At 43.2% G+C, this 72089-nt stretch overlaps 1 protein-coding gene, 1 long non-coding RNA gene and 5 other non-coding genes across 7 annotated transcripts; 6 read left to right on the forward strand and 1 right to left on the reverse strand.

Moving 5' to 3' along the window:
* The first annotated feature begins 8328 nt into the window (after positions 1-8328).
* Positions 8329-16676, forward strand: LOC121975227. Its single transcript, XR_006110290.1, has 4 exons — positions 8329-8650; positions 11702-11837; positions 12035-16315; positions 16424-16676. It is a non-coding gene; the product is annotated as an uncharacterized LOC121975227 (long non-coding RNA).
* A 650-nt stretch (positions 16677-17326) lies between these two features.
* On the forward strand, positions 17327-17429 carry LOC121979032. The gene has a single exon (XR_006111313.1). It is a non-coding gene; the product is annotated as a U6 spliceosomal RNA (small nuclear RNA).
* Positions 17430-19288: 1859 nt separating this feature from the next.
* On the forward strand, positions 19289-19359 carry TRNAG-GCC. Its single transcript has one exon. It is a non-coding gene; the product is annotated as a tRNA-Gly (tRNA).
* A 102-nt stretch (positions 19360-19461) lies between these two features.
* Positions 19462-19532, forward strand: TRNAG-GCC. The gene has a single exon. It is a non-coding gene; the product is annotated as a tRNA-Gly (tRNA).
* Positions 19533-19630: 98 nt separating this feature from the next.
* Positions 19631-19701, forward strand: TRNAG-GCC. Its single transcript has one exon. It is a non-coding gene; the product is annotated as a tRNA-Gly (tRNA).
* Positions 19702-55035: 35334 nt separating this feature from the next.
* Positions 55036-57731, forward strand: LOC121975228 (probable L-type lectin-domain containing receptor kinase S.5). The gene is made up of 2 exons (XM_042526751.1): positions 55036-56394; positions 56845-57731. The coding sequence occupies exons 1-2, from the start codon at positions 55095-55097 to the stop codon at positions 57711-57713; spliced, it is 2169 nt and encodes a 722-aa protein (XP_042382685.1). The 5' UTR covers positions 55036-55094; the 3' UTR covers positions 57714-57731.
* A 5164-nt stretch (positions 57732-62895) lies between these two features.
* LOC121978884 lies at positions 62896-63002 on the reverse strand. Its single transcript, XR_006111216.1, has one exon. It is a non-coding gene; the product is annotated as a small nucleolar RNA R71 (small nucleolar RNA).
* Positions 63003-72089: the final 9087 nt, after the last annotated feature.

Consider the following 72089-nt stretch of genomic DNA (forward strand, 5'->3'; position numbering starts at 1 on the left):
TCCCAATTTGGTATTTCTTAACACTTGATTTCTTGTGCCATTTAAAGTCATCTCAAATTTCTTCCTTTATAGCACATTTTACTCTTTCCAAGAGTAACTAATAAATCCATTTCATTTTCAAAGGTTAACAAAAACCTTGAAAATGCTCCTTGAGTGTCAATTTCCTCAAAGTTGGGTTAACTACCCTTCTAATCGGAGTTGACACTCTCTAACCCATCTATGGGATAGAGAAAATGCTCCTAGGAACCCAAAACCTATTGGTGCTCCTTGGATGCTCTAGGTATTCACTAGGGATAACTTCCCTAGATACCTTCCTAGTGACCTTGTTGGGCTTCTTAGAAGCCTTGGCCACATTTTCTAGGTCAACTCTAGGGATAGCCTCCCTTGTGACCTTGTTAGTGACTTTCTTAGACTTCTTAGAAGTCTTAGTCACATTTATCGCAAAAATACTCTTAGGGATGACTTCCCTAGTATTCTTGGCTTGACCACTGGACCTAGGGTTTGTTCCATAACTATATGGAACCCTATGGTAAGAGGGCACATCCTTCTTAGCCTTTGGTTTGTATCCCAACCCTCTATGGCCATTTGATGGCTTTGATTTTCCTAGCCCTAGGTATTGCTCATTTTGCCCTTGTAGGATATTTTCCATCCTTTTTAGGGTCTTTTCCATTTTATCAAGTCTTGACCTCAAGACTTGATTTTCTATCATTAAATCCTTAGGTTTTAGTCCATGAGCATTTTTGTTCTTGGGCATATATCTATTATCCTTAGTGTTCCCACCCAAGTGTCTATCTACCTTCCTAACCTTAGGTTGGGTAGTTTTGGCATGTAGGGCCACATGCTTTTCCTTAAAGTCCTCATGCTTTCTATTCTTATGGTAAATTGCATTAAAATGATAAAAATTAGAACTATCATGCTTTTTACCATAATGTAAAGGGGTAGGCTCAATAAAGTTACCTTCTTTTTACCTTAGAGGCTCCCCCTTGACTTAATTCCTCCTTGAGCCTTGACCATCTTCTTCCCCTTAGGGCATTGACTCCGGTAATGCCCCTTTTGATTGCAAGAGAAACACACAATGTGCTCCTTGCTCTTCTTTGTTCCGGGGATGGTCTCCTTTGGCTTCTCCTTGCCCTTTGGTGCCACTTGACCCTTCTTCTTGGCCAATTTAGGGCACTTGCTTTTGTAGTGCCCATGTTCCCTACATTCAAAGCATATAATATGATTTTTATTATTAATTGAAATATTTATACCTTTGCTTGTAGGGGTGACATCTTTTCCTCTGGATCCGGAGGTAGAAGCTTCCTCTTGATCCAAATTTGATACTCCTCCATTTGATTTTGCTTGACTTGTGGAGGTGGACGCTTCTTCATCCTCTTCTTCTCTTGACCTGGATGTGGAGGATTCTCCTTCTTCTTGATCCGGTGTCAATGAAGATTGCTCCCCCTCAATCCTAGAGGTGGAGGCTTCTCCTTCTTCTTCATCCTCTTGTACATGAAACAAGGAATATACTACTTCCTTGCTCTTTTTATTGCACTCCTTTGAGGATGAAGCTTCCTCTTGGAATTCTTCTTCGGAAGTTGAGCATCTCTCAACTTCGGAGTCCTCCTCTTGATCTTGATCCATTGAGTCGCCCTCTTTGGATTCCTCTTAATTCGGTACAGTGGAGGGGATCTCATGGATTAATGCCAACTTGCTCCAAAGCTCCTTGGCATCCTTGAATTCTCCAACTTGAGCCAAAATATTGCTTGGCAATAAGTTGACCAAAAGCTTGGTCACTTTATCGTTTGCCTTGCTCCTTTGAACTTGCTCTTGACTCCATTTGCTTTTCTTGAGAGGCTTGCCCTTGAAGTTTGTTGGAGCTTCAAAACCTTCCATGAGAGCAAACCATTGCTCTATCTCCATCATCAAAAAAATTTCGATCCTTGATCTCCAAGAATCGAAGCTTGTGGATGTGTATGGTGGAGCCACCCTTGTGTCAAATCCAAGTCCATCTTGGAATTGCATCTTGAAGTTGAGCCTTTTGATTTCTTTGACTTTGATGAATTTGCTCCAACTTCTTCGCCCTCTAGCTTTTCTTGTTATGCTTGACCCTTCCGGCGATGATTCCGGTGAAGAGCGGCCTCGCTCTGATACCACTTGTTAGGACCAAAAGTAGCTAGAGGGGGGGGGGTGAATATCTCGTCGCGTGCCCGTTGTTCGGCGTTGCTTGTTTCTTCGAAGATGTGCAGCGGAAAATACAGAAACAAATCACACAACGCTAACACGGTTGGTTTACTTGGTATCCACCTCACAAGAGGTGATTAGTCCAAGGATCCACACCAACACACACACCCTCCACTAAATAAAACTCTCCTTTATGGTAACTACCAAGGGCGGAGAAGCCCTACAAGACTCAATACAAGAAGAAGAAAGGGTAGTAAAGAAATACAAGCTTACAAGCTTACAATGAGTGCACAAACCCTAACCCTAGTTTCTTCTTCTTGCTTTGATCCGCCTCTTGACTTGGAAGAGCCTCCAAGAACCTTCAAGAACTGGCGATCTCGAGCTTGAGAAGAGCTGTGGAGGAGCTGGTGAAGATCTGAGATGAATCGGTGAAGAAGTGTCGAAGACAACGCTCGCCTGCGGCTCAAATACGACTCAACGGTCGGATCCCGATCGATTCGATTATTCCCAATCGATCGGGGAGGCTTTGGATCGATCCACGGATCGATCCAGAGCGCCTCTGTGCTCTGGAGAAACGCCTGGATCGATCCACGGATCGATCCAACGCTTATCGCGCGAAACAGCAGCGTCCCAATCGATCCACTGATCGATTGGGACCTCTGGATCGATTCACTGATCGATCCAGAGGCTTTCTATTCGCTGGGAAAGGTCTGGATCGATCCACTGATCGATCTAGAGCCTGGATCGATCCACGGATCGATCCAGCACTTGGTTTTTGCCCAAAGCCAAGTCCCAAACCTCCCAAACCAACATATGGTCAACCTTAACCTGTTGGTTCGTCATGCCTAGCATCTAGTCACTTTCTTGACCTGCTAGGACCCCCTCACCAAGTGTCCGGTCAATCCCTTTGACCCACTTGGACTTTTCTTTCATGCCAAGTATCCGGTCACTCTCTTGACCTACTTGGACTTTTCTTTCATGCCAAGTATCCGGTCACTCTCTTGACCTACTTGGACTTTCACCTAGCTTCACTCACTAGGGTTTTCAATATGCCTAGCTTCACTCACTAGGACTTTCACCTGGCTTCACTCACCAGGATTTTCCTTCCGCCTGGCTTCACTCACCAGGACTTCCATACTGCCTAGCTTCACTCACTAGGACTTTCACCTGGCTTCACTCACCAGGATTTCCATCTGCCTAGCTTCACTCACTAGGACTTTCACCTGGCTTCACTCACCAGGGTTTCCTTCCAGTCAGGTATACCTACTTGACTCTTCTTCATTCACACTGATCAGTCCCTGATCAGAATCTCCCCATATGAACAACTGCACCTGCATTGTCCATGTGTCTACATGTATTGTCAAACATCGAAACTATGACCAAGACTCAAGCTTGGTCAAACCAGTCAACCTTGACCTAAGGGATATTGCACCAACAGCTCGGTAGTCCAGCCGGACGGACAGGTGCATCCGCTCTTCTTGAGGGGAAAGTAACAAGATATCAATTTCTCTTCCGAGCCGAGTGGACGATCCATCCACAAATACTTTCCACATAGCTTTGGGCTCAGGATTCTGCACCTCGGTCACAAAATCTGCCAAGGACTGCGCCTTAATCGCCGAGCGAGGTTGATACTGAATGTCGAATTCACTCAGCTCTGTTATCCACTTGACGAGCCGCCCGGACGCTTCTGGATTCAGGAGCACCCTTCCCAGCGGGCTATTCGTCATCACGATGTTTGTATGCGCCAAAAAATAAGGGCGCAATCTCCGCGCGATGAGGATCAAGACAAAAGCCAGTTTCTCGAGACCAGTGTAGCAAGATTCAGCATCCTTTAGAATGTGGCTTAAGAAGTACACGGGCTGCTCTTCGCTGTTCGGCCGCACTAATGGCGAGCCCACAGCGTGCTCGTCGAAGACAAGTAAATACGGAGCGGCTCTCCTACAACCGGTTTGGCCAGCACGGGCAAAGAATTGAGATAAGTCTTCAGCTCCTCGAACGCCCGATCGCATTCCTCGTCCCATTAAAACTTGGTAGTTTTGCGTAGAATCTTGAAAAAAGGGAGGCTTCAGTCAGCCGTTCGGGAGATGAATCGTGATAGCGCCGTTATTCGACCGGTGAGGCGCTGTACTTCTTGAAGATTTCTAGGAGGAGGCATATCTTGCAATGCTTTCACCTTGCTGGGGTTCGCCTCTATGCCTCGCTCGGTCACAATGTAGCCCAAGAAACGCCCGCCTTTTGCTCCGAACAAGCACTTCTGGGGGTTCAGCTTGACCCCATATCTCCTCAGTGTCTGGAAAGTTTCTTCCAAATCCGCATAAAGGTCTGTCGCTCGGAAAGATTTGATAAGTATATCATCTACGTATACTTCCAAGTTGCGCCCGATCTGCTCCCAGAATACTTTGTTCATCAGTCGTTGGTAGGTAGCCCCAGCGTTTTTGAGTCCGAACGACATTACGTTGTAACAGTAAGTGCCGTCTGCGGTGATGAAACTGACCTTCTCTTGGTTTCCTCGGGCGAGTGACACTTGATGGTAGCCCTGATAAGCATCCAACATGCATATTAGCTCGCACTCGGCTGTGGAGTCTAATAGTTGATCGATCCGGGGCAAAGGGTAGAAATCTTTCGGGCAGGCCTTATTCAGATCCCGGAAGTCGATGCATACTCTCCATTTGTTTTCTGGTTTGGAGAATAGCACCACGTTTGCGAGCCAGCTCGGAAACTGCACCTCCCTTATGTGGCCGGCCTCCAAGAGTTTCTCCACCTCCGCTCGGATGATGATATTTTGTTCAGCACTGAAGTCCCTCTTCCTTTGCTTTACCGACCGAGCATCCAGTCGGACGTGAAGCTCGTGTTGCGCTATGCTCGGCGAGACTCCTGGCAACTCCCGGGTCGACCAAGCGAAAACGTCGCAATTTTTCTGGAGGCATCTGATCAGCTTCTCTTTCTGGCTTGCTTTCAGGCCGGATGGTATGAAAGTCGTGGCCTCTGGTCGGGCAGGGTGGATCTGTACCTCCTCTTTTTCTTCATAAACTAAAGAAGGTGGTTTTTCGGTTATAGCGTTTACCTTGACTCGTGGCACTTTCCGAGCGGATTTAGCCTCGGCTCGGACCATCTCTACATAGCATCGCCGAGCGGCAAGCTGATCCCCTCGGACCTCCCTAACTTGGTCTTCCATTGAGAACTTGATCTTCTGGCAGAAGGTGGAGACGACCGCTCGGAACTCGTTGAGAGCCGGTCGTCCCAGGATAACATTGTACGCGGAGGGAGCGTCGACTACGATGAAGTTAGCGGTCCGCGTTCTCCTGAGTGGCTCCTCCCCCCACGAGATAGCCAGTCGGACCTGTCCGATTGGAAAAACTTCGTTACCGGTGAACCCGTAGAGGGGGCTTACCATCGGCAGTAACTCGGCTAGGTCGATTTGCAATTGGTCGAAGGCCTTCTGGAAGATTATGTCGACCGAGCTGCCTGTATCAATAAAAATACGGTGAATAGTGTAGTTAGCTATTACCGCTCGGATGATGAGGGCGTCATCATGCGGGACCTCAACTCCTTCGAGGTCCCTAGGCCCAAAGCTGATCTCGGGCCCGTTTGCCTGCTCCTGACTGCAGCCAACCACATGGATCGTCAGCTGCCTGGCGTGCGCCTTCCTTGCCCTGTTGGAGTCGCCTCCGGTCGGCCCTCCGACAATGATGTTGATTTCACCCCTCGATGCATTGTCTCTGTTCTCCTCCTCCCGAGCGGATGGTCGGGGTCGTTCATGCAATGCCCGAGGAATGGCCCTGTGTTAATGGTTATGTTGTCGCTCGGGAGATCTCCTTTCTGTACGCCGAGCGGGACTTTGGTGTTGACGTCGTCGATTTGGCGAAGGTGATCGACGACGATAGCTCCTCGGTGTAGGATGAGTGATTGGGGGGAGGCTCCAACAGTCGCGGGTGTTGTGAGTAGCTGACTGATAGAGCGAACAAAACATGGGAGTCCATACCTTCCCTTTCGGTTTAGGCCGATCGGCGACTATTTGTTGAACGACGTGTGACCTTGTTTGCCGATCGACCGCTATTTGTTGAACGGCGTGTGACCTTGTTTCCTCTCGGTGGTTGATAATTGGAAGGTGGCTTCCGTTCGGCTTGAGCTGGTGGCTCGGCTGGTGCTTCCTTTTTCCTCGCCATTTGTGCTTCCTTCACGTTGATGTACTCGTTGCCCTTGTTCAACATGTGGTCGTAGCTGCGAGGTGGCTTTCTGATGAGCGAACGGAAGAACTCACCGTCCGCAAGCCCCTGTGTGAACGCGTTCATCATAGTTTCCGAGGTGACCGTCGGGATATCCATGGCCACCTGGTTGAAGTGTTGGATGTAAGCTCGGAGCGACTCCCTCGATCCTTGCTTGATGGCGAATAGACTGACGCTGGTTTTCTGATAGCGTCTGCTGCTCGCAAAGTGGTGGAGAAATGCCGTGCGGAACTCTTTGAAACTTGTTATTGATCCGTCCGGCAGCCTCCGGAACCATCGTTGTGCCGACCCCGAAAGGGTGGCGAGGAACACTCGGCACTTCACCCCATCTGTATATTGATGTAAAGTGGCGGTGTTATCAAACTTACCCAAATGGTCGTCCGGGTCAGTGGTCCCATTGTATTCCCCGATTACCGGAGGCGCGTAATGCCTTGGTAGTGGGTCGTGCAGGATGACTTCGGAGAACTGTTTATTGATCCGCTCGGGGGACGAGTCTGTCCGTGGCGCCTTGCCTTTTCTATTGTCCCGCGCAGGGGCTTCGTTTGACGAAGATCCTCGGTTGAGGTTGGCCTGAGCGACCAGCGTTTGGAATAAAGCCCGATGGAACGGTATCGGGGCGGGCGGAGCTTCCACCTGAGTGCCGGTCGGACCTTTGTTCTGGCCCCATATTGAGAGCTGCTCCGGCCGGTCGTCTGGTGCCGCCCGACAACCTGATGCCGACGTTGCCTGCGCTAACTGATCGGCTTGAGCCTTTTGCTTCTGCTCGACTATCTTGGTCGCCCGCGCTTGGATGAGCGCGTCTAATTCTTCGGGGGAGAGCGTCACCATGAGTTGGCGTCCTGCTTCTTCCATCGTCTCTGCTCAGATTCAGGTGTGTTCCCACAGACGACGCCAATTTGATCATGTCTGAGCGCTGAGTCGATGGATACTAGGGACGTGGTGCTCTCCGCTGTCTTCGACTGGTGATGTAGATCTCCGGCGAACCTGCAAAGAAGCCGAGCCGGGAGGGGTTTCCCGGCGACGACCCTCCGACGCTCAAGTCAAGCAGCGAAGAAGAAGAAGAAGAACAAGGCTACGCTACTGTGGCTACAGTGATCAAGATTGCATACCTCCGTCGAATTCTGAGGGTCCTTATATAGGACCCTGGGGAGGCGCGTGCACACTTCCCGATGCGTGCACGCTTTCCCAAACATACCTCGGTAGGGTTGTGTCAGAAAAGCATGTCTGACGCCATTCCACAATCGTCCGAGCATATCCCGGATGTGACGGTGGAAACTTCCTCCGTACGATATTCTGTCCGCTCCGGGCGGCGACCGTGCTGTTTGTTGGCGGCAGGTGTCTCGAGGATGAAGCTACCAGCTGTCCTTTTTGTCTCCTAGCGCTTTCACCTGCTTCCGGCCCGAGCGGACCAGCCGCTCGGTGCTCATGGTCTCCGGGAATGCACCCACCTTAGCCCGGGCGGTGAATCCCTGCTCATGTGCTCGGATGGAATTGCGCCTTATTGTCATGCGGCTCGGCCGAGCGTTCCGCTCGGCCAATAGACTCTACTTGAGTATCGGAAACCTAACCCTTGGTCGGGCTGTCAGGTCCAGGAGACCCCTGGTCGGCTGGATGCTCGGTCGGTCTGCTACTCCGCTCGGCACGACCTTGGGGTTGACCTTCTTGACCATTGACCTCCACGCGTCGTTGACCTCCTGTCAATGAGGATCCCCCGTTCTTACCACCGGATCAAAATATATATATATATATATATATAAAAGCATTAAACTTCAGTGGGAAAATAAAAAAAAATTCTCTGTAAATTTTTCTGTAATTAATTATTTATTTATTTATTAGACGAAGGGATTATATTGTATTTTATTAATTATATCTTCTGAGGGTTTATGTCCGTTACGTAACTCATTTATATATGAATTATAACGATTTGTGATACATATCCGGTTAATCGTAATGTGGAATCTTCCTCCCTCAGGTCATTATTTCAGGAACGAGGTGAAAACTCGACAGTGGCGGCGGCGGTAGGGTGCGCCGGCAGCGTGAACCATGGCGCCTCCTCCTCCCACAACGAAATGAAATGTAGCCAGAAATCACTGTATTAGCAGCAGAAATGGGGCCGAGCGGTCGGCGTACTTCGCCAGGAGAGAGGCGGCGGGGGTACTGCGGCGGGTGCTCCAGGACGACGCCGCCTGCCACGCCACGGCTTCATTAAATCCTTCGTTGACTCTCCCTCTGTGCACGATACTTGTCTGCCAAACCCTCAAGTATACGCCCCTCCGTTCTTTTTCCTTCCGTACATTTGGAGATGTTTTCCTTTTTGTTTCTAGGTTTTGAGTGGTATGTGATACAAATGTGTGGTTGGTTACCTTAAAAAAGGCTTACTGCTGAGCTGTAGTGATCAAATTGATCTGCCTCCTCTGATTAACTGTCATGGGGAGATTAGCTTCACCTAGACAAACTATTCGTTTTTCAGAATCTGAAAAGATTGTCCTATAAGAATGACAATGTAACTGCTATGGGCTATTTGTTTTGGAAACACAAATCCGTAGACTGATAGATTATTTTTGTTTTAGTATATTTTAATTGATTATAGTAGAAAAGTGGAATTTGTTATATGTAAAAAATTTGCCCTCTCAAGCCTCAAGGTGTTTCTTATGATCGGTTCTTCTTTAGTATGTTGTAGTTTTAATAATTAATCTTCTTGATTTCATCATTTACTATATGGTCAAAAGCCTTCTATGCGTCTATGGTGCTTTATTCTTTATCTTCACTGCTCTAGTTGGTATTGAAAGAGTTGTCTTTAGGGCTGTAAACGAGTCTAGCTGAGCCGAACAGTAAGAGGCTCGGGTCGTTATCCCTAAGCTCGAGCTCAGTTCGAGTTGATTCGAGCTTTAGTTCTTAAGCTTGAGCTCGGCTCATAATAAAATTAAATAGCTCGAGTTCGGCTCGAAAAAAGCTCGTTTAAAAATTAAACGAGCTTAGTTCAAGCTTGTTTAAGATAATTAACTATAATAATTAATAATATATTATTATATTTATTATTTATGTGATATTTAATTTTATATACAAACTCGTAATAAAATTAAATAGCTCGAGTTCAGCTTAAGCCCGGCTCGAAAAAAACTCGTTTAAAAATTAAACGAGCTTAGTTCAAGCTTGTTTAAGATAACTAACTATAAGAATTAATAATATATTATTATATTTATTATTTATGTGATATTTAATTATATATATATATATATATATATATATATATATATATATATATATATATATATATGAGCCTTTTAACGAACACGTTTACGAACTTATAAACGAACATGTTTGCAAGTTTACGAACCAAATACTGTTAAGCTAGAGCTCGGCTCGATAATGTTTTCGAGCTCGAAATCAAGTTCGAGCTCTGTTCATTAACTTAATTGAACGAACTCGAATGAACTTTTTTTCGAGCTGAGACCCAAATGGCTCGCGAGCGGCTTAACTTGTTTACACCCCTAGTTGTCTTCAAGTATTATTTGTATATACTTTCTGCTGATTAGTGATTATCATTCTTTTTCCAACTAATTTAACACAAAATACTAAAAAAAATCATCTAAGGAAGTGTTTGACCAACGTTCATTTGTTCGTTGCATGGAATTATGCAAATGTAGAATATGTTCAACAGTATCCATATAGCACTCCATATATCAATGTCAATCTTAACTTTCTGTGGCATGTGTGATATATGGTTTCCCATGTATAATTATGGCGTACAAAATTTAGCACAAGTTCGAATAACATTACTTAACCATTTTAGGGCTCATTTTGTTTACAGTATTATGAAATTTTACTTAAAGTTTTTATTTTTGTTTGTTTGTCCTATCCTATCATATGTTTCCTAATGGACTATGGATACACTCCTACCTTTTAGTACCTCTTAGATTACATCATTGAATTTACATTACCCTTCAACTTTAATAGTCTCCTGTTGCATTACACATCTGGAAGTGTTGCATTAGAGCTCTACTTGGAATTGATTTTTTTTAATCAAGATACTAAGTTGTACTAATATTAGATCCATATTGATACATTTTTAAGTAGTTTATTTTTGCAAAAAGAAAAAAAAGTATTGCAAGTATATGATCTAAAAGTAAGTTAAATCCTTATAATCTGAAACCTATGTGTGCTAGTTTAAAACCTTTTGATGTGATTTGAATGTAGTGTGCATAACAAAATTTTGAAATCCTATTGATGCTTTGTTGACAGGTTTACCAATTATTAAAGATGTTTTAGTTGCAACTCAAATTCTAAATAGCAAGTGGAAGGTGATGGAAATGTACACAGGACATTCTCTAACATATTCATTTGTTCTACCTATCTTTCACTATATTTTAAGTCAAAGTTACATAAATTGCCTTATCAACCTTGTGATGTTGAGTTTATGTTTCCCTTTCCTCTAACAGAAGCAGGCAGAACTGGTATATGTGACTCTCTATGATATATACCAGATTCTTTTAATACTTACTGTACATCATCATCATTATCATTAATTGGATTTTTTTGTTGTTTCTATGTAGATAATTTTGAGTCTTTTCGCCTTACATATTAGGGATGTAAATGAGCCGAACCAAGCCGAACAGTATTAAGCTCGAGCTCGGCTCGTTTAAGTTATATTCAGGCTCGAGTTCTGCTCAAGCTCGAATCGAACTTTTATTACAAGGCTCGAGCTCGGCTCGATTTGGAATTATCAAGCTCGTGAATAGTTCGAGCTCGGTTTGTTATTAGCTCGATTATCATAGTTAACGAGCCTAATTCGTTAAGCGAGCTCGGGCTCGTTTTCGGGCTCATTTTAGAACTCGTTTTTTTGGCTCGTTTTAGAGCTCATTTTTTTGCTTGATTTAAGACTCGTTTTAAGGCTCGTTTTTTGGCTCGTGAGCCTACAAACGAACATATTCGCGAGCTCACGAGCCGAATATCCTTAAGCTCGAGCTCGGCTCGATAAGATAAACGAACGAACTCGAACGAGTTTTTTATCGAACCGAGCTCCGAATAACTCGCGAACCGTTTGGTTCATTTACATCCCTATTACATATTATGCTAAACTGCTGACAGGTCAGATACCTTATGTTTTGTATTTTGTTGTTTTTGTTAATGCAAATTGGTGATGGAATCATTTATGTGATATATTTTACCCAAGTTTCATGCTTTCCCATATTTCATACTTCTATTCTAATTGTTGTAACTTCATAACAAATCACTCTTAAAAATTAATGTTGACATACATACTATGATTTTTGCATCTTTATATATCATTCATTTTATATGTTTTCTTCCAGGAAATAGCAATGACTGGCGCAGTTGAGAAATTTCTTACCCTTCACAAAAATAAGCTAGAATATGATTTGTCAAAGATTTGTGCAAGACAGATAGTCAAGAAGATTGAAGATTTACTCCAAAATAATTGTGCTCCTGGTATTATTTTATTTTTGCTTCTTGTTTGTGAGATGAATTTGGGTATTTGTTTATTGTTCAACCATGATAAACCGCTGGTCAAAAAGAACACTTAAGGAGAGTAGTGGAGTATATAAGTATCTCATGTTAGTTTTAATATGATCAACTAAGTCAAGTTAGGTTATGCATTTTTTGATGCCTTGCATCTGAATGTGCAGGGACTTAAGAATGCAAGAAGTCGAACAGAAGATGCGGCGGACGAGAAAGATGACATGGGAATCGAGTCGACCTGTTTGGTGCATCCAAGGGACGAGAAGTTGCGGAAGAGTATGCCAGTGGAGCGAGAAGGACGCGCGTGACACTTATGAGGGACGAGAAGCCGGAGCAGAAATCTGCTTGAGGAGAAGGTCAGAGTTGGGTTTGGGCGAGCTCAATTCTGAAAGGTCGGAGCATCACCCAAACGATCAGAGCGGACAGTCGGACAAAAAGTCAACTCTAAAGTTGACACTTATCAAGGCACCCGAAGCTAGTCCGGGCACTAGGCAGTTTGGTGCCGAAGAGGCGTCTGTTGCTGTGGATCATCACTGAGGCCATGTCAGCAGAGGTCCGAGCGCCCGGAGAAGGTCCGGGCATCGGTAGTGGATAAATTCTTATCACTTCACCGTTGTATAGCCTTTGTGTGAAGATAGAATTTGGTTCGCTAGGGGCGCCCGGAGAGGGTCTAAGCATCCGGACTGTGCCACGTCAGCAAACAATCACCTCGACCAGTGAGCCTATAAAAGGAGCCCTGGTGCTCTTCATTTGAACATCACTTTCTGTATTCAAGTTATTTCACTCTGTTCTTTAAAGTCTGAGAGTCAACGCCCTGCACGAGGTTTTTCCGCCCCCGACTTGTGTCAAAGAAGTCGATTAGTTGAGCTTTATTTGCCTTGGATTAGCAACCTTTCCGGTTGCAAACCAAGTAAATCGTTTGTATCTTGTACTTATTTTATGCATTTTAGTTTCTTTTTATCAAAGTCGTAAGTTTCAAAAAGGGTATACTTGTTTGTTTAGGAAAATTGACCCTCCTCTTGCCGGTCGCACGGGACCTACATAGTATAACTCTGAAACCTTGCTTACTTTGGCAAATAGGTTAGTGAATGGATGAAAAGAAAGGTGAATTCCATTTTTCTATCCTTCCTACTATTTATGTGGCGGGATAGATTGTAGAGGAAGGAAACTGGGCAGATCAAGCCCCTACTTCATTTCCCTTGTCGCATCCTCTGAAATTGGTTGGAAGAACAGATGGACACATCCTTCTTTTTTGCCCCAAAATGCCTTCTGGTTCTTCATCTCCATCATTCTCATTCCATTCTTTGCCATCTGCTGTCTCACCCGTCACACACAGGAATAATACATGGGCTTTGGTTACCTCATGCTAGCCATACACACTTCGAGTTATTGGCACTCTGGAGAAGATGAAGAGCAAGAAAGGGCTTCCTTCTCTACTGCAGTAGTTCACAGCAGTCCTCTGCAAGTCTGGTTAGTAGTTGGGTTGTGAGGGGCATATAGGTGCTTGCTTTGGTAGAACATGAACCTGCGCATGCTATCAGGTTGAAGGGTGACAGAAGCAAGAGTTATGTGCATGTAAATGTTGACTAAGAAGTTGATATTGTCAAGAGTGTTGGAATACAAGGCCAGCATGCAGATACATTCCTCATTTTTGATCTCGCTGACAAAGGCAACTCGCTCATCTAGCCAAGCCATAATGATGGTGATGTAGATTGAGATGCCATTGGGGACCTTGATGAAACCAGACACTTCAGCCACTGACAGCTGAGACAGTGGTCATGAAGTCAATGAGCCTCTCCCAGTCTCACAATGAGGTCTTGTTCAAGATCGCTGCAGTCTGAGTTGTGAAGAAGAGATCCAAAGCAAAGGGATGATTAGTGGTAGGCTAATTTGGTGATCAATTTAGAATTAGTTAAATATAAATTGTAGCAATTAAATAGTTAATTGAATTAAATTTTGTGATTTTATTATTGGACAAAACAATATGTTGCCGGAGATTTTGGGAATTAGCTGAATTTAAATACACAAAATTAAATTTAACTTATCTGTCGAGATGACATGAGCAGATAATCTCACGTTGCCAGCAGGGGTTGTTTCTATCAAGTGCTAAACGCAGATGAGTGACCGACCAGGCGAGCGAGCAGTCGGACGGGCGAGTCGCAGACCAAGTGATCGGCCGGCAGAGCGAGTAAGTGAACAATCGGCTGAGCGAGATGCGGTCGAACGGGCGTGCGACTGAACGAATGTAGAGGTCGAGTGAGCTGCGGCCGGACGGGCGAGTAGCCGAGCAAAGAAGAGGACAGGTGAGCGAACGACCGAGCGAATGAGCGAATGGCTGAGCGGACCAAGAGTCTAAGCAGGTTTGTGACCGGACGAGTGAGCAGCCAAGCGAGCGGCCGAGCAGACCGAGCAAGCGAACTGAGCGACCGGACGGGCGTGCAGTCGACTGGACGAAAATGCTGATCGAGTTAGCGGCTGAGCGAACGCAGAGGCCGACCGAGTTAGCATTCGAGCAAACGCAAAGTTCGAGCGGGCGAATGGACTGATGCATGCAAGGGTCGCAGTTTCTTGAAACAAATTCACCTCACCTCCGACTGTACTTCGAGATTTCCTCGGGTCATCTGTTTCCCAGAATACAGCAGTGAACCCTGATTCCCATCAAACACTAATAGTCATGGCGAACTAAGAGGTACCCGACTGCTATCACGGACACTCAGCCGAGCAAGAGATGCACGACAGAGGAGAAGGGGAACATAGGTAGAGAGCTTCAATTTTTTGAGCGTGTAACCTTTTGCCTGTGGACGCAGTCTCCTTATATAGGAGCTAAAACCAATGGACAACGTTAATGATTGTTTAATGATCATTGTTCGCCAGCTGTGAAATGCCAACGTTTCACTCGGCTGCATTAATTTTTAATTTAATGCATCCGTTACTATACCCTTAAATAAGCAGAAAAAAATTTATGTGGTAAAATGTTGGTTATTCCACTTGGGTAAATTTTATCCAGACTGGTCCGACATTTGGTGTGCTCACACACGAGTCAATATGATTCAGTGCAATCCAGACCCTGGATTTGTACTACTTGTGCACCCATGCGTGAGAGAGATTCTCCCCATGCATTTGTTCACATCATCAATGCATGTGAATCAATATAAACCAAATAATATGCCTTGAAACTTCAATGTAGGACTAACGTCTTATTCACAATGGAACTTCATGCTTTTTCCATCTCTTCTTCATTTACATATATCCAACATAATTATGTTGTATAATCAACATATGTTAAAGCATGAATTTGGATGGGCTTTGCTTAATTTAGTCCTTTACCACTTATAATTTTTTTTTTTTCATTAAATTGGTTTTTTAGTAATTGAATTAGAAACAAATTAATTCATCTTTTTCTTTAATGTGAGTCAACATGAATTCATATATATTTGCGTCGAGTGTCAACACAACACAATAGCCATTGGCGCAAGCGACACGAGAGATTACAGTGTTGATCATCGGAATTAGGAATGCCTAATATGGTACGAGATTTCAAGCTTTGGCGCACACACATAACGAATATTATACTATATATCTTATCTGATGCGAGTAGCTAACACAGGTTTGAATCTAGTTGTCCACAATCTTATTTTACATTTAACTTTTTATGTTTTTGCATATGAATGGGTGTATTTGCATTTGAGTTTAGTGTCACATAGAGGGTTGTGCCTAATGTATGGAGGGAAAATGAAGTCTGATTTTTAGAGGCTCCATCTAGTTGTAATGCTAACAAAAGATGAGAGGATTCAACTACTAATCTTACGGTCTCTTCAAGTTTCCTAGTTGTGCTTTAATTCTATTACTCGTGCACACTAAGAATCATATGAATTAGTATATTAGACAAAGAGTTTTTATATCCAAGATAGATCATCTCATAGATTGATGATGGAACAGCGTCAGTCATACATTATCAATGACTCAGAGCTGGCTTTACTAGTGAGACATGACTTTCCTCCTAACAAATTTCGTGTCTATTTGCACATTTATCATGTGATTTCCTTTCGTTTAACTAAAATATATGGTCATCGGTTAAGAAAAAAACTTTAGCATACCATTTATTTGAAAGGGTAAAATAAAAAAGAGAGGGTGGATTAAAAAAAAAAGAGTAGATTTGTAAGCTTATCAGCATTGCTGATGTAGTTCTTTCCTGAACCTATATACTGGTTATGGCCACTGGTAGTTTCTTGTTCCAGTACCATTTTCTTTCAGGTTGGTTGAGAGATGACTTTTTTTTTAACAGTTCCTGCAGTTGAAAGAGTAGTATGCAACACATGCTCAGTTTACCAAACAGAGAATGAAGATGTGATTAAAATCAGTCCTCCCTTTTGCAAAGTCGCTCAACTTTGAATCGGTGTCTCCTTTCCCACAGTGGCCTCACCGCGGTCTGCCCAACTTTGATGGTGGTGAGTATAGTGCAGTACTCACACAACGTTTCTCATTTGCTAGTTTCGAGAAACTAGTTCAAATTATGTTTTACTCACAATACTAACCTTGCCTTTTCCTATTCTCAGCTGAGCACTTGTTAAGGACTGATCCAAAAGAAGATACACAAGGATTCTTTACTGCATTGTTTGTCAAGAAATCTGGGAAAACAAACAGAGGGAACAGGCTATCTTCAGCCAACAAGCTTACGAGACAGAATAAATACATGCCTTATTCCTTTTGTAAACTATCGGCATTTTGGTTCCATAAACGATTGACGAAGCAAGAATCTAAGAAAATAAAGCATCGAATGGTAGTTGGACTACCATGCTCAAATCCTGAAGGCCAATGTTCTTAGTGGTCATATTAATTTCTTACCAAAATCTACATGTTCCATAAGTTAAAAAAAAAAACATTTCTCAATGACTCTCAGACAAATTCTACATATTCCATAAAAAAATTCTTATCTTTAGCTGCTGTGAAACAAAATTGCGATGAAAATTAATTCAAAATTTTCTAAAATAAACATCTCCCATGCTTGACAGCAAATGATACACTTTTGGCTTTAACAAATCTGGCGTATACTAAAAAATTCATGACCAATGGATCATAGAAAATTAATTCTGTGTCAGAGAACTCACCGTCAGGAAACCATTAGTTGATGACGTGTCAGTTTTACAAATCAACCACTTGTACAGATCATCTGCCAAGTGGACAAGAAAATTGACTATTAGTCCTCTGTTGTTCCCGGTGTCTCTCTTCGTCTGTCTTCTCCCGTTCTCCGTCTTTTGCGACTCGTTCTTGTTTCGTTTTCTTCTTTTCAAATAAATCTTGTGATTTTCGCTTCTTCTCGCATGTTTCGTCGAGGCTGGGAACTGGTGCTACTTCAATATCCAAAGAGGGCGAAGTGTCTAATGTTCATTTTTTAGTCCCGCATCGTCAGTTACATATAGATTTTGACACACTTAGAGATTTGTCGCGAAGCTAGAGACGTCTCTTCGGAGACATCCGATAAAATTGGAACGATACAGAGAAGATTAGCATGGCCCCTGCGCAAGGATGACACGCATAAATCGAGAAATGGTCCAAATTTTTTTTTTCCATCAAGTAATCGGTTCTTCCAGCTTCTGTTCATCGGTGTTTTTGTCATTTCCTTTTTGCAAAATCTTCTTTTTCTTTTTCACACTTCTGCATTATGATTTTTTTCTGTAATGTCTTTTTTTTGTTCTTTCATAGTCGTTATTGATCTTTCGTTGATCTATGTTTTCCTTTTTTCCCTCAAAAGGTGTAAACCCTAAGCCGTAGCTTTAACTCTAATTCCCAGAATTTTTTTTTTCTCTTTAGATGTTTTATTGTTTCTATTTAATTTTCATGATATGCTCTTGTGATTCTTTTTCTTTGCCCTTTTTTTTATTTTGTTTTAGAGCAGCAAAGTCTAATTGGAATATGGAAGGAGTGGATTGTGTGCTTAAGGATCATATTACTTTTCTCAAATCTGGAGCATGTAACAGTTCAAAAACAATTCTTTGTTGACGTTCAGTAGCAATCTTATTGGATGCTTTGCATGGCCATGGGAATGAGACAACTTTGAAGTGCACAGCCTGTGACCCGGATAAGCAGAACACTATTGAGGTATGTTGAACAGATTATTTACTCGCAAAGAGTATTTATTATATTCACTTTATTTGCTTCCAACATTTTTCTTATGGATGATTGTTGAAGCTGGTGATCGTTTGTCGTTCATTTGAAATAGGAACTACAAACACAAGATATTAGAAGATGAATTTTCATTAGGAGATTGAAAATTTGGTTTCAGTACTATGGGGCATGACTATTATGTTTACTTGTCATGCTAGAAAAAATTGTTTTGCTTAGTTCATGTCCTTTATATTTAGGCATATTGCTAAGAAATGATATAAGAAAAAGAAATTTCCATGTGAATCTATTTATTACCATTTCATCCAGTAACATTAACATTGATTGCTCATCTACTTCAATTTTGTGCACCTTTGATGTTCGAGGTTGTCTAATCAAGGCTTACCGGTTGCCACTAATACTGGGTGGATTCTTCTATTAAGCTGCAATTAGCAAGTTGATCTTTATTATCATGATTATGAGGGTTGGCATCATGTGATGTGCCTATAATAACCTTTCTGAAGCTTTTCTATGTTGATTTTATAATCAATAGTTGGAACATAACTTTATGGGTTAGATTGAATGTTAATAATGTCCATATGTGCGAGTCTAAAAACATAGAACAAACAAACTAGGACTTAAGTATTTGTTAGCAGGTTTAATAAATCCCAATGACGCAGGCCTAGGTAGCCGATCAAAAGCATCAACATCAGTTTTTTGGTTTATTGGAATGCTGATGTGAAGTTCTCTTGTTTAGTCAATGTGCATGTTCTATCTCGGTTAGTTAGAGGGTTGGCATCATGCATGTTCTGTACCTATTAATAAACTTTGTAGAGTTCTCCCTGATTTGATTTATGACCTATGGCAAAGATATTGTTAATGGTGTTCCCACTTGTAATTCTAGAAACTTAGAACAAACTAGGGTTTAAGAAGCTGATAGCAAATTCAAGAGACCCCCAATAACAGATGCATATGTAGGGAATGTGAAGGCATCACGACCAAATTTTGTTTTATTGGAACTTCTCTTGTTAGTCAATGACCATGTTTTCTGTTGCATCATTTACTAGTCGTTTATGAGGATGTTTTTTATTTCAAGTACAACTAACTGTAGGCGGTTCTGGAATTGGCGCACATGTACACGAGCATGCAGTCAAGATGAGCTAAACCACCAGTTTAGCTGTTTAGGTCACAATTGTTTGTTATGACTCTGTCGCCAAAAGTATCTCAGTTTTCATGGTCTAACTGTACAGTTGGGAAGGCTTATAGTCATGAATTGTGTATTCCTATAAGTTAATATTATTTACACTGGTAGCATCGCAGCACCAGTGGTCTAGTGGTAGAATAGTACCCTGCCACGGTACAGACCCGGGTTCGATTCCCGGCTGGTGCACACTCTCTTTTTTTATCATGTATTTTTAAATTCTGTCGTCATTGTAGATGGTCAAATATTAATTTTACTACAGATAATATTATTTACGCCGTTAGTATCACAGCACCAGTGGTCTAGTGGTAGAATAGTACCCTGCCACGGTACAGACCCGGGTTCGATTCCCGGCTGGTGCACATTTTATTTTTATCGTGTATTTTAAAATTTTGCAGTCATTGTAAATGGTCAAAAAGTAATTTTACTACAAGAAAATATTATTTACGGCAATAGCATCGCACCAGTGGTCTAGTGGTAGAATAGTACCCTGCCACGGTACAGACCCGGGTTCGATTCCCGGCTGGTGCATTTTTCTTTTTCCATGTATTTTAAAATTTTGCAGTCGTTGAAAATGATCAAAGATTACTTTTTTGCTTGTTGATAAAAGAAAATAGTCAATTAAATAAGCTCTGAATATATATTATTTTGAAATGTTATTCTTAATCCCAAGTGTAACGTAGAAGTCTGATTCTCATAAACTTAGAATTTACCTTATGCATATGGCAGGTAATACCTATATTTATCTCTTTTTATATTTATATTTATCTCTTTTCATATTTATGAGACTGATCATATAAAAGAATTATTAAGATAATAAATCTATTTTTTTTAATTATTCTTAACTTAATCTATTCTTTTTTTCGCTACTAAGGAATATTATATTTATGGACCGTCCGTCACTAGTAATTTTTATGAGCTGGATCATTCATCCCAATTAATCATGGAAAATAATTTTATAATTTCATTCATTTGATGAAAATATCTAATTGGGCAGAGCCATAATAATTCTAATTAGTCTCATTGATTATCTCTGGGGTGACCGATCCAGTCCCACCAAAGTTTCCCATCGGCCACCAGGAGAAATCGGGAAGCGCATGCGGCGGCCAACCCAGAAGTCTAATATCCTTTGATTACGCCCCCTATTTGGAGGAAAAATTCCTGCAAATACGTCGTAACTGAGGTTCGAACCGTGAGTGCCTGGGAGACAACCTGAATGTCCTATCACGACATCATGATTTCGGGGATTCAAATAAAGTGGTTGAACCGAGATTTGAACAGGGGAGATGAGGGATTTTAGTCCTAAATTTGATTCCAAAATAATTCATCAACGATGGAATCTCTTTTCTATCGCTACTTAGTGATCCGTCGTTAGTTAGCCATAAAAGAAGTTAGCCATAAAAGTTAACTTCCGTCGTTAATTAGGGAAAGATTTTAACTTCCGTTTTAATTCTATTACTAAATGGAGTATTTTCTTATATATTTAAAATTAATTCCTTCTCTCTTATACGTGGAATGCTAACTTTATAATAATGTTTATTTTTAATATTCTAATAACTAATAATGGTTTTAAATGCATCGATACTCTACTCTACCTTCTTAACTAGAAATTTCATATTTAGAACTTAGCTAATGTTTGATTCTTTCTTGACATTAAACTTCTTCTTCAATCAAAAATAAATATGTTTAAACTTCTTTAACGCGATAAAATTGTTGTTATAAGTCCTATCTCTATACTAATTGTCCTATGTAGCTTCTCTTGGTCTTCATTTACTACTATTATGAATGACTTTCAAACCTATTGGAGTATTATTGAAAACATAAAATATGTCAAAAATCATAAAATCTGATATTGTTGCTTTCAATCATGATAGTAAAAAGGTGATAACAGCTATGCCAAATGCTCCTCATAACTTGTCATTAGGTTATATGAGAGAAAATAAATTACAGATGACTACAAATTCGAGTAGTGATCAGTGCATGAGGAAGGATGAGAACTTGATTACTAGTCAAAAATTAACCCCTAAATTTTATGATGACAACATCCCATGTATTAGCCAACTGTCTATCCCAAGGAAATTGATCCTGTCTGAGCGCTGAGTCGACGGACGCTGGGGACGTGGCGCTTTCCGTCGTCTTTCGGTGTCGAGGTGGACCTCCGGCGAACATGCAAAGAAGTCGAGCCAGGAGGGGTTCCCCGGTGACGACCCTCCGATGCTCAAGTCAGGCAACGAAGAAGCAGAGTAACGTTACTGTGGCTACAGTGATCAAGATTGCATACATTCGTCGAAGTCTGGGGGTCCTTATATAGAACCCCGGGGAGGCGCGGACACGCTTCTCGATGTGTGCACGCTTCCCCAAACATACCTTAGTAGGGTTATGTCGGAAAAGCATGCCTGACGCCATTCCGCAATCGTCTGAGCATATCCCAGATGTGACGGTGGAAACTTCCACCGTAAGATACTCTGTCCGCTCCGGCCGCCGACCATGCTGTTTGTCGGCGACAGATGTCTCGAGGACGAAGCTACCAGCTGTCTTTTTTTGTCTCCTAGCGCTCTTATCTGTTCCCGGGCTAAGCGGAACAACCGCTCGGCGCTCATGTCCTCCAGGAAGCCCTATTCACGTGCTCGGCTGGGATTGCGGATTACTGTCCTGCAGCTCGGCCGAGCTGCAAGGCCGCTCGGCTTAAAGACTCTTTTACCTTGAGCATCGGAAACCCGCTCCATGGTCGGGTTGTCTTTCGTTCGGCCACCTGGGGGACCCGGGCCGGGTGCCTGGTCAGCCGGATGTCCGGGGATGGTCCGCCAGTCCGCTCGGCATGACCTTGGTGTTGACCCTCTTGACCCTTGACCTCCACGTGTCGTTGACCCCCCGTTATCGAGGGTCCCTCATCCTTATTACCGGATCACATGCCTCCCTCTCAAGTCTAGTCGAAGGAGGCGTTAAGTCCGACTGACTGGACTATGAGTCTAGCCAATCGACAGCCGACCCGCCAATACTGAAAGTACGAAAGTATACCTCCGCTCGGCCCCTATGAGGTCGAATATAGCCGGTCGGCTAGTTGCCGAGGGCTGCCCCAATGGCTGGTGATGATGTCCTCGGGATCTTCTCGGAATGCGTGCAAATCTCCACCATTATGGTTGAGCACGCAGGTTCTGCCTCGTGATGGGGATCATTAAATGCCTTCCTTTGACCGAGTGCCATGTGGCGCGGCTGACGTCTTCGTACGACCGCCACCTTACGCTTGATGTGACGTCCGTCGGTTTGAAATGGACGGCACGATGTGGGCCTAGGTTCCTGTGACCTGAATCTGATGGCTCAGGACGATTGGGCATACCCCTATAAAGTCTTCGCACTTCTCCTTCGCCGCACCTTCGCCCTCGCGTCCAGAAGCCTCCTCCTGCTCAGTGCCCCCGCGACCCTGCTCCTCGGCATTCCGGCGATCCCTTGCCTTCTTCCTTCTCTTCTCATCTTCTCTGTAAGGTTCTTTGTCTTTCCCTCTTTCTTTCTGTGTTTTCTTTGCGTTCTTTGCCGAATTCTCGTCTTTTGGTTACTGTTCCGTTCATCTCCCTCAAGCCTTTGCGTTTTCTCCCAATTTCCGCCTTCTCCACTGTTGTTCAGGAGATGGCAAGTTCTTCTCAGCCCGCGGACCTCGCTCTCAGCCCATGGTATACCACCATGGAGTCGCGGTTCGATCGGCGCGATGCCGAGAGCCTGATTAATGCTTTCGACATCCCCTCTGATTTCGAATTGATCTTACCTTCTCCTTCCTCTCGGCCACATAACCCTCCGCGTGACACTATCTGTTTTTTCCGCGAACAGTTTACAGTCGGTTTGCAGTTTCCTCTCCACCCCTTCATCGTTGAAATTTGTAACTTCTTTGGCATTCCGCTCGCCCAGTTGGTTCCCAACACTTTTCGCCTTCTGTGCGGAGTTGTGGTATTATTTAAGATATACAACATTCCCCTCCGCCTGGAAGTCTTCTATTATTTCTACTATCCTAATCAATCCGAACCAGAGACTTATCTGTTTCAGGCTCGGCCCGGCTTAGTCTTTTTTGATAAACTTCTCTCTTCCAACAAACATTGGAAAGAAAACTTCTTTTTTCTTCGTATGCCCGGGCGGCTCCCTTTCCGCACTAAATGGCAGGTCGGACCACCAACCTCTCCCAAGCTGAAGAAGTTTAAGACCCGACCGGACTATCTTCAAGCAGCGAATCTGCTAGCCGGTCTGAAGCTCGACATCAACAAGTTTCTACCTGAAGGAGTGATGTATATATTCGGTTTGAGTCCGAGCCGGACCCCGCTTCCGAGCAGCTTTGGTAAGTACTTCACTTGTACATTTGCCTTGAGTTCTAACTATTTCTTTCTCCTTTCCTTGCAGCAAACATCGTAATGGAGTCGGTGTTGTTCGGGATTTTGAAAAAGAAAGCGGCCGCGCTCGAAGCGACAGCGGCCAAGGAAATGGAGCAATTGGGCATTGCTCCGGTCGGCTCTCACGAGGACGAGAGTGAAGCGCAGGCAGGGGAGTCGGCCGCTCAGGCTTCGCCTATGGATGCGGCTGGCGGTGCAACTTCTAGCAAGGAACCGACCGTTCGGGAGGAAGACTCCGATCCGGAGGACGAACTCCCGCTCGACAGGAAAAGACGGCGAGTTGTGAAGCCTCTCCGTTCGGCAACCTCCGCAGTGCAAGCGTCCGAGCGGACGGGCACCGCCTCTCAACGCGACAAAGCACCATCGGTCGAGGCGCTCTCCTCCGACCGGACTCCCTCTCAGCTGGATGCGCATACGGCCCCCATTGAAGCGGTGTCGGTTACCTCCCTTCCTCCTGCACCACGCCGAGTCCTCCGCTCGGGCATTTTGTCCACAATGTCCAGCCCGACCTCTGATCCTTTGGCGTCCGCTCAGACGACTCCGGGTCGGCGCCACACTATTAGGGTCACCCTGCACCTCCCTACTGAGGCGTTTATGGCTGAGTCCGATCGGCCGACAGCTCCCGAACATATGATCACTATGAAGGGGCCCCTTGCTGAGATGTGGGCGGACGCCCGGGCCCGTGTGGCCATGATACCACTCGACAAGCTGGCTGACAGTCACATGCAGCAGTCCACAAGGGTAAGCATTATTTCCTCTTCTTTATGTAGCCTTCCCGATCGGCCTTTTAACCTTTCTGTGTACATCAGCGATGGGTGGAAAACATTGCTATCGCCAACCGCTTGGCAATGGTGGAGGAGGAGCTGAAAAGGCTGAGGAGTCAGGGGCGGCCCCCGAGGCCCTTCTTACGCCGAGCTGCAGAAGGAGCTCGCCAAAACTAAGGATCTGTTAGAGGCCGAGAGGAAGAAGACGACCGACCAGGCATACATGTTGGACCATCTTGACAAGCAAGTCAAAACCTTTGACCGCAAGATTGACCTCGCCACCACTCGGAAGAACACCGCTATCGTGGACCTGGATAAAAAGAATGTGGAAGCCTGAGCTCTGGAGCAGCGTGTGAATGAGCTAGCCGAGCTGCTAGAAGGAGAGCAGAAAGGCCGCTCGGAGGAGGTGACCAAACTCAAGGACGATTTGAAGGCCTTGCAGGAGGCTCTTCATGCTTCTCGTGCCGCCTTCAAGGAGTACCAAGAGGTGGAGCCAGGCCGCGTCGTCGCCTTGAGGCAAAACTACATCCGCTCGACGGAGTTTGTGGAGAAGGTTTGCGACCGGCTGGTCATCGCCTTCGAGTTGGCCATCACCGCTACTACGAACTATCTGAAGTCCAAGGGCCAGCTCCCCGACTCCGTGGTCATCCCTGCTACAAAGCATGCGACGCTTCTCACTACCATCCCGAAACATATTTTCAACTACCTTGAATGAAGTATTTTCTGTAATTCTACCGATCGGCTAGACTTTAATGTTAATGAGTGGCCTTTGTAACTTTACCCCCGGTCGGCGGACTTTTAAAAGTAATTTTTAAATGAATGCCAACTTTTGCTGCGTTAGCCTTTCATTCTGGGTGTTCCTTGTAACTGTACCGACCGGTCTCTCAACCTTTTTCCCGCAGAGAATTTTTTAACTTCGCCGATCGGTCAAACAACCTCCCACTCTGCCTGGGACTTCTGAGTTTGTTGCTGGGGTGTTTTAATTTACTGCATCGATTGATCCAATGACCTTCCACTATACCTGGGACTTTTATGAGCTTTTCGCTGTAGTGTTTTTCTTTACTACGCCGATCGGTCAAACAACTGTCCGTTTTACATGGACTTTCTGCTAGTGTCTCGCTGAAGTGCTTCAACGCGACGCTACCTCGTCTGGGGGGTTTATAGTGTTGGTGCAACCTTAGGTCAAGGTTGACTTGGTTGACCCGACTCGAGTTGACCTGACTCGAGTTGTATTTTGATGTTTGACGAGAATAGAAAAGTTGTATCTTGATGTTTGACAAGAATACAAACTTGGGAGATTGTGGGTGCAACCTTCGGTCAAGGTTGACCTGGTTGACCCGACTTGAGTTGACTTGATTCGGTAAAGTCCAAGTATGGAGACTTGGCACGGGAAAAGTCCAAGTATGGAGACTTGGCACGGAAAAGTCCAAGCAGGGAGCTTGGCACGGGGAAAGGTCCAAGCAGGGAGCTTGGCACGGGAAAAGTCCAAGTATGGAGACTTGGCACGGAGAAAAGTCCAAGTATGGAGACTTGGCACGGAAAAGTCCAAGCAGGGAGCTTGGCACGGGGAAAGGTCCAAGCAGGGAGCTTGGCACGGGAAATCGGAGGGCTCGGCGTTCTCGACTAGGTCGAGAGGCTCGGGAGCCTCGAGGACGACGAAGTCGGAGAGGGCTCGGTAGCTCGTTCTCCTGACTAGGTCGAGAGGAGACTTGGCACGGAAAAGTCCAAGCAGGGAGCTTGGCACGGGAAAAGTCCAAGCAGGGAGCTGGGCACGGAGAAAAGTCCAAGTATGGAAGCTTGGCATGGGAGGTCAGAGAGGGCTCGGTAGCTCGTTCTCTGGACTGGATGGAGTCGGAGAGGGCTCGGTAGCTCGTTCTCCGGACTAGGTCAGAGAGGGCTTGATAGCTCGTTCTCCGGACCGGATGGAGTCAGAGCTGTGACTAGGTCAGAGAGGGCTCGGTAGCTCGTTCTCTATACCGGACGTGGAAGTCGGAGAGGGCTCGGTAGCTCGTTCTCCGGACTAGGTCAGAGAGGGCTCGGTAGCTCGTTCTCTAGATCAGGAATGATTTAGGATTAAGGCTAGGAAATTGGATCGGTCTACTGACCGATCCAATGATACACTGGGTCATCTGAATGATCTGGTGACCGATCAGTAACCAAACAATTGGGAGAAGGAATGGCCTGATCGGTCCACAGACCGATCAGGGCTCTGGCAACCAACTCTCTGTGAGAGTTGGGATCGGTCTGGGGACCGATCAGACTAATCGGTCCACGATCGAGATCGCAACAACTCTCTGTGAGTAGGGATCGGGATCGGCGGGACCGATCAGCCTTTAGGGCCCGATCGGTCCGACGATCAGAGCCATCCTGGATCGATCAGGGTGGAGCCTGATCGGTCCAGGTCTAGCCGTTGAGACACAACGACTAGATTTCTTCTTTCTTCTTCTTCGCAGGTTCATATAGATCAAGGGCCTCTACAGTAGAGTAGACTTCTAGTTCTTGCTCTTCCTCCTTACTGCGATTTGAGCTTTGCTGAGCTCCTCTTTGCTGAAGCTTCGTGTGAGCTTCCCTCGACTGGTTGATCAGCTGCTGTTGGCATCATCCGTGAAGTTGCTGCTTCATCAACGGACTCCAGTCGACGAGAAGAAGGCAAGCAAACTTGGTAGAGTGTATTTACATTCATATTATCCATTGTTTCTTGTTTTATTTCTTGTACTCCTTTATTGCTGTTGCAAAAGAGATTGTGGCGAGGTTTCTCCACCCAGAAGGAGTATTTATTAGCCGATTTTCCGGTGTCTCATCCACCGACGGATTGATAGGATTCGTCCACCTTACGGACACGCCGAGGAGTAGGAGTATCATCTCTGAACCTCGTTATATCGTCGCGTTTGAGGTTTGATCTTCTCCACTTTCGTTTCTACATTGTATTTCTCAAATTGTAGGAAGAAACGATAATTTGAGGTCGGCTATTCACACCCCCCCTCTCTAGCCGCTATCCGAAGGTCCTAACAAGTGGTATCAGAGTGAGGTCGCTCTTCGTCGGATTAACACCCGGGGGAGCACGAGCTAGAGAATGGATCAACTTGGAGAAGACATCACGATTCCACCCTTCTACGATCGCAACGACTTTGCGTATTGGAAGGTAAGAATGAAGTATTTTCTTATGACTAACCTAGAAAATTGGAATTGTGTACAAGTAGGTTTTATTCCTCCGATGGATAAAGGAGGAGAATCTCTCGAGAAGAAGAAGTGGACGAAGGAACAAATCCACCAATCCATAATCAACGGCGAGGTAACGAAAATCTTTGAATTTTCATTACCTAATGATATATTGTGTAAGATAGGTGGATACAATGATGCCAAGGAGTTGTGGAACAACTTGGCTAAGTTCCATGAGGAGAGCTCCAATTCAAGTCATGAAGAGGAGTCAAGTGAGCCAAGTAGCTCACATCATGGAGGTATGGAATTAGAAGTTGAGGGCTACTCAACATCTAAGGAAGAAGAGAAGGAGAGTTCTTCATCAAGATTGGTGCAAGAAGAAGCCTCTACCTCCGGAAGGGATGAAGAAGAGAGTTTATGTTCATCCTCAACCCTAGGTAACTCAAGCAACTTAATTTCAAGTAAATTACATATAATGTGCTTTGAGTATAGGGAATATGAGCATTACAAGAGTAAATGTCCAAAGAGAATTAGGAAGATTCCACCGGCACCAAAAGTCAAGGAAGCCGGAGTCCCGATACGCAAGGGCAAGGATCACGTGGTGTGCTTCCAATGCAAGCGAAGGGGACATTATAGGAGTCAATGTCCGAGGGGGAGGTAACCTCACAAGGACAAGAGACCAAGCACATCTATGGGGGGAGCTAAGGCAAATCCTAAGGTATCTTTTAAGGCACATTATTGCAATTCTAATAAGAAACATGCTAGTAGCTTTATTGCAATTGCCAATGATGATAAGCATGATAACCATAGAAACCGATACATGTGCTTAGGTGCCAAACATGTTAGTCTAGGTAAGGATGATACTAGAAATGCCAACCCTAGAATTAACTCATCTAAGGTTAAGGAAAACCCAGATAGGAATCCCAAAACAACTAGACATATGCCTAGGAATACCTCAAAGAAAAATGGAAAATTAAAGCTTGAGGTATTAGAGAAGGAAAATCAAGTCTTGAGGTCAAGACTTGACACTTTAGAAAAGGCTCTTAAGAATTTGGAAAAGCCAACTCTAGGGTCTAAGGGTCAAAAATCAAAGCCCAAGGACATGAGAGGTTTGAGTCACAAACCTAAGTCTCAAGTGGTCAAGCCCACTTATCATAATGTTCCATTCGATTATGGAACAAGATCTAGGGCTAGGAAGACCATCACCAAGGTCACAAGGGGAGTCACCCCTAGGGTTGATCTTGATGAGTCTCAAATGACCAAGGCTTTAAAGTCTAGGAGGGTTGCTAGGGAAGTCATCCCTAGTGAATATTTAGTGAACCCAATGAGCTCAAATAGGTTTTGGGTTCCTAGGAGCGTGATTCCATCACGCTAGATGGGTTAGGGTGTGCCAACCTTAATTGGATAGGTAGTTAACCTACTCATGGCAAAAGGTGGCATTTTAGGAATATTCAAGGTGTAATCAAGCCTTGAAAATGAAATTAAGAACTATTCCTAAGGTGATTAGGATGTGCCAACCACATTTGAGAAGTTTACTAAGATCAATCTAATTGGCACATAGTGATCTAAAAGTCTTTAGTATATGATTTTAGGTCTATTACACTTAGGAATATAGAATTTGTGGTAAAATGATCAAAATTATCAAAAATGACAACTAAGGCTAGAATTAGGTATTTTCTATACCTTTATATGTTATTTGCCATATATTGTTTTCCATATGCCATGTCATGACATCATATCTAATTTACCATCATTTGAAATGTCATGATAATGCTTAGGTTAGTTATATGTCATGCCTTATTTAAGTTTCATACTTTATGCCATGACATCATGACATTGGCACATGTTTCTACTTATGATATTATTTTATGCCATGTCATCATCTCTTGCATGTATGATCAATTAAATTGATTTAAGGATAAAAACATAATTTGATATGGAGATCAAATTGTTGTTTAGAAAATACATGAGAACTTAGCTTAAGATGACCTAAATCCATATCTCACATCAAAATTGACTTGGATGTGTTTGATACACCTTAGATGTGTGTGGGATATTAGGATTATGAGTTAGGATCAAGGTGCATAGTTCTTGTACCTAGATGAGCCTAATTCGTAATTGAGGATCATAGGGAAAGCTTGTGTACAAGTCATGTACATTTAGCCCTAAGATTGTGGTCCTAAATTGAATGGTTTAAGATCATTTCAAAATTGATTTGAAAAACCTTGATGAAGCTTTTCTAGTAATAGCATTCATCATTGAGCAAGTTGATACAAAGATGGATTAACCTTGAGCTATTTCAAAGTTTTTCAAACTTTGTATCAAGATTTAAAAATGGAAGTTATTTTCATAGAAAACTATTTTTCCATGATAATATATATTATGAGGAATGTATCCTCAAAATTTTACAATTTTTGGAATTTTCTGTAATTTTTTAGGGGGTTCTGAATTTCGGGAGGAAAAAAAAATTCAGAACTCTTATCAGAGAGTTGTGGACCGATCAGAGAAGAGCCTGATCGGTCCAGAGTAGTGTGGATCGGTCACTGGACCGATCCAGGGAAGTCTGATCGGTCTGGTGACCGATCAGAGCGTGCCAAAATGCTGATTTTCGACTGATTGTCTGATATTTCAGCTGTGGAAGTTGGTGTTTTAGATTTCTAAAGGGTTGAAACTCTCCAAGACATTGTTGGTGCAATGGTCAAGGGGGAGTTGACCTTTAGGGGGAGTTTTACCTATTGGTCAAAGGGGAGTTGACTTTTAGGGGAGTTTTTACTCGATTTCTGAGGATGAGTGATATGAGATTATCACTAAGTTGATTATTGTCTTTAGTATCAAGGAGGAAATTAAGGGTTTCAATGAAAGGTATGAGACTTTCATTAGGAAGAAATTCTTAACCTTGATTCACTCTTTTTGATGTGTGTCAAAAAGGGGGAGAAATGTCTAGAGAATGTTCAAGGAAGAACATTGGAGTTTGGGGAGAATGTTCAAGAAAAAACATTGATTGGAGAACTATTGGAAAACCTAAGTTAGGTTATCGGGTTAACCTAACTTGATTATGGTTTTTGTCAAACATCAAAAAGGGGGAGATTGTTGGTGCAACCTTAGGTCAAGGTTGACCTGGTTGACCCGACTCGAGTTGACCTGACTCGAGTTGTATTTTGATGTTTGACGAGAATAGAAAAGTTGTATCTTGATGTTTGACAAGAATACAAACTTGGGAGATTGTGGGTGCAACCTTTGGTCAAGGTTGACCTGGTTGACCCGACTTGAGTTGACTTGATTCGGGAAAAGTCCAAGTATGGAAACTTGGCACGGGAAAAGTCCAAGTATGGAGACTTGGCACGGGAAAAGTCTAAGTATGGAGACTTGACACGGAAAAGTCCAAGTATGGAGACTTGGCACGGGAAAAGACCAAGCAAGGAGCTTGGCACGGGGAAAAGTCCAAGTATGGAGACTTGGCACGGAAAAGTCCAAGCAGGGAGCTTGGCACGGGAAAAGTCCAAGTATGGAGACTTAGCACGGAAAAGACCAAGGAGGGAGCTTGGCACGGGGAAGGGCGAAAGTATGGAAGCTTGGCATGGGAAGTCGGAGAGGGCTCGGTAGCTCGTTCTCCGGACTAGGTCAGAGAGGGCTCGGGAGCTCGTTCTCTGGACCAGACGAAGTCGGAGACGGCTCGGTAGCTCGTTCTCCGGACTAGGTCAGAGAGGGCTTGGGAGCTCGTTCTCTGGATGAAGTCGGAGAGGGCTCGGTAGCTCGTTCTCCAGACTAGGTCAGAGAGGGCTCGGTAGCTCGTTCTCTGGACCGGACGTGGAAGTCGGAGAGGGCTCGGTAGCTCGTTCTCCGGACTAGGTCAGAGAGGGCTCGGTAGCTCGTTCTCTGGACCGGACGAAGTCGGAGAGGGCTCGGTAGCTCGTTCTCCAGACTAGGTCAGAGAGGGCTCGGTAGCTCGTTCTCTGGACTGGATGAAGTTGGAGAGGGCTCGGTAGCTTGTTCTCTGGACTAGGTCAGAGAGGGTTCGGTAGCTCGTTCTTTGGACCGGACGTGGAAGTCGGAGAGGGCTCGGTAGCTCATTCTTCGGACTAGGTTAGAGAGGGCTCGGTAGCTCGTTCTCTAGATCAGAAAGGCTTTAGGGTTTAAGGCTGGGAAATTGGATCGGTCTGCAGACCGATCCAGTGATACACTGGGTCATCTGATCGATCTGGTGACCGATCAGTAACCAAACAGATTGGGAGAAGGAATGGCATGATCGGTCCACAGACCGATCAAGGCTCTGGCAACCAACTCTCTGTGAGAGTTGGGATCGGTCTGGGGACCGATCAGACTAGGGCCTGATCGGTCCACAGACCGATCAGAGATCGCGGCAACAACTCTCTGTGAGAGTAGGGATCGGGATCGGTCTGGGGACCGATCAGCCTAGGGCCTGATCGGTCCCCTGACCGATCAGAGCCATCCTGGACCGATCAGGGTGGAGCCTGATCGGTCCAAGTCTAGCCGTTGAGACACAACGGCTAGATTTCTTCTTTCTTCTTCTTCGCAGGTTCATATAAATCAAGGGCCTCTACAGTAGAGTAGACTTCTAGTTCTTGCTCTTCCTCCTTACTGCGATTTGAGCTTTGTTGAGCTCCTCTTTGCTGAAGCTTCGTGTGAGCTTCCCTCGACTGGTTGATCAGCTGCTGTTGGCATCATCCGTGAAGTTGCTGCTTCATCAACGGACTCCAGTCGACGAGAAGAAGGCAAGCAAACTTGGTAGAGTGTATTTACATTCATATTATCCATTGTTTCTTGCTTTATTTCTTGTACTCCTTTATTGCTGTTGCAAAAGAGATTGTGGCGAGGTTTCTCCACCCAGAAGGAGTATTTATTAACCGATTTTCCGGGGTCTCATCCACCGACGGATTGATAGGATTCGTCCACCTTACGGACACGCCGAGGAGTAGGAGTATCATCTCCGAACCTCGTTATATCGTCGCGTTTGAGGTTTGATCTTCTCCACTTTCGTTTCTACATTGTATTTCCGCTGCGCTTACCTAAATTGTAGGAAGAAACGATAATTTGAGGTCGGCTATTCACACCCCCCCTCTCTAGCCGCTATCCGAAGGTCCTAACATATAGTGGCCAGTCCGACTCTAGAGTTTAACGTCGCCGCTCGACGGTCTTCAAGCCGAGGGGTTTATAGTCGCCGGTCTGACTCTAGAGTTTAACGTCACCGCTCGACGGTCTTCAAGCCGGGGGGTTTATAGTCGCCGGTCCGACTCTAGAGTTTAACGTCGCTGCTCGACGGTCTTCATGTAGGTTGTTGTTCGACGAATAACGCTCAGACTCTTCGCAATTTTTCTTATCTTCAATCCTACTGTCAATGGATACATACGAACGGAACGTACATGAAATGAATTACAATGGTACACCTTTTATCCAGCATGGTACGGCTGGAGGTGGTTTGCGCTCCATGGTCGATCTAGCCGCCGTCCGCCTTCATCTTCCAGGTAGTAGGCACCCGATCGGAGTTTCTCGACGACTTTAAAGGGCCCCACCCAGGGAGCTGCCATTTTGCTCACATCACCGACCGACTTCACCTTCTTCCATACAAGATCATCGACCTGGAATGCTCTGGGAATTACATGCCTGTTGTAATTCTGCTTCATTCTCTGCCTGTACGCCATCAGCCGGACGACTGCTTTAGCTCTGACTTCGTCCACCAGGTCCAACTCCAGCTGCCTCCGCTCGGCATTGTCCTCATCGTAGCTTTGGATCCGATCGGACTCCACCCCGACCTCGACTGGGACGACCGCTTCGCCGCCGTACACCAAGTGGAACGGTGTTACTCCTGTTCCCTCCTTTGGGGTTGTGCGGATGACCCATAGTACGCCGAGCAGCTCGTCCACCCAGCTTCCTCCTATGTGATCGAGTTGAACCCGAAGTATTCACAGGATCTCCCGATTGGCCACTTCGGCTTGACCGTTGCTTTGAGGATACGCCACAGAAGTGAAGTGTTTTTCGATGCCGAATCCTTTGCACCATTCTCCGAGCTCCTGACCAACGAATTGTCGGTCATTATCCGAGATGAGTCGACGAGGGATGCCGAACCGACAGATTATATGCTGCCAGATGAACTTTTTGACCATCTGCTCGGTTATCTTGGCTAGTGGTTCGGCTTCGACCCATTTGGAGAAGTAGTCGACTGCCACTAGTAAAAACCTCCGCTGACCGGTCGCCATGGGGAAAGGTCCTACGATATCCATGCCCCATTGGTCGAACGAGCAGGATACTGTGGACGCCTTCATTTCCGTCGTAGACCTATTGGAGAAATTGTGGTACCTTTGACAAGAAAGGCAGGTAGCGACGGTCCGAGCGGCGTCTTCCTGTAGAGTTGGCCAGAAGTATCCGGCCAGCAGGATCTTCCTAGCCAAAGATCGGCCGCTCGGATGACCTCCGCAAGATCCTTGGTGTACCTCTTGGAGAATGTACTCTGCGTCCTCCGAGCTGACGCACTTGAGCAGCGGTCGGGAGAATGCCTTCTTGTAGAGTTGGTCCCCAATGAGCGTGAATCGGCCGACTCTTCTCCTCAATAGTTGGGCTTCCTCCCGATCGGACGGCGTGACCTCCGATCGCAAAAATTCAATTATGGATGTCCTCCAATCGCTCGGGAATGTGAGACCTTCCATCCGGTCGATGTGCGCCACCAGGAACACTTGCTCGATTGGTTGCTAGATGACGACCGACGATATCGAACTGGCAAGCTTGGCTAGCTCGTCCGCAGACTGGTTCTCGGCTCGAGGGATCTTCTGTATGACAACTTCTACGAAGTTGGTCCTGAGCTTTTCAAAGGCCTCCGCGTAGAGCCTGGGCCTCACGTTGTTTATCTCGAAGGACCCTGAGAGTTGCTAAGCGGCCAACTGGGAGTCTGAGAACAGAGTTACTCGGCTGGCTCCCACGTGTCGCGCGGCCTGCATGCCGGCTATTAGGGCTTCGTACTCCGCTTCATTATTGGTTGTTCGATAGTCCAACCGGACGGACAAGTGCATCCGCTCTTCTTGAGGGGAAAGCAACAGGATGCCAATTCCACTTCGGAGCCGAGTGGACGATCCGTCCACAAATACCTTCCACATAGCTTCGGGCTCGGGATTTTGCACTTCGGTCACAAAATCTACCAAGGACTGGGCCTTAATCGCAGAGCAGGGTTGATACTGAATGTCGAACTCACTCAGCTCCGTTGTCCACTTGATGAGCCGTCCGGACGCTTTTGGATTCAAGAGCACTCTTCCCAGCGGGCTGTTCGTCATCACGATGATTGTATGCGCCAAGAAATCAATCTCCGCGCGGCGAGGATCAAGGCAAAAGCCAATTTCTCGAGACCAGTGTAGCGAACTTCAGCATCCTTTAGAATGTGACTTAAAAAGTACACGGGCTGCTCCTCGTCGTTCGACCTTACTAATGTCGAGCCCACAGCATGCTCGGTCGAAGACAAGTAAATACGGAGCGGCTCTCCTACAGTCGGTTTGGCCAGCACAGGTAAAGAATTGAGATAAGTCTTCAGCTCCTCGAACGCCCGATCGCATTCCTCGTCCCATTAAAATTTGGTAGTCTTGCGCAGAATCTTGAAAAAAGGGAAGCTTCGGTCGGCCGTTCGGGAGATGAATCGTGATAGCGCCGTTATCCGACTGATGAGGCGTTGTACTTCTCGAAGATTTCTGGGAGGAGGCATATCTTGCAATGCTTTTACCTTGCTGGGGTTCGCTTCTATGCCCCGCTCGGTCACAATATAACCCAAGAAACGCCCACCCTTTGCTCCGAACAAGCACTTCTGGGGGTTCAACTTGACCCCGTATCTCCTCAGTGTCTGGAAAGTTTCTTCCAAATCCGCATAAAGGTCCGCCGCTCGGAAGGATTTGATAAGTATATCGTCCACATATACTTCCAAGTTGCGCCCGATCTACTCCCGTAATACCTTATTCATCAGCCGCTGATAGGTAGCTCCCGCGTTCTTCAGTCCGAACGGCATTACGTTGTAATAGTAGGTGTCATCTGCAGTGACGAAACTGACTTTCTCTTGGTCTTCTCGGGCGAGCGACATTTGATGGTAGCCCTAATATGCATCCAACATGCATATCAGCTCGCATCCGGTCGTGGAGTCTACCAGTTGATCGATTCGGGGCAAGGGGTAGAAATCCTTTGGGCAGGCCTTGTTCAAATCCCGGAAGTCGATGCAGACTCTTCACTTGTTGCCTGGTTTGGAGACCAGCACCACGTTTGCGAGTCAGCTCGGGAACTGCACCTCCCGTATGTGGTCGGCCTCCAAGAGCTTCTCCACCTCCGCCCGGATGATGATATTCTGTTCGGCACTGAAGTTCCTCTTCCTTTGCTTTACCGGCCGAGCATCCGCCCGACGTGAAGCTTGTGCTGCGCTATGCTCGGCGAGACTCCTGGCAGCTCATGGGTCGACCAAGTGAAAATGTCGTAGTTTTTCTGGAGGCATCCGATCAGTTTCTCTTTCTGACTTGCTTCCAGGTCGGCCGCTATGAAAGTCGTGACCTCCGGTCGTGAAGGGTTGATCTGTACCTCCTCTTTTTCTTCATAAACTAGAGAAGGTGGCTTTTCAGTTATAGCGTTTACCTCGACTCGTGGCACTTTCCGAGCGGATCTAGCCTCGGCTCGGACCATCTCTACGTAGCATCACCGGGCTGTAAGCTGATCTCCTCGGACCTCCCCAACTTGATCTTTCACCGGGAACTTGATCTTCTAGCAGAAGGTGGAGACGACCGCTCGGAACTCGTTGAGAGCCGGTCGCCCCAGGATAACATTGTATGTGGAGGGAGCGTCGACCACGATGAAGTTAGCGGTCCGCATTTTCTGAGTGGCTCCTCCCCCAGCGAGATAGCCAGCCGGACTTGTCCGACCGGCAAAACTTCGTTACCGGTGAATCCGTAGAGGGGGGTTGTCATCGGCAGTAACTCGGCTCGGTCGATTTGCAATTGGTCAAATGCCTTCTGGAAGATGATATTGACCGAGCTGCCTGTATCAATAAAAATGCGGTGAATAGTATAGTTTGCTATTACCGCTCGAATGATGAGGGCGTCATCATGCGGGACTTCGACTCCTTCGAGGTCCCTAAGCCCAAAGCTGATCTCGAGCCCGTTCGCCCGCTCCTGACTGCAGCTAACTACATGGATCGTGAGCTACCTTGCATGCGCCTTCCGTGTCCTGTTGGAATCTCCTCCAGTCGGGCCTTTGGCGATGATGTTGATTTCGCCCCTCAAGGCATTTCCTCTATTCTCTTCCTCCCGAGCGGACGGCTTAGGTTGTTCATGCGACGCACGGGGATTAGCTCTGTGCGGCTGGTGAAGGTGCCGCTCGGGTGATTCTCTGGCTGCCCGCCGCACGACCTCTTGATGCCGATGTCGCCTATCAGGCGATGGGGATCGGCGACGATAACTCCTGGGAGCGGGATGAGCGATCGGAGGGAGACTCCGACAATCCCGGGTGTTGTGTGTGGCGGATTGGTGGAGCGAGCAGAACATGGGAGTCCACACCTTCCCCTTTGGCTTAGGCCGATCGGGCGCTACTTGTTGAACGGCGTGCGGCCTCGCTTGCTGATGGAGACGAGCCATCTCTGCGCGGGGTCCTCTTGGCGGTTGATAATTGGAAGGCGGCTTCCGATCGGCGGGGACTGGTGGCTTGGTTGGTGCTTCCTTTTTTCTCGCCATCTGAGCTTCCTCCACATTGATGTACTCATTGACCTTGTTCAACATGTGGTCGTAGCTGCGGGGCGGCTTTCTGACGAGCGCACGGAAGAAATCCCCGTCCACAAGCCCCTGTGTAAATGCGTTCATCATAGTTTCCGAGGTGGCCGTCGGGATGTCCATGACCACTTGGTTGAAGCGTTGGATGTAGGCCCGGAGCGATCCCTCGGTCCTTGTTTGATGGTGAATAGGCTGACGCTGGTTTTCTGATAGCATTTACTACTCGCGAAGTGGTGGAGAAAAGCCATGCGGAACTCCTCGAAGTTTGTTATTGATCTGTCCGACAACCTTCGGAACCACCGTTATGACGTCCCAGAAAGGGTGGTGAGGAACACTCGGCACTTCACCCCATCTGTATATTGATGTAAAGTGGCGGTGTTGTCGAACTTACCCAGATGGTCATCCGGGTCGGTGGTCCCGTTATATTCTCCGATCGCCGGAGGCGCATAATACTTTGGTAGTGGGTCTCTCAGGATGGCGTCGGAGAACTGCCGATTGATCCGCTCGGGGGATGAATCCGTCCGGGGCGCCTTGCCCTTCCTAACGTCTCAGATAGGTGCCTCGTCGGACGATCCCTGGTTGGCTAGGGCCAATTCTGACGGCGTATGGAATAGTGCTCGATGGAATGGAATAGGGGCGCCCGACACGTCTCCTGGTGTGCCGGTCTGCCCCTTGTTCTGAGCCCACGTAGAATATTGTTACGGTCGGTCCTCCATTGCCGCTCGGCCTCCAGAGACGAATGCGGCCTGCTGCGTTATCCTTTCTGCTTGAGCCTTCTGCTGTTGCTCAACCATCTTTGGCTTGAATGAGTGCTTCGAGCTCCTCAGGAGAGAGCGTTACCAGGAGTTGACGTCCAGCTTCTTCCATCTTCTAGGCTCGGATTCAGGTGCGTTCCCACAGACGGCGCCAATTTGATCCTGTCCGAGCGTTAAGTCGACGGACGCTGGGGACGTGGCGCTCTCCGCTGTCCTTCGGTGTCGAGGTGGACCTCCGGCGAACCTACAAAGAAGCCGAGCCGGGAGGGGTTCCCCGGCGACGACCTTCCGACGCTCAAGTCAGGCAACAAAGAAGCAGAGTAATGTTACTGTGGCTACAGTGATCAAGATTGCATACCTTTGTCGAAGTCTGGGGGTCCTTATATAGGACCCCGAGGGGGGCGCGGGCACACTTCTCGATGCGTGCACGCTTCCCCAAACATACCTCAGTAGGGTTGTGTCAGAAAAGCACGCCTGACGTCATTCCGCAATCGTCCGAGCATATCCCGGATGTGACGGTGGAAACTTCCACCGTACGATACTCTGTCCGCTCCGGCCGCCGACCATGCTGTTTGTCGGCGGCAGATGTCTCGAGGACGAAGCTACCAGCTGTCCTTTTTGTCTCCTAGCGCTCTTATCTATTCCCGGGCCGAGCGGAACAGCCGCTCGGCGCTCATTTCCTCCAGGAAGCCCTATTCACGTGCTCGACTGGGATTGCGGATTACTGTCCTGCAGCTAGGCCGAGCGGCCTTGCCGCTCGACTTTAAGACTCTTTTACCTTGAGCATCGGAAACCCGCTCCATGATCGGGTTGTCTTTCGTTCGGCCGCCTGGGGGACCCGGATCAAATTGTACAAATGTATTTTTCCACTGAACCCCTTAATTTCACAATAATGTTGTAGTAACGAGCCCAGGATCGATCCGAGGAACCAATAGTATGATGTAATCTTAGGATTGTATTTTTATTCCTATTTTTGGGGTTTTCGATATAAAAATGGAGTTGGGGGTTTTAAAGCTTTAAATATAAATCTAACAAATGAAAGCACAACAAATAAAAACTAATCTAATGCAAGAGTGAAACCTAACTATATGCCAATAATCAAACCTCAACGTATTGTCACTCTACGTTGTGATTAAACCATCGACACACACTTAAACTAAAGATAAAATAGTAAGACACAATTAAATCTGATCTAAACAGAAATGAAACCCTAACTTAAACTATTCAACCTAACAATTAACCGAGAACAAATTAAACTCAAATTAAACTACAACAATGTAATGAAATACTAAATTACTTGCTAAAAACATAACAAACATCAAATGAATCTGTTCTAAGCTGTAAAAACAATAACAAAATGAAATAAAATGATAAACCAATCCATTCTCACAATCATCTAACAATCCTCACACTCTTGCCGTCACACAAGAGTGCCAAAGTCGAGACCACCCAACTCTGGACCTCAATGGAGCATCTCTACAACGTATCAGTTCCAAAATTGCTCAGCTTAGTCGACGGACCACCAGCTTAGTCGACGGACCACCCCCGACGAGCTAGATGTTGATACAGTCTGACCTGGATGTTGTTTTGATGTTGACACTGATTTAAGTTTCAATCAGATATTGAATTAACTCAGACAAATCAGGGTTGACTTGGTTGACCTGATTAATCTGATTGGGAAAAGTCCGAGCAAGGAGCTTGGCACGGGAGAAGTCCTGGTGAGTGAAGCCAGGCAATTGGAAAAGTCCTGGTGAGTGAAGCCAGGCAATTGGAAAGTCCTGGTGAGTGAAGCCAGGCAATTGGAAGTCCTGGTGAGTGAAGCCAGGCAATTGGAAAGTCCTGGTGAGTGAAGCCAGGCAAGGGAAAATCCAGATGGATCAAGGGTGATCGGACATCTGGTGTTGGGAAGTCCAAGTATGGAAACTTGGCATGTATAGTCGGAGAAGAGCTCGGTAGCTCGGTCTCTGGACTGTCAGGATTAAGGGTAGCAAGCTTGGATGCTTGCCCCTTAAATCACAGCCTTGGATCGGTCTGATGACCGATCCAATGGTACGGGTGATCGGTCGCGTGGCAAACGAGCAGAGAAGAGTAGTCTGATCGGTCTACGGACCGATCGAAACACTCGATAGCATCTTGTGTTATTCTTGATCGGTCCGCCGACCGATCGGTGAAACTCGATAGCATCTGCGAATGCTCTTGTATCGTCTTGGGACGGTCTCGGGACCGTCGATTGATCTGATCGGTCCGGAGACCGATCAGCCCTCTTGTGACACGTAGAGCCCGACCGATCAGTTTCTGATCGGTCCGCAGACCGATCGGAAACGATCGAAAAGAAATTTAGTATGGATCGGTCTGCGGACCGATCCATACTATTGTGCATGCACTTTCTCCGATTCTTTCTGATTCAAAGTTGCTTTTGCCTAAATATTTCTAACCATCTGCTGCAAGATTTTGAGGTGCAGGTTACTGGTAATTTGCAATTGGTTGATTTCAAATTGAGCTTCATTAGTAGAGGATACCAGAGAGACTTTTGCTGTAAACCTGTTAAAGCAGCAAAATCGTGGCTGCGATCTGGCGGTGATCTGGCATCGATCAGCTCAACTCATGGTGATTGGGTGGAGCTCAGAGACACCAGTGAAGACCAGAATTCCATTGGTGTGAGCTCAGATGATCAGATGAGAAAGAAGCGTGATTGGCGATGCTATGGCTGGATGCAGAGATTTGCTGCAGTTTGGCAGGGATCCGTTGCGGGCGAAAGGCAGAGATGGCAGAGACATAAAAGGCTGGTTGAAGAGAGGGTTAAGCAGAAGTTTTCTTGGTGAAGAAAAAACACTCTCTGTCGATCAGTGCAAAAGCTTTGACGCTCGGGGCTGAGAAGCGGCTGTCTCGACTTGCTCTCTGTTTCACTGACCTTCGCGTGACTGTAAGCTTAATTTTCATTCTCCTAAGTCACCAAGCTCAGTAAGTCTTGTGCTATATTCTACATACCTGTTGAGATTTTGTTGAGAGGTCACTCCACCGAGAAGGAGAAAGTTCATAGCCGGGTGTTCACCGGGGTTGATCTACCGAAGATCGGCTTGTCCACCTTACGGACACCGAGGAGTAGGGGCAAGTTATCCCCGAACCTCGTAAACACTTGAGTCACTGTGGTTTGCTTTGTTTCTTCTCTTATTCTCTTATTCTGTCCTTAACTTGTTTTCCGCTGCGCTAACCACTCGTGTGAGTTTTATCTTTGAGTTTTAGCTTTTGAAGAGGCTATTCACCCCCCTCTAGCCATCCAAGATCCTAACAAGTGGTATCAGAGCTTGGAGCTCTTCATCCGGCTTAACAACCTAAGAGCAAAGAGATGGCCATGAGGGAAGGTTTTAGCACAAATCGACCACCTTACTTTGAAGGGGCAGATTTCCAGTACTGGAAGGGACGCATGGAGTATTACCTAAAGACGGACATTGCCATGTGGTTCTCAGTCAAGGAAGGCTACACACCACCAAGAGATGAGGAAGGTAAGGAGCTCGAATCGTCAAGGTGGTCTACCGAACAACTCCGCAAAGCACAAGCCGATGCCAAGGCCATGGTCACCTTGCAATGTGGAATCGCCAAGGACCAACTAGTCAAGGTAGGTCCTTTTACTAGTGCAAGAGATCTATGGAAAAAGCTCATTGAGCTTCAAGAAGGGACTCGGGACTCTCGAATTGCCAAGAGAGACTTGTTCCTCAACCAACTCCAGAACCTCACCATGAAGGAAAATGAGAATGTAAGTGAACTTCATGGTAGGTTTAAAGAGATCATTAACGGTCTCCATTCCATAGATGAACATGTAGAAAACCGCGATCTTGTAAGGTATGCACTTAAAGCTTTTCCTAGGAATGCCTTGTGGTCATCTATGGTAGATGCCTACAAGGTATCCAAGGATCTTTCAACTGTCAAGTTAGATGAATTTTTCTGTGAAATGGAATTACATGAACTTGCTAACAAAGGCCAAAAGGAGAAAGGTATTGCTCTTGTTGCAGGAGAAAGGAGCAAGGATGGGAGAAGGAAGAAGGAAAAGAAGAAAGAAAAGGAGATCTCCTCATCCACCTCTTCCTCCGAGTCCGATGACGAAGGCGAATCATCGTCATCAAGCGAAATGGCGAATTTCGTGAGGAGGATCATGAGAAGAAGCCGAAGATACAAAGGTAAACCTAATGATCCGAACATAGATAAATCTAACGTTACGTGCTATGAATGTAGTAAGAAAGGGCACTACCGAAGTGAGTGTCCTAAGCTCAAGAAGGAAGAACGAGCCAAGAAGAAGGAAGAACGAGCCAAGAAGAAGGAAGAACGAGCCAAGAAGAAAGAAGAAAGAAGCAAAAAGAAGAAGGCCCTTAAGGCCACTTGGGATGAGTCATCTTCAAGCTCATCCGAGGAAGAAGAGAAGAAGGAGAAGAGCACTCGCCATTTAGCACTCATGGCAAGGGAGGACTCCGGAAGCGATGGCAACTCAAGTGATGCTTCAAACGCGGCCTCATCATCCTCGGATGATGAAGAGGTAACCTCTTCTCATGTAGAAAAATGTTATAAGACTATTACTCATTTATCTACATTGCTTAAAAAGTCGAAAACAGAAAATAAATTGTTAAAAGAAGAAGTAGAAATGCTAAAGGCTCTTAGGGAAGATGAGGTTGATGACCTTCAACTAGAGCTTCTTGAAGATGAGAACAAGGCTTTGAAGAGTGAGGTTGAGAAGCTCAAGAAAATGCTTGAGAAATTCTCAACTAGCTCTAAGACATTAGACATGATCTTAAATGCCCAAAGGGCAGTCTACAACAAAGCCGGGTTAGGTTATCAACCCAAAGAATCGAGTTTTATCTCATTAGTGTCTAGGACCCAATACCATAGATCAAATGATTCTAGGGTTCATGGAACTAGGAAGGGTATGACCAAAGCATGGGTTCCTAGGTCACTTCTTGTAGATGCATTAGGTCCCAAGATTTGGGTACCTAAAACATCTATCTTTCGTATCTTGTAGGCATTGATCGAGGGGGAGCACCTATCAACTTGGTTTGTTGATAGTGGATGCTCCAAGCACATGACCGGGGACAAATCTCTATTTGCTTCTCTTCAAAACAAAAGTAGAGGTAATGTGTCTTTTGGTAACAATGGTAGTCTTAAGGTAATAGGAGTTGGAGACATTCATATATCCGAATGCCTTCATATCAAGAATGTTCTTCTAGTCAAGGGAATGACTTTTAATCTCCTAAGTGTCAGTCAATTGTGTGATACGGGTTACACAATTGAATTTCATTCAAGTCAATGTTTGGTTAAAACATTGACACACTTGACACAGTACTAGTAGGCACAAGGGTAGACAATATTTATCAAGTATCATTTAAAAGTGCTACTAATGCTTTGATTAAGTGTTTCATGTCAAAAGAAGAAGAGTCTTGGCTATGGCATAGAAGGTTGGCACATGTAAACATGAAGAACATCCGGAAGCTAGCAAACAAAGGATTAGTGCGAGGCTTACCAAGCATCAAATATCAAAAGAACAAACTATGTGATGCATGTCAAAAGGGTAAGCAAACAAAAGCGGTTCATAAAGGTAAAAGCATTGTAAGTACTTCTACTCCGTTAGACTTATTGCACATGGACCTATTTGATTGCAGTAGTGTAATATCTTTGAATGGAAGTAGATATTGTCTTGTGATTATTGATGATTTCACTAGATATACTTGGACCTTCTTTTTGAAACATAAGGACCAAACCATAGATATTTTCATTTCTTTTTGTAGAAGAACGGAAAATGAAAAATCAACCACAATTAAAACCATTAGGAGTGATCATGGTGGTGAATTCCAAAACCATAGGTTTTTAGAGTTTTGTCAAGAGAAGGGTTATAGACATGAGTTCTCTACTCCAAAGCAAAATGGGGTTGTGGAGAGAAAGAACCGAGTCCTACAGGAAGCTGCACGAAGCATGCTCAATGAGTACTCTTTGCCGAGCTACTTATGGGCCGAAGCTGTGAGTACAGCTTGCTATGTGCAAAATCGAGTCCTAATACACAGATTTTTAGGAAAGACCCCTCATGAACTTTGGTTTGGGAAACCACCTACAATTAAACATCTTAGGGTGTTTGGTTGTAAGGTGTTTATCTTGAACACAAAGGATCATCTTGGGAAGTTCACGGCTAAGGCTGATGAAGGGATACTGGTCGGGTATTCACTCACCAGCAAAGCCTATCGAGTCTACAACAGTAGGACTAAATTGATTGAAGAGTCCTCTGATGTAGCTTTTGAAGAAATCCCTAATTTAAATGATCAATCAAGGGATGTAGAACAAATTCAATTCGAACTTAGAAGGCTAAGTTTGAATGACCAAAACATCGAAAGAGTCAAAATTGACTCTGATAATGATGAGCAAGGACAACAAAGAACTCAGGTGGATCCATTGTCTGATATTGAGTCCTTGTCTGTGCCAAGTGAGACCACTCATGAGGCACCATCAGCACCAAGGCAGTCTAGGTTAGACACTAGTCACCCCCAAGACCAGATTGTGGGAGACATCCATCAAGGGGTTAGGACTAGGTCATTCTTTAGAAATGAGTCCAATGAGGTCGCTTTGATCTCAGAAATTGAACCTAGATTAATTGATGAGGCATTGCATGATCCTGAGTGGATCATAGCTATGCAAGATGAATTAGGTCAATTTGAAAGGAGCCAAGTATGGGACTTGGTTCCCAGACCTAAGAAGACCACCATTATTGGAACCAAATGGGTCTTCAAGAACAAATTGAACCAAAAGGGAGAGGTAGTTAGAAACAAGGCAAGACTTGTAGCCAAGGGCTATAGTCAAGTTGAAGGCCTTGATTATGATGAGACATATGCTCCAGTGGCCCGATTAGAGTCCATTCGCTTAATGCTAGCTTTTGCTGCACATAGAGGTTTCAAGCTCTATCAAATGGATGTAAAATCGGCCTTCTTAAATGGTCTCATTAAGGAAGAAGTTTATGTTGAACAACCACCGGGATTTGTGAATACCGAATCTCCAAATCACGTGTACAAGCTCAAGAAAGCACTTTATGGGCTTAAACAAGCACCACGAGCTTGGTACGAAAGGTTGTCAACATATCTACTAGAGAAGGGCTTTGTTAGAGGACAAATAGACCCAACACTATTTCTACGTAGAGATGGTGAAAATATTTTTGTAGCCCAAGTATATGTCGATGACATAATTTGTGGCTCAAACAACAAGGGCTATTTAAATGAGTTCATCACTCACATGGAGAGTGAGTTTGAGATGAGTCTAGTGGGAGAATTGACTTTCTTCCTTGGACTCGAAATCAAACAAACTAGAGATGGTATTTATGTCCATCAAGCAAAATACACTCAAGAGATGCTCAGAAAATTCAATATGAGTGACTCTAAGGAAGTGTCCACTCCAATGGCGACAAACACTCGCCTTGACAATGATGAGAGTGGAAAACCAGTTGATCTAACGCAATATAGAAGCATGATTGGTAGTCTTCTATATCTCACAGCCAGTAGACCCGATATACTTTTTGCTGTGGGCATGTGCGCTAGGTATCAAGTCTGTGCAAAGGAATCTCATTTAATTGCAGTTAAAAGAATTTTGAGATATCTTAAGGGCACAATAAGAGTAGGTCTTTGGTATCCTCGTACCGAGTCTTTTGACTTGATAGGTTATACCGATTCCGATTATGCTGGGTGCAAATTGGATCGGAAAAGTACGAGTGGGGGTTGCCAATTTTTAGGGTCATCTTTAGTTAGTTGGTCAAGTCGGAAGCAACATTGTGTTGCTCTCTCCACGACCGAGGCTGAATATATTGCCATGGGAGAGAGTGTATCGCAATTGTTGTGGATGATACACACCTTAGAGGATTATGGATTTTCTTACAAGGGTGTACAAGTGCTATGTGATAACATTAGCATGATTAACCTAACTAAAAATCCAGTCCATCATTCAAGGACAAAACACATTGAAGTGCGTCATCACTTCATTAGAGATCATGTAGCTAGGGGAGACATTGCACTCACATATGTTGAGTCAAAGTCAAACCTAGCTGATATTTTCACCAAACCCCTTCCGGAAAATGAATTTAGTCATTTAAGGAGGGAGTTGGGAATGTGTTTGGCCCCTTAGGTCATTAGAGTTTCACCATGCACAATAAGGACTATTAAAATGACAAGAGTAATTGGGACAAAAATTTGGGCAACTTGGGAACATCTCACATACACTATAAGGTTTAACAAAATGTTTTTGTTTGCTAGAAATGGGGTGAGATGCTAGGATCAACCAAATTATTCAAAATGTATCATGCATCCCTTGAATAATTAGGTTGAAGAGACATTAATTGAGTTTGGGGAACACCATTACACAATTCATGTGTATTTGGTTCCTAGATCTTACTCATATATTCCAACCAAGGAATCTTGGTTGGACATTTGCCTAGAAATTCTCTAATCATGGTTGATGGTTGATGTGTTGATTGGTATTGTTGCTTGGTTCATGTCATGACCTTGATTGATAAAACGCTAGGTTATTAAAGGAAATAATAACAAATTGGATATATTTTGACAAACTTGAAACTAAACATAACAAGAATCAAGAATTTCAGCTTTCATGCCTTGATTGCAAATTAGGACAAGTTGTCTATTTTGACAAACTTGAAACTTGTCTGAAATCTCAGTGTTTGTAGTCGAATATGAAAGTCTCAAATTATAAACAAATTCACACCATAAGAGCCCATCGTTAGGACATAGTTATGATTGTAGATTCTCAGGGTTCTAGATATTGAGTTTGACAGTTTTACTGGAGAAACTTCTACGACCTATCAAACATATCTAAGGATTTCGGTTACTGAAATCACTGAAAATTTCAGTATCTGACCGATCAGGAGGATACAGGCATGATCGATGGATCGGTCGACGGACCGATCCAAAACCACAATCAGGCTCTGATCGGTCCAGGGACCGATCAGGGTATGTTTGTGCGGCTCACTGATCGGTCCAGGGACCGATCAGGATAATCTGATACGCATAGGGTTCTTCTGATCGGTCCATAGACCGATCAGTGGTTCCATTGGTTAAGTCTGTAACTTGGGCTTACTGATCGATCTCTGATCGGTCTACGGACCGATCAGGTAGTTCCCTGATCGGTCCGAGGATCGATCAGCTTCGCACTCCCTGATCGGTCTATTGACCGATCAGGAGGTTCCCTGATCGGTCTGGTGACCGATCTGTGGGCTTCCGAAACCTTCTGATCGGACAACCGTCCGATCTTTTCTTCACTGTACACCCATCTTAACCCTTAAAACCCCCGATTCTTCTTTCCCTCATTCACACGAACCCTAGCCGACTCTTCCCACCAGTTCACTCCTTCTCTTCTCTTTGCACGCCGAAGCTCCAGCACTCGCCCTATACTAAGGTTCAAATGGCACCAAGGTAACTTCTTACCTTTCTAGAATTTGGCAGCATTATGTTTCTCACTGAATTTGTTGTTTTGTTGTCTCGGTTCTTAATTGTCGGTGGCTCCGGTGCTCCCTATTTCACCCCATTGTGTCCCCTTAGGAAGAAACCCACTGATGGTGAGGGAACCTCTAAGGAACCAAAGACATCCAAATCCAAAACTACTGCTGCTTCTTCCCGACCCCAACCGGCTAGTTCCAGTAGATTCCCAAACCGCCGGACTGAGGAAGCTTTTCAACAAAGGACATTCAAATTACTCCCTTGTAGATCCGTGGATAGAAAATTCATGGACGAATTTTGCCCACAAGTGTCCGAAATCTTAGCATACTACAAACTCGATACTCTAGTCTACTTGGAACGGGATATCAACTATGACTTGGTCTCTGAGTTCTATAATAACCTTCATGAGACTAATGATCAAGGTTTTAAAACAAGAGTTGCTAGGCGGACTCTTGATTTCAGTATCTCATCTTTCTTTGAGTATCTCGATTGTCGGAGGTGTTCCGGTGATGTCTTTTCGATATTTCCTGACCTACCAGAAGAGTTACCTCCACCGTTTGATATCTCATCTGACGAAATCTATGAGTACTTCTTCAGACAGCCTAGACTAGGGCTAGATGAGCTAGATGTTGACTTCCCTACTTTTGCAGCCTTGAGATTATCTCCTCAAGACTACATTCTTTTTAAAATTGTCACGAACTGCCTTCTACCTATCACATCTAAACCACTATCTGAGATCCGACCATATCATTGTCTTATGCTTTATGGTTTGCGTCGGCGTCTCGATTTTGATATCATGTCAAGCATCTACTCCTCGATCATATCATATTCTCAGCCTAGCGGCTTCACTATTTATATGCCTTATGGGCATATAATTACTGATTGGCTTGAGACCCTTCAGGTTGATGTCTCTAAGGGTAGAATAATCAAAATGATCAGGCAGGATTGCCGACTTGGGAAACGAGCATTTTCCAAGTCTGGAATCATAGGGCGAAATGGGGAGGTTCAGTGGAAGGATGGGAGAGCTTTAGGTGAGTTACCACGACAGGTTGCAGCTGCTCCTCCTGCTGACATTGGCGAGGCGGACCCTGATCTGCGCTGGCAGATCGCGGAGTTGGAGGACCGATTTGATCGCCACGAGGAGATGGTGGCTGCTGAGTTCGTTGGTCTACGTCTCCACATTGACCGACGCTTTGAGACCCTACAGAGACATCAGCTGGCTACTCATCAGGCGTTTATGGGATGGATGGCCAGCCACCCACCACCTCAGCCTTCTACAGACGATCCATCTTCAGGCAGCGGCGTGCCCCCTCAGGGATTCTCTTATCCTGTTGCTGATGACACTGCTCCTCATGATGAGGATGCGAGTTGATTTTGATTATGTGATTGATTGTTGATTGTGCTACTTTATTCTAGATACGATGTTGATTGCCTGTCCTGGATGGTTGCTATTTTAGACATTATGTTTATTTTCATGCGTTTTGTACTCCTATGATATCTTTTTCATGCTATGTATATGACATTGCTTGAGTTCTATCATATCTTACTTCTTTTTGTGGATTATGATATGGGTTTAAGGGGGAGGTGTTTGTCAGTCCTCATATTTTTTTTTATATATATATACCTTTTCGGTGTTTGACAAAGGGGGAGAGAGTATTTGAAGTTTAGAGACGAATTGTAAACTCAATATGAAAAAGGGGGAGAAGATATTTGAGATATATCCGTCTTAGGGGGAGGATCCCGATTTCCCTAAAATTATGGATATGAAAGCATTTCTGATCTAAACTTAAATCGTGTTGTCAAACAACAAAAAGGGGGAGATTGTTGATACAGTCTGACCTGGATGTTGTTTTGATGTTGACAGATTTAAGTTTCAATCAGATATTGAATTAACTCAGACAAATCAGGGTTGACTTGGTTGACTGATTAATCTGATTGGGAAAAGTCCGAGCAAGGAGCTTGGCACGGGAGAAGTCCTGTGAGTGAAGCAGGCAATTGGAAAGTCTGGTGAGTGAAGCCAGGCAATTGGAAAGTCTGGTGAGTGAAGCCGGGCAATTGGAAGTCCCGGTGAGTGAAGCGAGCAATTGGAAAGTCCCGGTGAGTGAAGCCGGGCAGGAAAAACCAGATGGATCAGGGTGATCGGACATCCGGTGTTGAGAAGTCAAGTATGGAAACTTGGCATGTATAGTCGGAGAAGAGCTCGGTAGCTCGGTCTCGGACTGTCAGGATTAAGGGTAGCAAGCTTGGATGCTTGCCCTTAAATCACAGCCTTGGGATCGGTCTGGAGACCGATCAGACAACGATCAGGAGGCGCAAAGACGTTCGGGAGAAGAGAAGTCTGATCGGTCTACGGACCGATCGGGTCAACCAGTAGCATATTGTGTTGTTACTGATCGGTCCGCCGACCGATCGGTGAGAACTCGAGTAGCATCTGCGAATGCTCGTATCAGTCTTGACCGGTCTCGGGACCGGTCGATTGATGCCTGATCGGTCCGGAGACCGATCAAGCTTGTGCGTGCGACACCGATCGGCCCGAGGACCGATCAGGTTAGTTCCTGATCGGTCCGCAGACCGATCAGAAACGATCGAAAAAGAAATTTGAACGTATGGATCGGTCTGCAGACCGATCCATACTATAGTCTGTTTTGCATGCACTTTCTCTGATTCTTTCTGATTCAAAGTTGCTTTTGCCTAAATATTTCTAACCATCTGCTGCAAGATTTTGAGGTGCAGGTTACTGGTAATTTGCAATTGGTTGATTTCAAATTGAGCTTCATTAGTAGAGGATACCAGAGAGACTTTTGCTGTAAACCTGTTAAAGCAGCAAAATCGTGGCTGCGATCTGGCGGTGATCTGGCATCGATCAGCTCAACTCATGGTGATTGGGTGGAGCTCAGAGACACCAGTGAAGACCAGAATTCCATTGGTGTGAGCTCAGATGATCAGATGAGAAAGAAGCGTGATTGGCGATGCTATGGCTGGATGCAGAGATTTGCTGCAGTTTGGCAAGGATCCGTTGCGGGCGAAAGGCAGAGATGGCAGAGACATAAAAGGCTGGTTGAAGAGAGGGTTAAGTAGAAGTTTTCTTGGTGAAGAAAAAACACTCTCTGTCGATCAGTGCAAAAGCTTTGACGCTCGGGGCTGAGAAGCGGCTGTCTCGACTTGCTCTCTGTTTCACTGACCTTCGCGTGACTGTAAGCTTAATTTTCATTCTCCTAAGTCACCAAGCTCAGTAAGTCTTGTGCTATATTCTACATACCTGTTGAGATTTTGTTGAGAGGTCACTCCACCGAGAAGGAGAAAGTTCATAGCCGGGTGTTCACCGGGGTTGATCTACCGAAGATCGGCTTGTCCACCTTACGGACACCGAGGAGTAGGGGCAAGTTATCCCCGAACCTCGTAAACACTTGAGTCACTGTGGTTTGCTTTGTTTCTTCTCTTATTCTCTTATTCTGTCCTTAACTTGTTTTCCGCTGCGCTAACCACTCGTGTGAGTTTTATCTTTGAGTTTTAGCTTTTGAAGAGGCTATTCACCCCCCTCTAGCCATCCAAGATCCTAACACTAGAAACAACCCGGAACCAATCAAATGCCGAAAATGCTGGAAATCTGCCATCCTTGACCTCTGAATCTGGAATGAAGATGTGGACTGCGGATGGGCATTGGAAGAAGCTCAGTAACGCCGGAGGACCACTGCCGAACGTTTCTGATAGGAATCGGAGCTCAGATTTGGAAGAACACCTCCAAATCTGAGGTGAACAGAGGTATCGCAGAAGTGGAGATTGCGCCGGAGAGAACACCCGCCTACGACACCAGATGATCGGGAAGAGCTGATGTAGAGACTATCCACCGAGGTTGAAGCTTGAGAGGATGATCGGAGAAAGGAAAGGGGCCGAAACTCGTTGAAGAAGAACGCGCGACGCAGCTGTGCGGAGGAGGAGATCGACCACGGCACTGTAGCTACTGTAGCTTCTATTTAAATCAGATCTGGATCTGATCGGACGGCTGGGAGCAATTTGGAGCTAAATCAACGGTGAAATCTTGCCCAAAATCTGATCCAAAGGTACTGATGTTGATCTAGGGTCTGGATCTACCCTACCGTAGGTCGGATCGATCAGATCATCACTGGATGGCCCGGATCTGCCCAGTCTTCAATGAACGGCCCAGATCGTTTCGGGCTGGATCAATGGCTAGATGAACTCAGATCTGGATCAAAACTTCTGGATCTTCATCAATGGCTCATATCTGCTCCCCATTAGGTTGGATCGGCCAGATCTTCAACGGATGGTCCAGATCTGTCCTATTCTTGATAAACGGCCCAAATCGACCCAAAGCTTGATCTTGTCTTTTGAACTCCGATTCAAGCCCAATTCTGGTCCAAATAGATCCAAATCTAAGATCCTTTGATGCCTACAAAATAAGAATCAAATATTAGCATCAAATAACACCAAAAATAATATAATTTGTAATTAAGTCCAAAATCTATGCAATGCACAAAAATGTAATGTAACCATGATTTTAACCTATAAAATCAACCTCAAAACCATGCATAAATGAATCAAAATAATGCAGTAAAATCATGGTTATCAGCCTTGCCGCTCGACTTTAAGACTTTTTTACCTTGAGCATCGGAAACCCGCTCCATGATCGGGTTGTCTTTCGTTCGGCCGCCTGGGGGACCCGGACCGGGTGCCCGGTCAGCCGGATGTCCGGGGATGGTCCGCCAGTCCGCTCGGCATGACCTTGGTGGCCGCTCGGCTTAAAGACGCTTTTACCTTGAGCATCGGAAACCCGCTCCATGATCGGGTTGTCTTTCGTTCGGCCGCCTGGGGGACCCGGGCTGGGTGCCCGGTCAGCCGGATGTCCGGGGATGGTCCGCCAGTCCGCTCGACATGACCTTGGTGTTGACCCTCTTGACCCTTGACCTCCACGTGTCGTTGACCCCCCGTTACCGAGGGTCCCTCATCCTTATTACAGGATCAGAAATAATTATGATTAATATTAAAGTGGTGTTGAAAAAAAACATTACTTGAATGGTCCTAATCGTATAGAAACAATTACATTAAACAAAGAAGGCTTAAGTTTCATCAACTCATACGACTTTTAAGTAGGATTACATCTCACTTCCACTCTCCAACCCTCAAGTTGCAAGCATTAAAAGTTTGATAGTCAAAAGTGAGATCCATGTTTGTTTTTTAAGAAAAGTTCAAGGGAAGCATAAAAGGGACTAAGATTTTTTTTAAAATATTAAAACTAAAATTTTGAATTTTTGGAAGAGGGACTCACACGATAAGAATTGTTCAAAAACATTTGATAAAAGTGTGGAGCATAAGTGTTACACATTGAATATCAATTATGTTAAGATTTTTTTTATATATTAGTATCTATATAATAGCATATGATTTATAATTTTTAAAAATATTATTCAATTTAAGTGTAATTAAGAAATGTCCTAATATCAATTTTGTGATTATTTTTAAACAACATAAAAGTGAAAATAAATTAGCAAGGAGATATTTTTTTAATCTTAAAAACTAATTTGATTTAGATTATCTTAATCATTTAAATATGTTGTCCATGGATCAAAAATATTAATAGAAGTCCGAGGGCAATGATCCATCAGTCAGATATATAAAGAACGAGTTTCATCTTAAAATTAATAGAACGCTAGGTTAATGGATCGTTTACTATGAACACTTCTTAATTTACTTTGGTGATCAATAGAAAATTTCTTTAAGACAGGATTGGTCATTCCCAGAATTAATCGACGTAAATTAAATACTTAATACTAATTACATGGTGTCGAGAATGGTCGCCCCTCGCACATTCGAGGTGTATAATTTTTTTTGCTTATTTTTTTAAATCCTTTGTTGTGCCAATAAAATTTTGCCTAGGTTTAGGGAATTGAGTTATAGTATTAGATAAAAAAATTTAATCATTTTTTTTTTTGCACAGGTGGTACAGGATAAGTATATATATATATATATATATATATATATATATTATTCAATTTGTACAGGATAAGTATATATTATTCAGTTTTGCTCTGCTGTGACTAGGCGCCTAGAATGAATCCCTGTTTTTTTTTATATTTTATTTAAGATTTTAAGATTTAAAAATTAGATTTAACCTAATAAAAGTTTTTTTTTTCTAGCATTGAGGTTTCACTCTTATATTATAGTATTAATTTTTTTTTTAAATATCACAAAAATTATTATTCATCTTTAAAGAAATGGTGTCATACGGTGTAATATATATATATATATATATATATATATATATATATATATTATTTTCAAAAGTGAAGGATATTTTAGTTGAAATAATTAAGAGAACCTTATTAGCACATTCCTTAGTGTGAGATTCTTGTTTGGATTATTACCTTTTTTTAATATTATTACCTTATTTAGTGTGAGATTCCTGTTTGGATAATTTAAATATATATATATATGCCTTTTGAAGGTAAACAATAAAAATTTAAATAAACAAAAATTAAATGAGCTCCCCTTATTTTAGCTATCCTTAAAAGGATGTGCTATTTTGGTAGAAAAAAAAAAGAAAGAATTATTTTAGCTCCATTCAAGCATTGCGAAGCACGACGACCAATTTTTGTCAAATTATTTTAGATTAAATAAATATGATCAAAATTACTATAAATTTTAATAACTTTGATTAAAATGATTTTAATCAAATTTGATAAATAATATTTGAATATAATAAAACTCCAAAATAATTTTACTGCAATTTTAATCAATGTTATTATAATAAAATTGGAATAATTTTTTTTTTAAATTAAAAATAGGATAGATACTCTTATAATATTTTTTTTTCAATGAAACTCCCTTACAACTATAACAAAACTAAAAGGAACACCATTTTAACTTTGGCACAATTTAAATTATATTTAATGATAAAATTTCCTTCCATCTCTTTTATGTTTTTCCCCCAAAATGCTTATTTTTAAAATAATTTAAAAGGATGACTATTTTATATTTAGCAAATTTATTCCATATCCTAGAATTCATCTTTTTCTCAAAACATCCTTTAATATTTGTAAGATTAAAATATGGTTAAACTTTTTAAATTAATAAATTACGGTATTAAACTATTAATGACTAAGAGTCAAATGAGGATAATAAAAAAAATAAATATTAAAATAATTATAATTATAATTATTTAATAATTTTAAATATATTAAAATAATTTTGATCAAAATTATATATATTTTAAAAATGAGGTATGATAGTAAAAAAATAGAGTGAACCATTTTTCATTTTGGCCCTTTAAAATACGAATACTCCGCAGAGATCAAATGATAAAAAAAATCCTTTTTTTTTTAGAATTTTTAAATTGGCCTTTGATCAAAATTATATATATATTAAAAATGAGGTATGATAGTAAAAAATAGAGTGAATCATTTTTCAATTTGGCCCTTTAAAATACGAGATACTCCGCAGAGATGAAATGATAAAAATATCCTTTTATAGAATTTTTAAATTGGCCTTTAAAAAATTCTGAGAACCATTCACAAATGGGAAAACTTTCAGGTGGTGAAATGTAAATGTTTGTATTTTCTGCTAAATTTCGTCGCCACTAATATTTAAATAACGAAAACGAAGCCTCCTAGCAAACCCTCTCCGCCGTCGGTCCTCCTTTTCCTTCCTTACCAAGGACATGGCCGGCCGACCTCTTCCACCTCTTCTCCGCCTCGCCGCCGCCTCCTTCGTTCTCCTCCTCTTCTTCCTCCACCTTCCCCCCGCTCATTCTCAGATCGTCCCCGTCATCAACGACAATTTCTCCTACAGCTTCCCTAACTTCCTCTATGACGCCGACGGTGTCGACCTCTTGACATTCAACGACTCCGAAATCAGAGGTGGCGCCTTTCAGCTCACCCCCGATACCTCCAACATCGCCTCCAGCTACCTCGTCAATAAATCCGGTCGAGTCTTCTACAACATGCCTTTTAAGGTTTGGCAGATTAACTCCTCTTCCTCCTCCAACGCCACCGCCAAGCAGGTTCTGTCCTTCAACACCTTCTTCAAAATAAACGTCTTCCGTGTCGGCAACATGACCCCAGGCGAGGGCTTGGCTTTCCTCCTCTCCTCTGACCTCCGTCCGGCGCCGCCGGGGAGCCACGGTGCCTTTCTCGGCCTCACCAATGCTTCCATCAACGGGAACCCCGACAACCACTTCGTCGCCGTTGAGTTCGACACCGTCAGGCAGGCCGATCTGGGCGACCCCAACGACAACCACGTCGGCCTCGACATCAACGGTGTGAACTCCACGAAGACATTCTCCGATTTGAACTTTTCGATCGCACCTGTGAACGACACCAACTACACCGTCTGGATCGATTACGATGGTGTGGTGCGCTATTTGCGCGTTTACATGGCGATCGACGACGATCCAAAGCCGGCCTCCGCCGTGCTCGAAGCGCCGCTCGATCTCAGCGAGTACCTGAAGCAGGAGTTGTACTTCGGGTTTGCCGCCTCGACGGGGACTAACTACGAGCTTAACCGCGTGCTGTCGTGGAATCTGACCGTGCAGAGGTTAACCGATGGCCGAAAAGGCGTGCCGCCGTGGAAGATTGGCGCGATCGTTGGGGGAGTCTTAGTGTTCGTGATGGCGCTTGGGGCTGGGCTATTTGTGTGGCTGAAGATGAGGAAGAGGATGGCGAGAGATGCGGCCGCCAGTAGCAGCAGCGCGCTGGTATTGGGTGCGCTGAAGAGCCTACCGGGGACGCCGAGGGAGTTCGAGTTCAAGGACCTCGACAAGGCGACCAACAATTTTGACGAGAAGATGAAGCTGGGTAAAGGGGGCTTCTGCGAGGTGTACCGGGGCGTGTTGACTGGGGAGAACAAGCAGGTGGCCGTGAAGCGATTCTCCCGGGGTGGCACCTTCGCTCCCAACGACTTCCTCAAGGAACTGACCATCATCAACCGCCTTCGCCATAAGAACCTCGTCCCCCTTGTTGGTGAGTTCTTCTTACCCGCCCTGCTTCATCGTCTAGCTCTGCTCCTCCAGTTTTCACTATATTTCTTATACGTTTCGATCATTAATTTCACTTGCGCTGCAAATTATTCTTCCAATTTCGGTGGTTTCTCGAGCTCATCCACACAACTTTATCCCGTTATCATTTGAAAAAACTTCGATTTTAATTTAACTTTTCTCATCTCTGTTATGCGGTGCTTGCTTATCATTCAAGTCTTTCATGATTTGTTGGTGTTCTCTTTTGTTGATTTTTGAACACAAATACAAGTTAATTAGTTAGTCAACGTTGATCATCTGTAAGGCGCTACGAATTCTGACTTCAAAAATGCTTTCCTCTAATTTGGATGGCGACAGTGGGCTCCAGAAGTGATTGGAGGTTAAGAAATTGACGATTCGTTTTACGGTGACAATCGTCGTCGTTGTTTGATCGCAGGATGGTGCCACGCCAACAGTATGCTGCTGCTGGTCTACGAGTACATGCCTAATGGCAGCCTTGACCACCACCTGTTCGACGGGCCCAACAGCAATCCGACGACGACCCTGAGCTGGGAGCGGCGATACAACGTGATCGCCGGCGTCGCCTCTGCCCTCCACTACCTGCACGACGAGTACGATCAGAAGGTGGTGCACCGCGACCTGAAGGCCTCCAACATCATGCTCGACTCCAACTTCAACGCGCGCCTCGGCGACTTCGGCCTCGCGCGTGCCCTCGAGTCCGACAAGACTTCCTACGCCGAGCTGGAGATGGCTGGCGTCCCCGGCACCGTGGGCTACATCGCTCCGGAGTGCTTTCACACCGGCAAGGCCACCCGGGAGTCGGACGTTTTTGGCTTCGGCGCCGTGGTGCTGGAGGTCGTCTGCGGCCGCCGCCCCCGTTGCGACATCGACGGCTTCATGTTCCTGTGCGACTGGGTGTGGAAGCTTTTCCGGGAAGGACGCATCCTGGAGGCCGTTGACGCCCGCCTGGGGGAGGGCTACGACCCCGAGGACGCTCGCCGGCTGCTCCTCCTCGCCCTGGCCTGCAGCCACCCGATTCCATCGGAGCGGCCGAAGACGGACGTGACGGTGCAGATCATCTCCCGCGCAGTTGCGCCGCCGGCGGTCCCGCACTTCAAGCCCTCGTTCGTGTGGCCATCCGTCCCTGCCTTGACAGGGGCATCGAGCTGGTCGGCCTCCGTGTCCACGGTGCCGTCGTCCCACGAAGCGCCATCCCCGCAGCGGAGACCGCGTAATTTCGACCCAGAGGGGCACGTGGCGGCGAAAGACCCCCCTTTCGTCCATTTTGTTCACCAACCTATCTGATGCTTGTGTAAATACGGACGGCTGCAGGAAAAAAGCGAAGAAAGAACGTTTGCGGGGACCACCGGCACGTGGGCGACCTACCGGCGGTCGAAGGTGCTTCCGGTCCACCGTCTCTTGCCTGTTTGTTTTATTTGTTATGTTGGGACCCCCAAATAGACCTGACTACGGTTCGGAACCGCCGGTTCGACGGTTCCAGGCAGGTCGACCCTTTCACGGTTCGTCACGGTTCGTCACGGTTCAAGATTAATATGTTAATAAAAATTAAAAATTAAAAATTAAACATTAAACATTAAATATTAAAATTTAGAAATTAAAATTTATTGAAAAAAGGGCTTGCACTTATTTAAGTTGCCTACGTATCCCTTTAGGGGAATCAAAGCCCACGTAGTTCTTTTACATTTTTATCGTTTTACATTTTCATTCACTTCCATTTCCTGTTCCTGTCGTATTTGTTCCTTCAGTATCAAAATCTTCAACTTCGTCATCTGAAAGTTGCATTCCTTGGATTCTTTTCTCCGCTCTGGTCCAATCGTTCAGTAATGCTTGGGCTTCCAATGAGTCGGGAGACAATATTGATCGTCGTTCATCTAATATGTTGCCGCTGGCACTGAACGTCTGCTCCACAGTAACAATTAACACTGGACAAGCTAAAATTTCTTTTGCGATCACGGAGAGAATGGGAAAGCTTTGAGCCTTCTGTGACCACCACTTTAAGATATCGAAGTTTTCGCTATCTGCTTCATTAAAATCAAAAGAAGTCGTAAAATAATTCTCAAGTTCCTGTGTGGAACTTGAGGATCCCCATAGACGTTTTGTCCGTTCTTTTAATAAGAGTTGTGCTTTTGTAAGTTTTAAATTACTACTAGTAGTTTGTTGAATTTCAGAAATATTAATTTGTGTTCCATATTTTGCATAATATTGATTATAAATATCATATAAATAAATTCTAACATTATATATTAACTGGATCAGGGGAAGAAGAATCTTTAATTGGAATTAAAGCGTCATAATATAAAGTTAACATTTCTTCTAAAACTTCTAATTTAAATCTAGGATCTAAAGTAAATGCAATTAAATAAATTTCAGGAATTAAATAAAAATATTTTTCCCATTTAATTTTCATAGCTAAGATGCAAGGAGATAAAGATTCATTATTAATATGTTCATTTAAAACTAATACTATATTAGAAAAATTTTCTAAAACTAATTGAGCAGTGGGATAATAAACACCGGAAAGTTGTTCGGTTGCATCATTAAATACTTTTAAAATTTCACAAATACTGCTACCAATATTTCATTGTTGTGAAAATAAATATATATTATTATTAGTATTTTGTGTAAATACTAAATATAATAATTCTTTATATGAAAATGAATCTTGTAATAATTGGTATGTTGAATTCCAACGTGCTGGTACATCATGTGGAAAATTTTTAGGTCTCATTTCATAAATTTTACAAAACCTATCCCATTGTTTTGTTATAGATAGATGCGACCATAAATAAGAAATTACAATTCTAATTGGTTTAATATAATTTTATAAAAAATTTAATCTATCTTAACACATAAATTTAAAACATAGCATACACAACGAATATGAAAAATAAACCTCCAATAATAGGTTGACAAACAAATTTTAGATCATCTATACAAGCGGTATTAGAACTAGCATTATCTAATGATATTGAAAATATTTTATGAGTTAAACCATATTCTTCTAAAATTAAACATAATAATTGTGCGATATTATGAGCATTATGTGATTCATCAAAAACTCTATAAGCTAATAATCTTTTTTGGAGATTCCAAGAGTTATCGATCCAATGGCAAGTCACACCCATATACGAATGTGTTTGCCAATGATCACTCCAAATATCGGAACATAAAGAAACTTTATTATCTAATTTACTAAATTCATCAATTAATTTTTTTTTTCTTGTTTTACTAATTTTTGAATTGTACGAGTCAGTGTAGTCCTAGGAACACGTTTAGCACATGGATTAAGAGATTCTTTACAAAAATCTTCAAATGTGCATTTAGATCCAAAACTAAAAGAAAGATGTTCTACGGAAACAAATTTAGCTAATGATTATCTTAATTTATTATCCGAATATAAAAATAAACCGGAATCGGTACTACCGCTAGTTGAAGAAAATTTTGATAATTGTGTTTGAGAACGGTCGAGTCCATATTCCGTCGGGTGCTTCGTTTCTACATGTCGTTTCAACGACCCATAGCCGCCGTCGGCTTGGAATTTGTAGGAAGCATTGCAGTGCTTACATTTTGCACGCATTTCTCCCGACGGAAGAGTGACCTTCTCAAAATGTTTAGTAAAAATAGAAGATTTTAGAGGAGGAAGTTCCCGAACCTTAGAAGTAATTGCATCGGTACTTCCTTGTGTGTCGGGTGTCGGATTCGGAAGATGCTCAATCTCATCATCGGTGGATTGAATGTTGGGGTCCTCCTCCATTGATTCATTTTGCGCTTTCGAGATGAGAATACGCACCTTCCATTGTAATTGAAAAGGAAATGAAAGATTAGAGAATACGAAAATGAGATTAAGAGTAGAGAAGATGTGTGTGAAAAATGATGAAATAAGCTCTCTATTTATAGAGTTTTGATAGTAACGGACACTAAATCATAGCCATTGATCAAAAAACGGTCAAATGATCCTAACCGTTGAAAAAAAATACCTAAAAAACCCTCCCAACGGCTACGAACCGCCGGTTAACCGGCGGTTCAAGCCATTTAAAAAAAAAAAAAAATTGCTGCTGAACCGCCGGTTCAACCCGCCGGTTTTACATCCAATGAACCGGAACCGGCCCGGCAAGTTGCCGGGCCGGTTCCGGTTCGACCCGGCGAACCGGGTCAACGGGCAACCGGCCCGTTGACCCAGTTACGGGCCCGGGCCGGGTCCGGGCCAGACCCGGCCCGGGGTCGGGTCTACCCCCAAATAGTCTCGTTCTTATCCGTTTTTCTCTCGAAACCGAAAAGTTTTTTTTTTTCCGGTGGCTAATGTATGTTTTTGATCCTAATGTATATATTTTATAATTTAAGCTCTTTCTATGTTATTTCACTACATTTTTATTTGAGAATACTACTTTTATGAATTTCCTATATTATATAGCATAAAATGGAACGAAAATAAAAACGGAAGATCAGGATGGACAGTTTTCAGAGTTGAACACGAGTGTTCGTATCCAGCGGCACAGGTCATATGTCTATGTCTAGTGGGACGGGCTGTCTATGTCCAGCGATACAGGTCGTATCTGTGTTCTATTTGGTCATCTCTACATGAGTATCCGTATCTAGCAGCACATGTTGTGTTCTATTCGGCCACCTCTACATAGGCGCCCGTGCTTAGTGATACGAGTCGTATTCTATTTGGCCATTAGATCCAGAGTACTTGTGTCAGCCGACATGGGTCGTGCTTGAGTTATAGTATCAAACACGAGTGCTCGTGCTGTCGTGTTTGCCCTTGCTCTGAAGTTGCTATGCTCGACATGGGCGTTTATGTCGTCGGGCACGACCTGTGTCGGGCTTTTGCTCCATTGTCTATTAAAGTCGATCACATCATTTTGAAAGAGGATCTCGACCTGGGGCCATCGAAGGGCCCCAAAAAAGGGATCAAGAGCAGCAGCTAGAAGGAAAATACATTGATCGAGCCTAAGCATACTCTCATCTTTCTCTGATTTTCTAAACTTTTATTCGAACTCTTGTGATTTGAGCATGATCTGTGATTGTAACCCCAGGTTTATGGGATAAATTTTGAATTCTAGGATTAGGGACTAATACATTGTGATGTAAATGTAATTCTGAATGTTCTAAGTTTGATTTATCTTCTAATTTTTGTGATGTGATGAATTGTGGTTTGGATCTATCATGTTAACACATTCTTGATGCTAAAATATAAGATTCGTATCCTATGAGGGTTTGGAGATGAACCGAAAGGATAACTCAATCCTCCAACCCGTAGAAAATTGAGATGCAGAGAGTCGACAACGAAAGTAGATTAGTATGCCGCGAGGAACCTTATGTTGTCACAGAGTTTAGTGGATCAACACTAATTCATGGTCACATAGTAGGAAACAGGTTAATCGGGGATTGCGGGATCTCGTGACAGGGTCCATGTAGGTAGCAATATCTAATTCAATCATTTCAAAAGTAGGTGATAATTAGGATTATTATGCCGGTGTAGTTCCAAAAGTTTACACTGGATACATAGAATTGTCTACCTACACGAATCATCATTGAGAATGTGAATTCAAGTAAGGATAAGCATTTACTAACAATGAGATGAAACTCAAGTATTAGAATCACTTTGGTTATTTAGATTCTTCCACTAGCTACTACCTGACCTTTGTGTCTCTCTACTGCCTTTCTGATTTAGCGCTCTCTCTCTCTCTATCTCATCCTCTCTTTTCTCATGACCATTACCATTACCATTACCTATTGAGTTTTTCAGTAACGAGTTTTTCAGTAACAACACACTCCATTTATGATTAGTTTAGACAATTAAGTCTGATTAGTAGGCTAGTATTCGGTCTTCAGTCTTTGTGGATTTGATCTTTTTATTACTTGACGACACTATCGTGCACTTACGGATTTGCATACATCGAGTTTTTGACACCGTTTTCAAGAATTAATTTTGATTGATATTAGCTAAAATTTGATTGATTGAATTAGACTGTTTTTTTATTCACTGTTTGCATTTGTTTGGGCTTGCCTTCACTTTGTTTCTTGGACTTTTTAGGGAAAATCAAACTGGACTTGAAATATGATTGGTGACTAAGAGGAAGCCATGAGGGTAGTCAGTGATACCAAATTCTCAAAGATTTCTCCGTATCTATACCTCGAGCCTCAATATCTTGTATTGTTAAGCCCTTGATTGAAGCTAGAGATTTCAAACTCAACCCAGGGCTAATTCTTATTATTCAACAATAACAATTCGGGGACACATTTCAGAAGATCCATACTGACATTTAGATCATTTTTTTACGTGCTATAATATGGTAAAATGGGATGGTGTTTCAGAAGATGTAATCAGATTATTGGGATTCAATTTTTCTTAAAAAGTAAGGCAAGTAATTGGTTATACTCACTTCCACTAGCAAGCATCATGAATTGGAAGCCGATGGAAAAGTATTTTATAAATAAATATTTTCCACCAACCAAGACGACAAAATTTAGAAGTCAAATTATAAATTTCCAACAGGCAAAAGGAGAATCATTGTTTACAGCTTGGGAAAAACTCAAAGGATTACTAATACAACATCCTCATCATGGCCTAAAAGAGTGGTTCATAATTCATCTATTTTATATGGGTTCTCTGAAGTAGCTAGAGTTTCATTGGACTTGATGACAGGGAGTGCTTTGATGAAGAAAAATATGGAAGAAGGCTACTGACATCAAAGAGAGACCACGAAGACGAAAAAGATAGAGAGACTGCTGCACAATGCTTAGCTATGCATAAGATGAGCCCAGAAAGAGATACAGAACAATTAAAGATAAATTTTGAGGTTATGAACCAAGACATCGTTGAGAGAAAGAAAAAAGTTTGGGGGACTGATTTCCGAGTGGGTAAAGCATTTGTTAAACTGCTTAAATCAACATTACATACTGCCTGGGATGATGTTAGGAAGGTTAGATCATCAGAAGAGTGAGGTTCTAGAGTTTGAGAAGAAATTTTATACCGAGGCAACTTCTCAGAATGGGACACCACAATCGCCAAATTATGCAAAATTCCTAAAAGATGCATTGACCTTAAAAGTTGAAATGGAGTGACAAATTGTTGAGGGATTGTCTAAGGAATGCAACATAGTAATACAGGAGGGGGTACGTCTCAAATTGAAAGATCCCGGGAGCTTTTCAATACCATGTACTATTGGTAATGTCCACGTTGATAGAGTCATTTGTAATTTGGGATCCAGTGCGAGCCTTATGTCATATGTACTATTTAGAAGAATTGGACTGGAAGAATTGAAACCTACAAATATGTCCTTACAACTGGTGGATCGATTAATCAAGTATCCTTCAGGGAGATAAAGGATGTATCAGGGAAGATCAGAGCATATATGGTGTTGACAAATTTTATGACTTTGGATATGGAGGAAGACATAAAAATTCCCCTCATATTAGTGAGGTTGTTTCTAGCCACAACTAGCGCGGTATTTGATGTTAAGAATCATCAATTCTCATCAATTATAGGTGGAGAGAAAGTTGAATTTGATCTATCTAAGGTTATTCGATTATCTTTTAAAGTGGAAACTTATTGTAGAGTTGAAGTATTGAACACAGTTGTTCAAAAAAAGATTAACAAAGAACTATATAGGAAAGGAGATCTCGATTTGTCATAGGGTTTGATTTTTGCAATGCTCCAGCTACTTTCCAGCGATGCATGATTGCATGACAAGCATACAAGCATGCCAAAGCATACAAGGAAAAACCAAAGTATGACATGACATGCATATCATGAGAAGGGAATTTTGTGAGGGCGATTGGGTATTGCTAACCTAGACTAAGGAGAGTTGGTTAGTATTTGAGCTCTTTTGTACATATGGTTTAGTGATACTTGCTTTAGGCATTTTTTCTTTTTCTTAAAGTATGGTGTAGTTATCAGTTTTATATAAGGATGCTTTAGGCTTGTTAATCTTGTGAATTTGAGATGAAGCATAAGATGCATTGAATTGCCTCTTGAAGTATGGTTTACCCAACCTAGATTGAGGAGAGTTGGTTAGTATTTGAGCTCTTTTGTATATATGGTTTAGTGATACTTGCTTTAGGCGTTTTTCCTTTTTCATAAAGTATGGTGTAGTTATCAGTTTTATATAAGGATGCTTTAGCCTTGTTAATCTGGTGAATTTTAGATGAAGCATAAGATGTATTAAATTGTCCGTTGAAGTATAGATTACATGATTAGGATTTGATGATACCATATAGATGTATTCTCTAAAATTTTAGTGACTTATTTTTTCCTATCTTATAGTAGAATTTCACAGAAACACTGTTAAGTCAATTGATGTTTCATCTCATGCCTACTTGATAGTTAATTATTACATTTCACTCGAAGTTTGTTCCAAAAGGTAGGACTAGTACCATAGTGACCATGGTTGACTCTTTTCCCAACATCTTAGTTACTGGATTATGCTCGGTTTGTGATAGCAGATTATGCTTGGTTTGTGATAGCATATTTGGAAAAATCAAAATTCCAAGTGAGAGGCAAGAAAAGAAAAGAAAATAAAAGAAAATATTTGAGAAAAAAATGGGAAAGAAAAGAGTGGCAATAATGAGATAGAAAATAGTTGTCATTGGTAGAAAGAATGATACGCCCCTTTGAGACCAAGTTATTGGAGAAATGTTTATCCATTTCTCTTAATACCAAACATGCCTTTGAGACTTAGTGTTTGGAAGAGGGGATGAATATCACATATGGAAGGTAAGTGTCTAACGTTGGAAACTTTGGGAACAACTCGTTAAGCTAAACAAATAAGCTTGAACACATATGTGTTTAGCTCGTTAACGTTCGTGAACAACGTTCGTGAATAACGTTCGCGAACAACGTTCATGAACAATGTTCACGAACCATATTTATTAATAAAACTCTTTTCAATATGCTAAATAAACAATAAAATAAAATAAAATAAAATAAATAAATAAATTTAAATTATCAATCTTAATAACCAATCAAACAATTAAAAGTTTCAAACAATCAAACAAGCTTGAATTGAGAGCTTGATAACATCTAAACAAACCAAGCTCAAACCAAGCTCAAGCCAAGCTTGAATTGTGAGCTTAATAACATCTAAACGAACCAAGCTCAAGCCAAGCTTCAAACAAGCTCAAGCCCATAAAAAATAAACCAAGCTAAGCTTGAACACTCATTTCAAAAGCTTGGTTCATTTTAATCTCGGCTCGGCTTGGCTCGGTTATCTTATCAAACAAGCTTGAACACCCCAAAGCTCGGCTCGGCTTGTTTACAGCCCTAAGGATGATACTGTTGGTACAATTGACCTTTAGAATTTCGATGTTTGACAATATACCAATATCATATCAGGTTGACTAAGGGTTAATCCAAACATGACTTTATATTTGGAAGAGTTAAGTTTAGTCAGGATTAGATGATTAGCAAAGGTAAGTCCTAACCGAAGGTTAGGTATGTGAGAAGTTTACTAAGTGATTAGTCCTAAATGGAAGTTAGGCAAGGGTAAGTCCTAACTGAAGGTTAGACACATGAGAAGTTCACTGAGTGACTAATTCTAACTGGAGGTTAGACAAGTGGAAATCCTAGTGAGTGAAACTAGATCCTAGTGAGTCAAGTATCTGGTCCTCCACAATCTATTTGACTTTCCCCTCACATATGGTCAAGTATCTGGTCAACCTTGATTTCTTTCAGATATTTTCTAAACATATTGTTCAAATATCGACACTTAAACTTGAATCCACTTGAGCTTAATCAAATCGATCAACCTTGACCCAGTAATGATTGCACCAATAATCTTCCAATAAATAATAAAATAGAAAAAAAGAAAAATTATTAGTATATAAGATATCTGATAATTTAATAGATATAAGTACATAGACATATAAATATTTGATATCCAATAAATATTAAAAATTAAAAATAAAATATATAGAATCCCATCTAAATTCAATTTATTTCTATTCCTGTATATTTGATCCTGTCTGAAATCTGAGTCAAACGAAGGTCGGTTGAGGTGTCGTCGGTGTTGATGGAGAGGCGACTTAGATACATCTGGCGTATGTGCACCAGGAAACAGACTCCCACGTGGAATTGAAGGATGACGATGACCTAACCGACGGTTCTTAGGCTCTGTACGCACTCAGACAGGCACACGGAACGTTAGAGACCTGAAACCAAGAAAAAAGTCCCCTGCGCAGACCCTCCGACACTCAAGTCAAGTACTTTTCCCTAGAAAAACAGTGTACGAAGGAAAAAAGAAATGTAGTAGACGAGTACGAATGTGCGAGAGAGCGTACCTATACAAGGGAGAGGACCTCCCCTTTTTTATATGATACTGTGTACCTCTGGAACCGGATCGCTGTCAGAGAATATCGGGTGTCAGGGGCTGTCGGGTGATGGAGAACACGTGGCACCCTCTTATGGATTGAAAGAATGTTCTATTCGCAGATGACAGCAAGCCACTGAAATATTCTTTGACATATGGTAGGTATTCTCTGACAGACAGTTACGATTCCCTGATATTATTGTCGCCTAGTGCCATCTGTCCCGCTCGGATTGAGTTACGGGCAGTTTGGGCTGATCATTAGGGTGTGGCGCTTGGCCCGAGTCTTGATGAGGGAGACGAGCTACGATGAGGATCCGATCTTTCACACTTGGAGTACTGAAGAGTTGACCGGGAGTTGTCTTATTGAAAGTACCAGGTCTGTCTATGCAGATCGGGTTGAGGAAACCAGACGAGTCAGGGAAGGTCAAGCCTTACTCCGGGCCACATCTCATGTCTCTGATATGGGATCTTGATTTGTCAATATCCGACCGAGAATTATGCGGCTGATGACGTCAGGTGGTCTAACTCCTTCTCCCTAACGGCTAACTGCCATGCCCCCTTGATTTCTAACTACCACGTCTCCTTGACTTATAACTGTAACGCCCTCTTGACTTCTGATTGCAATATCCCCTTACTTCTAACTACCTAACTTTATTGGATCCTATCCTTATACGTCGTATCAATACTCGTAACGATCTTAGATTTATTTATCAATATTTAAAAAACAAATTTAAACTATTTAAAGGTGTCTTCTAAATTTTATTTAATTTGGAGTTTTTAAAGATTATCCAGCCCCAACTGGTCAATAGCTTCCGGTGGATATTTTGTGACGTGTGGGATGACTCAAATTGCAATGACGGGAATATTTTTTATTGAAAAATATTTTATTTTGAACGAAAGTCAATTTATAAATTCGATGGATTTTATTATTTAATAAAAATGTTTATACATACGAAAATCAACACGGAATATCTTTTTTCTCATTCGTAATTATATTTGAAATGATGACAAAAATGGATATATTATATTCGTCTCAACATCTCCTCAATTCATCTCATAATTGACTTATTGCACGGGAAATTTCATAGCACAATGTCAATGTTTAATCGGTATTTAACTAATTTTTTTTTCTCGAGGAAACTATTTTTGTGATTCAGAAAATGAAAGCGCATTCTAAATAATATTAAAACTTATCGTACATGAGAAATTATTTAAGAAAAGGGTCCTTGTCATTTTATCCCATTGAGGGGTTAGTAAATACTAAAATATCGAGGTCTCAAGAATATGGTGCAGTAATAAAATAATTAAACAAATAAATAAATAAATCAAAATATAAATTTTAAGAAAAATAAATATTCTAGATATCAACTTTTGAGTATGTATAAATTGTGATTCAAATTTATCATAAATTAGAAGAAAGATTATTTATCTTCAGGATTAATAAATAAACTTATCAAATACTCCTTTAGGCATGTATCACTTTTGTTTTGTTTTTTTGTTTGTGAAGATATTCCAACCAAATAAATTCATTAAAAAAGGTAAATTTATCAAAAAACTTATCCCTATAGTCTTAGTTTACCCCCACAAAATACTTCTTTATTATAATACTATCAATTACTTGCAGACATACAAGCTTATAAAAGATATTGTGACAATTAGTCATGAAAATTGACTATTTTTATATATCAAATTTGAATTTAAAATGTAGAAATAATGGAAAGCTTGAGAAAAGGATAAACTAAATGCCCAACTTGAGAACATAGATATACAAATGATGAATAGAATAATCCTCATTTTATTAATTAACTTATTGTGGAAGTGTTAGTTCAATCTTGGGGCATATATTAAATAGTTGTTAATATGTGAATGTAGTTCACTCGAACCATTGAGGTCGTGAGCATTCGCAGCCCTTCAAATCCTAAGCATTTGCGGCCGTTTAATTATGGTTGCTTGACCGCGAGTTGATGGTGGAGCTTGTGACGATGATATCATTTGGCCGTGAGTCTACTATTAAGGGCCATGTCCAAATATGTTGTATGTATGACTATAGGAGTATGTGACATGAGGGGCGCCTATGTTCACATCCCATTATTGATGGTATAAACAACTTCGGATCAAGGTTGATCAAGTTGATCAAGTTTGGATTGACTCAAAATTGAATTTCTATATTTGATCAATATGCAAGAAAGAAGTTAAGTGCATCACAGTTGAGTAGATACTTAATGATATTAAAAGTCCAACGGGAAGATGGTAAGGAAAGTTCAAGTGGGTCAAGAAGTATCAGACATTTGGTAATCAAAAGTTCAACAAGAAGTTGCCAATAGGAAAGTCTAAGTGAGTGAGTCACGGAGGATCGGACACTTGGTGATCAGAAGACCAACGGAAAATTGACAAGCAAAGTCTAAGTGGACCAAGAAGAACCAGAAACTTGACAAGTGGGCTACGGAGGATCGGACATTTGATGACTGAAAGTCCAACAAGAAGTTGGTAAGAGGAAAGTCCAAGTGTATCATAGAGTACCAGACACTTGGCACAAGATGGTAAATCCGAGTGGATCATGAAGGACAAAACACTTGGCAATTGGAAGTCCAACAAGAAGTTGGGAAGAGGAAAGTCCAAGTGAATTACGGAGGACCGGACATTTAGTAATTAGAAGTCCAACAGAGAGTTGGTAAGAGGGAAGTCCAAGTAGGTCACAGAGGAATAGACACTTGGCATAATATGGTAAGTCTAAGTAGATTATGGAGGACTAGACACTTGGCACGAGATGCAAATTCCAAGTGGGTTAAAAGTTAACCAAGCACTTAGGTGAAGAAGCTCTAACAAATTAAGGTTGATCAAATGTTATGTAATGAGAAGTTCCAATAAGTCATAGATGACTTTAGGATTGGGGAAAGAAACCCTAAACTCATATTCAAAGTTTAGGATTAGCCCAAAGCAATGAATTGGCTCAATCGATTGAGGGCTTATCTCGAGAGTACAATAAGATCCGGAATCGATTGAAGATGGTAAGGGAAGTCCAAGTGTGTCAAGGAGGACCGAACACTTAGTAATCAGAAGTCCAATAAAAAGTTGGCAAGAGGAAAGTTTAAGTGGATCACGGAGGACTGGACACTTGGTGACTGGAAGTCCAATGAAAAGTTGGTAAGAGGGAACTTCAAGTGGGTTACGGAGGACGTGACACTTAGCATGAGACGGTAAGTCCAAGTGGGCTATGAAGGACTGGACACCTGCATGAGATGAAAAATCTAAGTGGGTCAAAAGTTGACCAAACACTTGATGAAAGAGTCCCTAGTAAGTCAAGGTTGACCGAATGCTATGCAACAGGAAGTCCCAACAAATCACGGATGACTTTAGGGTTAGGCAAAGGAACCCTAAAATTGGATTCAGAATTTAGGGTTGGATAATCGATTAGTGTAATCGATTGATCCAAAGTAATCTATTGGATCAATCGATTGAGGGCTTATCTTGGGAGCATAGTAAGGTCCAGAATCAATTGAAGTTGGCAAAAGAAGTCCAAGTGAATCGAGAAGGATCAAATACTTAGTAATCGGAAGTCTAACAAAAAGTTGACAAAAGGAAAATCCAAGTGGGTCACGAAGGACTGGACACTTGGTGACTAAAAGTCCAATAGAAAATTGGTAAGAAAGAAGTCTAAGTGGGTCATTGAGAACTGGATACTTGATATGAGATTGTAAGTTCAAGTGGGTCATGAAAGATCAGACACTTGGCATAAGACATTAAGTCCAAGTGGGTCATGAAAGACCAGATACTTGGAAAGATATGGAAAGTTCAAGTGGGTCAAAGGTTGATCAACACTTAGTAAAGAAGCCTCTAGCAGGTCAAGGTTGATCGAATGCTATGCAACGGAAAGTCCCAACAAGTCATGGATAACTTTAGGGTTCGACAAAGGAATCCTAAATTCAGATTCAGACATTAGGATTGGACAATTGATTAGTGTAATTGATTGATCCAAAATAATTGATTGGTTCAATCGATTGAGGGTTTATCTCAAGACCATTGAGGGTTTATCTCAGGACCATTGTAAGGTCTGGAATCGATTGGCTTAAGGTAATCGATTGAGATAATCAATTTGTAGAAGTTTTGTGAGGAAACAGAAGTCTGTCGAATTGATTGACCTAATTGATTCAACCTTATCAATTGATTGGGCTAATCTATTGATAGTGCCTTCTCAAGAGAACAAAAGACTTCATAATCAATTGACTAAATCAATTGGAAGCTGACAATCGATTGGTATCACTCACCAATTAATTGGTTGGACGAAAAAGAGTCACTATGCAGATTTGAATATTCGGATCTGACATGACAATTGATTCGGGGCAAGACTAATCGATTAGGAAGTGTAAATCAGCCCGAAAGCAACCCTAGAAAAGGAGGTCTCGTGGAAATTTGAAGAGGCCGGTTCTTGGAGATTCTAAAGCACAGTGTTGGTGCATTTCTAAGTCAACAAGAGGCATTTCCGAGTGCTAAGAGATCAAGTAAGCAAGGTTTTGATTGTAAGGTCATTTTTGATTGTATTTGTGTTTGTCTTCTTGTTTCATGTGGTGTTCTTTCCTCCATAAAGTGTTTAAAAAGGAGAGAGTTCATAGTAGAAGAAGATCACTGGTGTGGATCCCTGGATTAGTCATCTAAAAAATATGGATACTAAGTAAATAAAGATATTGTCCATGTGGAATCGAGTTTGAAAAAAAGTTTCCGTGGCACATTCAACGACGAGCACAAAGCAGCTCACATAGGCCATAACAATCACTAATGTCCGTAACAAGTTAGATAGGATGTTGTGCCTAAGAGTGGCCACTTGGGCAATATCAAGAGCTTGAAACGGAGAATTCAAGAAACTAAGAGAGAAAAGCTGAAGGGAGAACTTAGGAAGCTCAGAGAGGATAGTTCAAAGGACAAAACTTGAGGAGCTTGGTGTCCTCGAAGTACAGAAAAAAAAAGTAAATAAACCTAGCTAGTCTTGAGAGTATCCTCGAAGTACAGAGCTCTGGCCTGGGGTGCTTAATCTACTTGGAGTTTAGTGCTCAAGAAGATTGGAATGGAGATATCAAAACATCCTAGGCGAGAACTCAGAGAGTTCGACACAAAGAACTTGGGAACTCAAGACAGTGACTTTGTCATTGCTTACACGATCAAGGGAACAACCACATATGATGACTTGGGTAAGCCACATGGGTGTGACACAATGACTTGGAGTACAAATAGGATAAGTATCATGGTATATCAAATACAATTATAATTTATAAAACTCTAATATTTCTACATAATAAACTCTAATATTTCTACATAAATTATCATGCAAATACCATTATAATTTATAAACTATAAT

The sequence above is a fragment of the Zingiber officinale genome, chromosome 4B (assembly GCF_018446385.1).
Source record: "Zingiber officinale cultivar Zhangliang chromosome 4B, Zo_v1.1, whole genome shotgun sequence".
Taxonomy (NCBI): domain Eukaryota; kingdom Viridiplantae; phylum Streptophyta; class Magnoliopsida; order Zingiberales; family Zingiberaceae; genus Zingiber; species Zingiber officinale.

Excerpts from the sequence above, each read along its gene's own strand:
- LOC121975228 (XM_042526751.1), top strand. The coding sequence starts at position 55,095 with ATGGCCGGCCGACCTCTTCCACCTCTTCTCCGCCTCGCCGCCGCCTCC. Across the intron at positions 56,395-56,844 it reads GAACCTCGTCCCCCTTGTTG|GATGGTGCCACGCCAACAGT; the intron begins GTGAGTTCTTCT and ends GTTTGATCGCAG.